This window comes from Agelaius tricolor, unplaced genomic scaffold, assembly GCF_023055355.1.
Source record: "Agelaius tricolor isolate 1412-34295 unplaced genomic scaffold, bAgeTri1.0.p SCAF_5, whole genome shotgun sequence".
NCBI classification, from domain to species: domain Eukaryota; kingdom Metazoa; phylum Chordata; class Aves; order Passeriformes; family Icteridae; genus Agelaius; species Agelaius tricolor.
In genome coordinates, this window is record NW_027269265.1 from 15595053 (window position 1) to 15666565 (window position 71513).

Here is a 71513-nt window from a genome sequence, read left to right on the forward strand (position 1 = left end):
GCCAAGCCATGGGAATCTGGGTCATGCAATGGGGTGCAGTGGGGCAATCCGCAGGCATGAGCCAGAGGTGACATTGCTGCCCTCTGTTTAGCTTCCTCCAAGAGGCTGGAGCAGCTAAATCCCAATTTGCTCAAGTGTGTAATGACCTGGGCTAGATTAATTCATGTTCCTGCAGTGAGCAGTGATGAGCATCTGAAGGCAGGAGTCTTGATGGGAGCTGGAAGGTGGTGGGGAACTGTAGGTAAGGAACAGGAGCACCTGGTTGCCTCTGCCTAGCACCCAGAGCTGCCTGGGGCCAGTGCAATTCCATTGCATTTTACACTGCACAGGTTAAACAAAGGTGCAAAGAGGAGGAACGAGACATTTCTGAGTTTTGTTCATTTAATTTTCAGAGCTCCTGATTTCCACCAGAGGAGCTATGTCATGGTGGAATGGGCATGAGCACCATTCTGACTTTGCAGGTCTGTCACAGAAAGAAAGACCACAGCAGCTCCAAAACTTTGGTTTTCTTATAGAAAAAGGACTTAGTGTGGCCTAAATAAAAAAAAAAAAAAAAGAAAATTAAGAAAAAATATGAAAATAAAGAAAATGTTTAAAATTTATGTGGTAGTTTACAGTTTTAATTGAAATCCTTCCAAGCATTTTGGTAGAAGAGGGAAAGCCAGGGAAAATGTTGCTGAAATAGAATGCTTCATTCACTGGAAAATTCTGATTTAATTTCTGAAAACATGAAAGACTGCAGTCAAAACAGGAGCTGTCATGCTGCTGAAAAGTCACATTTTACATTTGCAGCTGTCATTCTGGTCTGAAGGCTGAGATCCTGAGGGGACCCCTCAGCTTCCTTTCCCTGGGAGGTGCTGGCCTTGCTATTTGCAGAGACAGGGTGATCCTGGCCTCTAGGAAAGCTGAAGGATACAGAGAGCAAAGTGCAGCTCTAGTCTACAGACCCTGTGTCTTTCATTTTTCAGGTATTTACATAGCTGTTGTAGTATCTCAAGGGTCAGTTTCATTTTCTATCCAACCCCACAGTTTCAGAAAGTCCTGTTTACATTCAAAAGCAGTTTCAGCATTAGCAGTGCCTGTTAACAGTTAATGAGTTAATGAGATTCACTCCAGGACTGGTGCACAAACAGCCTTTTCCAGGTGCCTGATGCTTTGTCCTCTCTTCTGCACAATGATAAGCATGAGAGGAGAGACCCCACAAAGCAGTTTTGAGTGAGGACACTCCAAGTAAAGAGAGGGGGCCAGGAGAAGGACAGAGGCTGACAGGCAGTGTGGGAAGCAGTCACTTTTAAATCTTATTTTTTAAGTCCTAATGAAGCTGATCACATAAAATGTGGTGCCCTCCCTGGTAAATGAAATCTTGCAGAGCACAATGGCACTGCTTGTCCCTTCCCAACAAATCATGCTGTCCCTCAGCTGACTGAACTGGACAGAGTAACTGGGGTCAGGTTTCATATGAACAAACTGTTCTTCAATCATTTTTCTTAACACATCAGCAACAGGAGCACCTGCCTTCCTCAGGTCTTTAAACACATTTTTTTACTGTACAACTTAATTTGCAGCTGGTTGATCTCCTGACTTGGTCCTGGTTGGCTGTACAGACATTTGTTGTATAGGGGATGTCTTTTAAAGGTTTCTAAGCTGTGAACTGAGCTTTGATAATTCCTACTTATCAAATAATATCAGCTTCAAAATACTATTGAACTGAGCCTTCAACACCAAAGGAAAATCCATGTCCTTCTCCAAATGACCACAGGTGATGTGGTTTCAGTGATGTTGTTTGGGGTTTTCTTTATATCAGTGCAAACCATAGGAATACTGGTTCATTCTGGTCTTTGGCCATACAGCAGCACTATATGTAGTAACTATGGCATCATAAAATCATTCAAAAATCTGAAGTGTGGAACTTAACGAAATCTGGGGAGACTGAGTTGGGGTGAGGGAGGTGATTCTCCCTCTCTGCTCCGTTCTCTTGAGACCCTCCCTGGAGTACTGCAGCCAGCTCTGGGGCCCCCAACATCAGAAGGACATAGACCTGATGGAGCGAGTCCAGAGGAGGGACACAAAGCTGACAAAGAGGGCTGGAGCACGTCTCCTGTGAAGACAGGCTGAGAGAGTTCAGGTGAGGGTTTTTCAGCCTGGAGAAGACAAGAATCCAGGGAGGCCTTATACCTTCCAGTACCTAAAGGAGCTCAATAAAGCTGGAGAGGAGCTTTTTACAAGGGCATGTAGGGATAGGACAATAGCTTTAAACTGAAAGAGGTCAGGATTAGATTAGATATAGCGCAGAAATTCAACCCTATGAGGCTGGTGAGGCTCTGAAACAGGTTTCCCAGGGAATCTGTGGATGCCCCATCCCTGGAAGTGTTCAAAGCCAGGTTGGATGGGACTTTGAGCAACCTGGTGAAGTGGAAGGTGTCCCTGCCTATAGCACAGGGAGTTAAAACTACAAGATATTTAAGGTCCCTTCCAACTCATTACATTTCATCCTATGAATTAACTGCTACACCACACTTTTTTGAAAGAAGGAATTGTTATCCATTTGCCAATGGACTGACTGGACGTGGGGCTGTGGTGCAATTGGAGAAAAGGTGTTACTTTCATCCTCTGTGTGATCAGAAGAAATTTCATTCCATATCATTCAGTGCAGTCCAGTGGGCAGCCCAGGTTAGCCCAGCCCAGTCTCCCAGGCATTGGATGAAGAGCCATCTTTACCACACCCCTGCTGGAGAGCATGGGGGGACCAGAGCCAAGCCTCTCACCACAAGTGCCTGCCCAGGCCCCTGTCATCAGGCTGAGAGGCCAAATGGCATCTCATGGCAGTCCCTGGGCAAAAACAAGGTGGAGGCAGTCACAAACCCTGCTTCTGCAGCTACCCAGGGACAGCTCAGGATTCATGAGGTGGGAGGGGAGCAGGATCTGCAGCGCAGTGGTGGGACATTTTGGAGAGCATGTGTGAAGCTGCACTCTGCTCTGGACACAGATCCACACCTGCCAGCCAAGGCATCAGTGCAAGCTCTTACCACCACTTGCCTACCTGTCCTAAAAGTTGGGATCCTTGGCAGCAGTATCACTCTTTGCTGAGTTTGGCAATAAGCATGGAGCACAAACTGCTCTCAGCTGCTGTCCCACAGGGCTTTTACTAGCTGGGGATAATTTTTTGTGACTCAAGGAGGGCTGGTCTTGACAAGTGGTTTGATGCCAGAGTTATTAAAGCTGATGCTGCCTTTGGACTGAGACAAAAGACAAGGAGTTTGATGCTAGATCTGAAAGAACTCTGCTGCCTGCAATGAGTGCCTCCAGCTTCATCTGCTGGTGAGTCACTTAGGAGTGCCTAATTCCATGACTCTTAGGAAACAAAACTTCACCAACCAGCTCTTCTGTTTGGAATGGTGTGAGAGAGAACTCAAGGGCTTGGTTCCCTGTAGCATGGTGCAAAGCAGTGTCAGATACTTCCTTTCCAGTTTGGTAGGGTTTTCTAGCAAGCTTGCCCTAGTGCAGAGATTTGGCAGCTTGCAGGAAAACTGAATGGAACATGCAGCATGTTATGCTGCTGGAAATCCTGGGTAAGGTATTCACCAGGCATAAGCCAGTAGAGCCCCTGTGTTTCATAGGGAGTGAATAATTTCCCATACAGAGTGATGGATACTGTGATAACACAACACAGTGTGTGTTACTGGCCAGTACCAAAGTACTGTCATGAGATCAGTGATTCTGGGTTGGCATCTTTCCCTTTCTTGTTCCTCCATTGCTATTCACATCTCCTGGCCCTGGAGAGCCTCTGGTCCTGCTGCCCTCCTCTTTCTTCCCACCCTGAGCTGAGGAGCCCCCCTGAGTGGGAGTGTCATCAAGCAGGGAGTGTAGGAAGGAGGATGAGCAAAAGGGAATTGCTCTCCACTCTCCTTTTTGGCTTCTGGTGCTCTTGGAGCTACTGGCTTGTGTCAGCCTTTGAATAATGGACTGGGAAAGGCACTGTGTGCACTGGGCAGAGGGGTCAGGGCCAATTTCAGCACAGCCTTGTTCCATTCCAGGTTCAGGGGAAGTTTCAAGAGAATTGCATAAATCCTATGGGCAAAGTGAGCTAGTGAGGAGATAGTGTGGGGAAACAAAGAGGACAAAAACCTCTGAACCCCACTGGCCTCAGCCTGAAAAGATTCTGAAGTACTATGATATGGTATTGACACCGTGAATGATTCCAGTAACACCTTCTTTTTCCCAGAGAAGGAATTAAAATGAGGAGTCCTGCACTAATTTCAAAGATGCCCTGAATCAGAGTGCATGAAAATGTACATTAGTCCCACTGATTCCCATCATGATCAGTGTAATGACAATATTTTCTATTACCAGTGTGTTTCCATTCTGCAGCAGTTAAATCTACTTTTACCAAGTTGGATATGCAGGGAAAAGAAATTAAAAGGCCATTAGAAGAACTAGTTAAGAAAATCAGTTAGCCTAATGCTGGGTTCTCAATTTTAAAAACAGCAGTACATTCATCTAAAATCGTGCCATGTGGATGCTTTCCATTTTTTCTCACCATGTTGTATTATTCCATCACTACCCACTGGTAACTTGTTTTGTGCCTTCTTTGTAGCATCTTGCAGAGTCTGGTCTCCAACACCAAATGGTAACCTTCTGGATTCATCTTTCTGTATCACTAAGTGTATGATATGAATTTTTTCAGAAGTAAATTATAGTGATGTAAAGGAGAGGAATCCTCTGCAGGAAACCATTCATTTCTCTAAGTACCCTTCTAATCTACAGTATTTGAGTTACAGTTCTGCTCTCCTCAGCCTGTGCCTTCACCATACTATTGTCAGGGGGCTGTGCTGTCCCTTGCAGGCACATGCTGTAGCCCAGAATGCAGGCAGAGTGAATCACAGGAAGTGATATGTACACTATTAACTAGTACACATTAACTAGTATATCTTTGTGTACACTATTAGCTAGTCCTGGCCGGTACTGGGACTATTTATTGTTATTAGCATGCCCTACCTTTAGGATTTCTTGCCCTTGCTATGAAATGTATGTATACACAGACTAGGTCCATAATCTGACATTTGAGACCATAAAGCTGAAGTGATTTCCTCCTTCCTCTTGATTTTTGCAAGGTAAAATAATTGGTCTTGTTTCAACAGGGCCAGGATTTCAGGTGAAGATTGAGACCCAATACATGGTTTAGAGTAAGACCCAAAGGGGTAACATCTTGGGAACTGTCTGGATCCTATTCATTGCCCTTTCCTCTGACCAAGCACGTCTCCATGTCTCTGTTATCTCTCTGTTAAGACAGGATTATTCTTCTAAACCCCTTTAATACAGGGCTTTGGAAAAGGCTGGAGAAAACTCTTGAAATACTGATGGAAAAACCATGGTACGTCTCACTTTTTAGAAATGTCCATATATAGCTAAACTTAGACAGTCTCCAAGTGGATTTATTTATTCTAGCAGATTGTATGTTCTATGGCTTTCTCTAACACTGCTCCCCAGGTTTAGATTCCAAGGGGCTGAATTCTGAAAAATCAGTTTTGAGGAACATGTTGTGACATATCTCAGCCAAAAAGTACATGTCTCCCTGTCCTGGTTTGATGGCCTGTCTGTTTTCAGATAACCTAAAAGGAGCTGAGCCCATCAGCACTATTTTTGTTGCAGACTGGCAGCAAGATGAGACTCATAATGGGCTTTGTGCAATGTGCACACCACACATGCACAGGTGCATGTGCTGCTGGTGATATGTAGCCCTTTTTAGCACATTTCCCCCAGTATTTCTGTTGTTTAGAGTATCTATTAATTTTCAGAGAAAAAGTGAGAGCTGGAGAAATATTGCTCTTTGTGAGGAAGTTGAAGCATGGCCTCATGTCACCTTTTCCCAGTCTCTTTGTAGCTTTGCTGGTAGAGCAGAGAGACAGTTTGGAGCCCCTTGTTCCTGGTTGGTTGTACTCCTGCTGTCATCAGCAATGCTGCTAATCTGAGGATTACTGCAGCTGCCAGAGTGCTTTGGTGAGCAGGGCAATTCCCCAGAGGTTTAGCTGACAGGGGTGTGTGTGCAGTCCTCATGAAGGTGTGCCACAGATGTTCCATACTCAAAGTTTGTTACTTACCTGCCTCATGTTGAGGCTTGATGAACATACCACCTCCTTGCCAGGGCTGCTTATGGTGGGGTGTCTGACAGCAGCCTGACTTTCTCCTGGTTCTGCCCCAGCACAAAAGCCCTGTGTGAATTTCTTCCCCCTGCAGAGAATTGAGGATTGCCAAGTTCCCAGAAAAGGCCATTCTTCCCATGCTGACAGAGCAGGGCTTCAGCCCAGTACAGATCCCTTTGGGAGATCCTCTCTTTCTTCTGGCAGCTGGCCAATGCCACTCTGCTTGTGTCCCTGTCCCCATTTCCTCCCTGTGACTCTGGCTGGCCTTGTGCAACCTGCTCACCTGCTGTCTGTAATCACCTGGGTGGTCTTTGGGTTTTTTTCCACAAGATGCTGCCCTTCTTCTGGAGTGGGAAAACTCACTCATCAGCACCTGGATGAAGAGAACAGCAAGCTGACCCACTCTTGTGCCTCTCACTTGCAGAGTGGCTGCTGGCTCTGGCAGCTTCCAGTTACCAAATGGATTTCTTAGTGATCCCAAGAGTCTTTGCAAATTTGCCAATCCTGCTCTGGGGCTGGGCAGGGACAAGCATAGGCTGGGCTGCTCCACAAACACCAGGTCTCTGCACAGGGTGGTGCAGCTCTGTCCTTCTGGCAGGACCAGCTCTCACTGTCAAATGAACCAAAATGAACCTCAAGCATCTCTGGCATCAGCACTCAGCCACTGCTGAACAGAAAGTCAGTGAAGAGCTTAGTGCCACCCAGACACAGCCCACACCCAGTGGGCACCACTGGAGCCTCCCTGGGACCTGGTCTGGAGTATTGATCAGATCCAGGGTGATAAGATGTGGAGATGGGCTTTTTGGGGCTGCTTTCTCTCCCAGCGAGTGCATCGTTTCTCAATTTATCCCAATTGAAATAATAAATAAGGATGATTGATTGAACCAAAAATATAATGAGTGTTCTTTTAATCATAGAAATCAGCCTCAGTAGCAATATTTTGTAAACATATGTTCAAAATAGGCTTCAGTCACCATGTTTGTGTATCACCATGGCCTGGATTGCACTTGGCCTCCTTCCAGGAACCCACTTGATATCCATGAGAGATTCCAACAGGGATGGTATCCAGACTGTGCAGTGGCCACTGACACCGCTCATTTGACAAAAGGGATTTTTTTTTCTTCCCTGTTCAAATCAGGGAAATATATTTTATATTTATGGTTAGCAGGAGCTGAAGAACTGTTCCCCTGTTCAGCTGTTGCATGTGAGTCTGAAGAATTCTTGCAAGAAGATGAAATTCAGCACCACTAAGCATTTGATTTTTAGGTGGTGTGACTCGACCTAAATACCACCTTATAAACCATAAATAACCTGCTTAATAACATTACAATTTTTGCGGTATCATGTTCCCATGGCTTGGCTTCAGGGTCATGCTATTTTTGTAGTCATGGTATTTTTGTGGTCATCTGACAGGATGACTAAATTCTTTGTCAAGATTGGGTTTGTAGGTGAGTCTTGTGCTTCCTGATGGTCCCCAAATGTTTCAAATAATCAGTAAAGGACAGAGAGAAATGAAACACAAAGTGGACAGAGCCTATCCCATATACATGATGGGCCTTTCATGTCATAGTAGGAGCCAAATCCTACTGATGTACAGATTTCTTCCTGCAGGATTCTCATGGACCTCTCAGGAAGTGACTGCACTTACAAAGTCCACGAAGGACCAGGACCTCTGCATAACAACCTAATCTCACTTTTGGGGAGTGCATCTAGTAGTGAGAAGCGATTCAAGATGACTGATTAGGAGCACTTGTGTCTCAGCTCTCAGTTTGCTCCCCTCTACTGCATCTGAAGGTCATCTCAGAACAGTGAAGAATTCCAAAAATGGAAATTGGGAGTGATTTGTTCTTGTGAGTTTTTAAATGTGGGAGTTTCACATTTTCAGGTGCAACTGCAGGTTTCCCTGCTACTTTGAAGAGGCTTGAAATAGACTCCTGAGGAAAACAAACCACACTGTTTTCTTTCCCACCCCCACCTGAACAGGGGGAATTCTGCTTAACCTGCTGAGCCCAAAGCATGAGCTAGATTGAGAGGTGAGAAAATTATGTAAAATGCCTGTGCTGGTGAAAGTCTGGCAAAAGGAAACAGCCTCTTCTACTCATAGAATGTGAAAGGTAAGAAAACAAGGCAGGTGAAGTGATTTCATGTTAAAGTTTTGTCAGGGAAATGAGCGGGACTTCATACCTCTCCTACTGAGGCATTTAAACTTCTAATCTCAGGGAACTTAATCTCTGTAAAATGCAGTGATAAGGACAGAAAGAAGGAAAACTCTCTCCCAAGTAAAATGCTCCTCTGTCAATAGAGAATTAATACAGTGGGATTGAATAGTGATCCAACAAGGAAATCAATCCGTTGTGAGATTGATTAATTGATTCACACCAATGAGTGAAATGGGTTTTTAAGAAAAGCTATTTGGTTTGGATTTTGGCTTGGTTTTTGTAAGTTGGGTGTTTTTTGTTGTTTTGGGATTTTTAAATGTCTGCATGGGTACTTTGTGTCCTTTAAATAGGCCACACCTTCAAACAGACTTGACCTGATAGTGAAAACAAGCCAGTGACTTTTCTTAGCTCAAGGTCTAAATGTTGCCAAGAGATGAACTATTTATAAGCTTAACACCTGACTAGGTGCTAAATAGCTCTGGCTGATAAAGCTTTTGGTGCAAAATTATCACTCCAGATTAAGACTGGACTGGGCACCCAAAGACCTGAAAGGCTAGAAAGGATTCAGGTAGGATTTAAGATGCATTTAAAAAGGTGTATTTAATGTATTTTCTCTAAGGTTATGTAATTCAGCAGGATTATGGAGTTTGATAATGACAGACAGGTCTTTTACCTGTATGTAAACAACACAACAGGAAATTTATTTGAAAGAAAATCACCTGAGTGTTTAAATACAGCATTAAACCACAAATGGATTTATCTACACCCAACAAGCCTTCTGCAAGCTGGATCTGTGTTTAACAGACTCCACTGGATGGTGCCCCCCTCATTCTAACATAAATATTCCCCTGACCCCAGTATCTTTGTTATAAAAACAATAGAATAAAAAATCAAAGCTTGTTGGACTGATTTTCTTGCTTGGAGAAGCTGACAGAGCATAGTTGACCTTAGGGAGGGGGCCAGGGAGCAGGACTGTTTTCATTTTATAGTGTAATAAAAGTTCAAACATATCACAACCCTCTTGCATGGGGCTACAGAGGTCACATCCAATTTACTGAAAAACACTGAGCAATAAAACAGTCTGGAGCCTCTTCTACTGCAGCTCTAATCCCCTAATAAAGAAGTGGAAATAATCAGACTGTGTCATTCACAAAAGGGCAGAAGTAGAATTTCAGGGCTTTCTCCCATCCACGTTGTTCCCATGCAAGCATGTACTGCAGAGCCATTTTGGGGCAAGATTCACAATCACCTGGAGCAAGGGAAACCAACCATAGTCAAAACCCAAGTCTGGGGCCTGAAGATGTGCCTGTTGGTCTGAGAAAAGTGCTGAGCAAGGCCATATATAGGTTGCAATTTTTCCAGGCAGTTTTCTTCAGGCTGGCCTCACCTGAGTGTGCCATGGTTGTGTGGAGCCAGGAGAAAAACAGAACTAACAGCCAACAATGGAAATGGGAAACAAGGGGGTCAGGAGGCTCAGGATGCTTTTAGTCACTTTGAGTCCAGTCTGTGCTTGCAGGGATAATGTGGTGTAACCATCCAAGCACCACTGCCCACTTCTGCAGCTCAGCAGACCTGCTGCCTGTGGTAAATGGTTGGAGTTGCAGTCTAAGAGCTCCCTGTGCAAGAGGCATGCTTTAGAGCCCACCTTCAAAAGCAAGCCCAGCAAGGCAGAAATGAACCACACACTTTGTGAATCCTTTTAGCAACTTCATGTTATCTTGGTCCAAACCAATTCCTGAGTGGACACCATCAATTAATTGTGGTGATGCTGCTGAGCTGCACTATGCAGTCCTTTCTTCCCAAGCACAGTTATATTGGTAAACTGAAGAATGCTGCCCCTTGTGCTGGTGTCAGCTGCAGGAGTTGTTGCTCCTAGTTCCCAGCCACGAGGCAATGCAGATCCCAGGTCAAACTGGGCTGCTGCTCTCATTGAAGGGATTTGTGTCTCTCACCCTCTACCTGCCCCTGGCCGTGCTGCCCAGGCACAGAGGCTCAGCCCATGGAGTGGGTCTGACTGGCTCCCCGCTGTTCCTGCCATCAGCTGCCAGGTGCACCCCAGCACAGCCCTGCACAGCTGATTGCTGGTAACCAGACCCAGCTCAGGAGCAACTGAGCACTGCCAGTTGCTGTTATTACAGTAAAGGAGACAGCAGGTGCCTCGGAGTAACACTGTCAGGCAATTTGCCACTGTTTTCCAGCAGGAAATCCTTCATATATTTTGTATTTAGCAATTTTCCTCTCTAGCTGTTGCAGCCTGCAAAGAAAATGGAGAAACACACAAGACAATTCTAGAAGAGTTAGCTCAAACAGTAAGAATGAAAGGTGTTGTTAAAGGGACCTTTTGTTGTCAAAGGAGCTTTTAATCCTGTTATGCCTCATGAAGAGAATTTCTATGATGTTGAAGGACTATATAAAACAACTATCCTTTGAGGGGGAAATCCAGCTGTTCTAACAGTTCAGTCTCCTGAAAAATAAAAAGAATTTTAATAACCATAATACTTAATAATAGCCAGCATTAATGTCCTGTGGTACTAGACATGTATAAGATCTACTCCCAAATACTGCATGCAGTGTGCCCAAAAGGCTGCCTCACACCACACAGGTGCAGTAGGGAGATCTGAGCAGAGCAGGGGAGCAGAGAGCCTGGCTGGAACAACGGGAACTTGGCTGGCTCTGAGAAAATATCCCAGGGTGGATACCAGTGCTTTCTATAAATAAAGCAAGGACATAACATCAGGGAGAATGGAGAGCCAGCTGAGCTAAAGGATAGAGTTGGCAGCAAAAGAAATAAAGGACCATGAGACAATTAAAAAGAACCTTGTAATCAGTGGAAAGAGGTTTTGAACAATATATTACTGGGTGTAACAGGAGCTGGGGCTAGAGCCATGTTGGACACCATCCCTTTGCATCCTGTCCTTGCAAGTTACAGCCTCTTGAAAGCCCTCTGGTACCTGGGGGTACCCAAATCACTTAGCACTCCCCCACAGGCATCAGGAGCCTCTGGGGAGCTGCAGGCCCTGTGTCACCACGTGCCCAGCACTGCTCAGGATGAGCAGCTTCGTTCATTGCTCATCCCTGAGCCCCATCAAAAGTGGCTGATCACCAGCTGATATGCTGGGGGTTTAACCTGGATGGCTTCTCATCATGGTCAAGAGCCACTGTATTTAAGTCATGACTAGAGAGGAGGAGAGAATATTCCATCACCCACATTTTTTAGGCAGCTGCTTGTTGATAAATAGGCTAGATAACAGAGGTTAATCCCTGCTGACTGCAGAAGGAACCTGAGCTCCCAAATTTCAAACCCCCTTTCAGTTTAAATCAGCATTTGTCTTGTCCAGCTCAGCTGTTCTTGAAGCCTCTTAAAGTGTTTCACCCAAATTTCCTTGCTCCTTTTTGATGGGTCTCATTATATTCTGAATGAGGATTGTGCATAATGTTTATTTACAGCAGGGGACAAGACCTAAAGATGCAATCAGTCCCTTTTAGTACCTTGCTCCTATTACCAATACTGTAGCATTGTGATGATTTATTTTACAAACAGAACAGATGAAACAACAGACATGCAGGATATCAGCTGGTATCAGATAAGACTGTCAGAGGCAGCCCTGTGTTACAATCTGATATTGTGGCAGAGTGAGCTTAGCCCTACCTGATCTCAATTTTCAAGCTCTGATACCAGTTTTTCTCTCCCTCTGTCATTTCATTCAATTCTGTTTCTGCTCAGTAATTTGTGCTGCCTCATTTCCTTTTCCCACTGTTAGTCTTCAAAAAACTTACTAAAATAAAAGTTTGTTTCTGGCACAAGAGAAACAAAATGCTGCATTTAACAGGTGAATGAGGCACCATCTTTTCCTTCTATGATATCCCTAGTTACTGACTTTCTGTTGAGACATCCTTATTTAATTCTTTGGCCAAGTCATAAGTTCAGTGATGCTAATGCAAATTGAAAGGGAATTGGTGTTATAATCAGGTTAGTTGGAAGAGAAGAGAGCAGAATGCATCTACTTCTCTATAGTACATTTGTCCTGGGCATACTCAATGCAGTGATGGCTTGAAAAGTTCTTAAAACAATTTTGAATTGATAACAGGGAAGTTTAGTATTCTGATTTTTATATAGATTGATTGGTTTCAGAAGCAATTACATAACTTGGAAAATTTTATGAAGCAAGGTCATTTCAGTGTTTTTTGTTATTTCAACATATCTTTTAGGTTCAAAATCAAGTTTAATGAAAATGTAAAATGAAATCTGATTTATTTTATTAGATTTTTTTAAAATAAAGATTACACTGCATGTTTGGAAACAGATCAAGAATTTGCTTCTGGAATCAGACTTTGCATGAAAAATACCAGCTTGCAGTTGCAAGATTTTTTTCCTAATACAGATTAGCTCAGTTGGTCAGAATATGGTGCTAAATAATGGCAAGGTTTTGCATTCTATATAGGCCATTCAGCTAAGAGTTGGACTTGATGACTCTTGTGGGTCTTTTCCACCTCAGAATATTCTGTGATTCTTGATTCCATGATCCTGATAATAGCAGTGATATGTGGTGCATTGTCATGGCATACAACCACACAGCTCTGGCTGGCACTGCGTGATAGCAAAGATGAGGAAGGGTTGTGTTGAGACAAAGGAAAGAGTCTCTTCTATTGCTCTGGCATCAGCAGTTTCAGTGCCAAAGGAGTTTTGGTCTGAGTGTTTACAGAGATGACTCGACTTTGAGATATTCTGCATATGAAATGAATTTTTATAAAAATAAATATCCATGTGGGCAGGGGTCCTTATGAGGACAAAGTGGACTAAATAGAGACTGAGGGAGTATAAAAACACACCTGTCCAGCTTCCTGACAAGTTGGTGCAAAGATTATACTTTAGGATTGCTTGTAGGGGCCAGGCAGTAAATACATGACATCATATTGCACAATGGAGAAAGGTGAGGTTTCCAACAGAGGATTCAACACAGAAATTACCAACATGACAACCTTTGTATTCCACTTTGCTTTAACATCACTGTTGAACTCCAAAGGTTTGAAATTTTATAAATCTGTGAGCCCAGGTCCTGATAGGCAAGACTGACATGTATTTATTAGTATAATTCAATGTGATGGTCTTTGGAATGGATCTTTCAGTATGGATCGATGCTAAACAGCTCCTGAAGATTTTCTCCAAATGAAGTGTTTGTCCTAACCACTCTGCAGAGATTTATTCAATGGGCATGATGGTTGGAATATCTGAGAAAGCACCTGGTCTCATCGGGCTTACAAAAAGGAAAATGAGACATGGGCCCAGCTATGGATTTTCCACTGAGCACAGAATCTGTTCCAGGATTAGTGCAGTACAAAATGCTTTAGGTGATCTAATGTATTTCATGCTTTTCATAGTTATAAAGTTTGGGGATGAGTGTCTTTGAAGGCAAACTGCAAGACAATGGTCTTGAAATGTGCAAAACTAATGGGCATGTCTGGTATGTTGCTGATTCTTTTGGAGAGATGCTCTATTGGAAAGAACTGCTGCCAACACGTGTGGGAAGCACTGTGCCTCTTGAACTTTTTGCAGCATTTTGAGAAGGCTGATGGACAAGTCAGCTCAGTGTAAGCAGTGAGGAAGTAGGGTTGTGCAGCAATTTAGAGCAGATCAGTGCAGGTTTGCCACAGCTCTGTGCTGTGTAAATAGATACCACAGTGGTGGGCACACTGTGGCTGAGGGATGGATTAGATGGACTCAATGCATGAGCAGCAGCTGCACATGCTCAGTTTCCAAGGTCTGCCCTAAGCTTCTCTGGTGCTGAGTTAGCCAGTTGTGCACATATGTGTCCTATTATGCATGATGTTGCTCTCTCTTTTCATTTTTATTGACTCCATATTATTTTCCATAAATTCTGATTTTGCAATGATGATCACCTCACTGTCTTCTACAATCTCACTTCCCCATGATGCAAAACAGATTTCACTTCAGTCAGTGCCTACTGCCATCATTCCAGTTTGCTTTTCTGTTCTGGGATGGCACCCATAAATGTACAACACTAGCTATACAGATAGAGTGTACAGGTAGAGGTCTTTGTGTGAACAGGAAAGTTACTACTCAATCATTCTGCTGAAAGGGGCTGCAGGGAGCCACATTCCTGGCCACAGCCACAGACCTGTTCCCCCAGCAGCCTTGGCCGTGGCCAGGCAGAGATGGTGGCCAGGTGATCACAGACCTCAAGGCCTACCCTGGCAAATATTTCTTCTGCATGCCACTATGCAGAGACCTGCCAAGTCATGCTAACACCCTTATCTGGGAAAATGTCCCTTCCTCGCTGAATTCTCAGCTTGAAAGCTTCTAAATCAACTGCAAAAAAGCAATATAATCCGAAGATATGCAATATAGTTCTGAGGATAGCTTCAAAATACAAATGCTACAAATAAAATTGGAGGGCTGGGATAAGATTTCTTTGATTTCTCAGAAGGTGTTTCACTTTCTTGATGTTGTCCTTTTTTCACACAGTTCCTAGTCCTCTCTTTGCATCTCTGGTGCAATTGTGCATATTTACTGCAGCAGGTGCAGAGGCACATGAATTTTATCTATTTTTTTAAATCTTCCTGCCAGTAGAAGTTTTCTCAGCAGGATTTTGTTTAATTTCCACAGCAAAGTGTGTTTTTCTTGTATGAAACAAGCAAGAGGGGCAGAGCCCCATGCTTTTATCTGGTTTATACCATTTTAGTTATAGGGAATAGTAGCTTTATTTTGATGTAATTTCATTTGGTTCTCTGATAATATGCATACTGTGCTGCTAACCTTTCTGATGATCTTTTCCTAAGGAGGCTTAACCAGTACAGAATTCTGATCTGTGCACTCAAGGTGGTAGAGAAACAGAAACATACACTCCCTACAATGAACTCTTTTTCCTGCTTACTGCAATTCAGCCTAACCACCTGCAGAATGCACACCTGGTTTTTGTATTGCATTGATGCCTGGCTCAGAGAGAGTGGTAGACTCAGGTCCTTTCCAGGTGTATTTGCAATTGTGAATGTCAATAAATTACCCTGAACCACATGGGATCAGTGAAGACCTTTTTACTCACCTTGAAAGAGCTTGAAGTCTTTTTGCCTGTTTTTATCCAACATAGGATATTGATCTGGAGCTCAAAAAGGAAAAGTGTTAATGTGTCATGAGAAATTCATACTGCAAGTCAGTGTGCACCATTTGTGTGTTGTTATTTCACTGATCTGAGGCACAGTTTTAAAAATCTCTTGATGGAACATCTGCCTCTCCCTGAAGTGATTGTTGTGCTCCTGGGCCTGAGCACCAATTACTTTGGAAGCAAGTAAGTACAGTTCCATTAAAATAATCAGGACAGTACTGATTTATAGTACCTAGGGATCTGCCTGTTCTTTACATAAATAAATGCAAAAATGTGTCTTCTCTGCCCTTGTTTGTCAGTTTTCCAGCGAGGACAGATGGAAATTGTCTGGAAGTAGAGTTTTAACTATATGAACAATTTCTTTATAGGAAGAAAGCTGGAGAAAGCCCATATCTTCTGCATTATTTTCCCCAGCTATTCTCTTGCCACATTAATTTGTACCTGTAATGGATATCTCAGGTAAAGGACTTCAGTCTTTACCCAAGTACAACAGATTTTTAGTAAAATATCTGTTCATGTGCACATATACATACAAAGAGAGAGAGTCCTTATTCATGTGTCTCCTGACAGAGGGTCAGCAGAGACAATAACAGTTTTTCATAAATAACAAAACATAATTATCCTAGGCAAAGAAAGTTTGGTGATGCCTGGTTGTTCTATTATTTCTTCACATATTTATGTGTGCTATTTCTAGTGTATTATGAGACCTTCAGGGGTTTTGGCTGACAGCTCTGTCCTCACTTACTCCAGTGTGACTCCATCAGCTTCCCTGGTACTGAACCAATTGTCCTGGGGTGACTTTATGGCTTTACACCTGAGCATACCAGTAAACAAATATTAGTTTCCATGCTTTGTTACACAGATGTGATGCAGAGCAGAAACAAACTGATCCTCAGGCCAAACATGTGGTATGGATTGCAATTACAAAGATCAGTAATGAGGACAACACCCTTCGCTTACTCCAGTGGTTTCTGGTAAATCCTCCTTTTTCCTCCTCTGTAAAAAATAAAAATACTATGAAACACTCCACTCCTCTTCATATCCTAAGCAGTGAATCAGTACCCACAGATGTTTAATAGAACTGGTGAAAATTTACACTATCAATCACTTTTTCTTGAGATAGGAAGGAGTGTTTTGGTTCTTGCCAGACACAAATGTGTCTCAAGCTCTGCTGCTGCCATGTGCTGCCCCGGTGAGTCTGCCAGCACGTTCATTAAGAGCTGCTGCCTGGAAAAGTGAAGCCTTGGTGCATGTATGACATTTTGGACGATTTTTTTCCCCTTTGGCTATGTTTTAAAGCTAACCACAGTTTCCTGTGCAACCTGACCTCTGTGTTTCCAGCATACCTCGGTGTCATTTCTGTGTGACTCAGATCTGGGCTGGTGTTTGCAGCCTGGCTTTCTCCTCGGGCCTGACCCACAGTGCCAGCAGGCACAGGGAGTGAGGTCCCTGCTCCTGGTGGTCCAACCACGTGTAGGTCTTCACTGGTACACAGCAAGAGGTTGTCAGAAGTTTGGCAACAATAGCACAGGAATATGCTATTCGAGGCTCTGGGACCAGTTGTTTCAGAATGTCACGGAGATAAATAATTTAGCAAGGTTTGTATTTGGGTTTGGTGCTATATGAAAACAAGAATATTGAGGTAAATAACCAAAAAAATATTTGGAGAGGTTGCAAAGTGCCACGTTTTGAAGGCTTAAACCAGTCATCATGAACTGGCAGGATGTCTCCGTGGGGAACTATTTATCCTGACCAAAGTTTCTTGCAAATGTTCCCAAACTACCACTGTTAGGGTCAGCCTATAGGGTCCACTTAAGCTGCCCACTGGCCTGATTGATTTTTAGGTGCCAAGCTACAGAAAATAAGATTATGTCAGAGGTTAACCCATGACACATATTAGTGACCACAACTGATGTGACAGACATGATGTACAATTGCAGCAGAGAAAGCAAAACCATTTTCATGAAAAATAGAACGTGCCAACCAAGAAATGACTCAGTCTTTGCAGCATTTCAGAGAAAATATCTTTGACATCCTGCCTGCACCCTCATATATACTGTGAATAGTTTAAGACACCCTATCTTGTCTCACAATCTCAGGTCAAAAGGAAATCACTCATTAAAGGAAAAAAAAATGAAATTATTTGAGCACTTTTGAAAGGTGCTGTGCTGGCATGCCTGTGGTATCCAGAAAGCAAGCACAAAGTAGATGGATACATTTCCCTACACTGACATGGTGTTGTTCCTTGCTCTGGTCCCAAAGGATGGCCCCACCTGAGGGTGAGAGCTTTGGCTGAGGAGATCAGACAGTACCCACAGCAGCCCAGGATGTGATAGATCATCCTGGCCCCAGACTGAGCCTGCACAGGCTCCCATCAGCTCTGGGGCAACTGCCAGGTAACAGCCCCCACCTTTAGCCTCATGACCCCAGGAACTGTCTGTATCCCACTTGTAGGGCCTTGAAACAAAACTCCCTCCCTGCTCAGCTACAGGCACTCCCCAGTGCCTGCTCAGCCACCCTGCACGCTGCCTGGGGGCTCTCAGTGCACACCAACAGCTGATTTGCACAGCTGTTGGCCTCTCCATTTGATAGTCAGCAGCATTCAGCATTCTGTCTCATCCTGGTGACCTGCCCTCTGCCAGGCTGCAGCTCCAGGATGTTTCCTCAGCAGGCAGCCATGGAGGCTGCCAGCTCCTGGAACTGGAGGAGAATTTGGCAGCACTGGTCATCACCCATGCCTGAGGCACCTGCAGCCCCACCAAACAAGGCCTGGTGAAAGCACCCTAACCTGTCCTCAGCAGCAGGCTGGGTCTAGATTAATGCCAAAGAACAGAAGTGCAGCTGCAGCTCAAGTACAGAAAATACATTCTGCTTATTGTTACAGCTCTCAGTGACATCAAAGCATCAGCTCTTTACTCCAGCCCTCATCTGTGCTTTTGTGCTGTTCTCATCTTATCTACAAAGGTCTTAAACAGATTTTCCATCTCACTTTGTGGTTTTGACACTTGTAAAACAGGCGTGGTTTTTCCTGGAGCTATGATCTCCAAACACAGCACAAGGAAGATGATGATGCTTAGATGGAGATCTGGGTCTACCTGACTCAGCCACATTGATTGGTGTTGTCCAGCCCTGTGGTAGCTTGTATGTAGCAAGCTACTTTGTTACTCTGAAAGAATCTGTCCTCTTTTAGGCTTAAGGTGGGAGTTTTAACAGCCATTTAAGTGTGCCCTTAAGGAATGAGTGATCTCTCACTTCGGTGGTGAAAAAACTCGTCACAACTTCGCTCTAATTTACTCATTCACATCAATTTTGAAGATTATCTGGACTGTCATACCTATATTACAATGAAACAGCACTTAATACTTGATTTAAAAAAGCTAAGCATGAACAGAAACAGAAAAATTACCAGGTCAGTAGACAGAGTACAGGAGTCTGCTGAGTTAGGTATGTGTACAGTTATTTTTAACCCAGTTAAACATTACATGTTCATATGGCATGTTGTGCAACAGATATACACTGGTGTCATGACATTCTGTCCAGACACTTGTTCTAAATTTAGTTCTAAATTTAACCTGAGATGTAGGGCAAATAATTAAATGTCAGCCTTGTGAATCAAACCTGTTGCTTTGTGATTTGAACTTAAAGGAGGCATAAACCTCTGCTTTTCTCTGGTTGCATGCTCAGTCAGTGCAGGACAAGGAACTTTTCTCCATGGCAATATAAAGGACAGTTCATTTGACCAGGGCTTCAGGGATTGTATTTATTCCATACAAATTTGACAGCACACAAAACCAGCACTGGGTAAATAGAGAGGCTGGTGCAGTGTCCTTTAGCACAGCCTATTCTGGAGCCTCTGCTGCTCTTGCAACCACCCATGTCCCAGGCCTGGCCACCTCATCAGGGGAGTGGGCCAGCACACTGGATCGATGTGGTGTCCCCTTGCTTTCAGTCTCTGAGCTCCACAGCAGCAGAGTCCCTTGCAGATGAGTTGTCAGCAGCAACCTCCAGCATCCATCCCAAGCCAGGCTGCAGCCCCTCTTTCTAGAGTCCTGCATCCCTCCCCTGGGGCTGTGACAGGAGGGTCCTGCTCTGCCTTGCCTCTCTGCTAGCACCTGCCTCAGCTTCCCTCCAAGCATACAGGGACCTGCAACTCCTTGGACTTCATTGTGGTAGAAGCTACGGACATTGCTGCAAGCTGCTGAATTTAGGCAGGGACATTTTTTGTTTTTTGAGGTCTGTTTATCTGTGGCAAGAGTAAAGCAAAGACAGATCCATATGCAGAAAGCCTCTCATGTTGTTGCAGGAAGAGAAGGAGAGCAATGCAATAGGTCTTACTGCACACAGCGGGCACAGCAGTTAAAAGCAAATCAGTCTGAAAGGAATTAGAGGGTACCACAGAAAAACTCCAAGAGAGACTTTGTTAATAAACTATCCTAAGAGACTAAACAGAGAAGTAAACAGCCATTGCATATATCCAAGGATTCATTTTTAAAACCTATTAAAAACTTGTTTTCCATAAAAATTGGTTTTCATCTTTCCATCAGTTTGGAGACACTGTTTTTCCCAGGACCTTTGATATTCACAGCAGCTTGTGTCTCAGGTTGCCATTCCCATCCTCCTGCTCCCCTGCAGGAGCCTCAGAGCTCTGGGATTGCAGCAATATCTCTGAATTTTGTGGATTTTGTAAAGGTCAAGGTAAATGCAAGTCTTTCATTAGAATTCTTACTAACATACATTATAACATAAGATAAATTATATTTGCACAGCAAAGAGAACTAAATGATAATGTTTGTGATTTCACTCTTCCTCCAAGGAACATGCATTTGTTTATATAGTCTTTGGGTTGTGTTCACTTCATATTAGATTTTCATGTTCCCTCTGACTGATTCTTCTTTCAGGTTGAGTCAGTGGATGTGACCTTATGGTGACATTTGCAGAGTGGCATTGACTGTAGTAGCTGTACACTCTTACAAAGCTCACTGGCAGGGCTGAGTCACTGGATACCTAAAAGTGGTCTTAGGACCTGGATACTGGGTGTTCCCCTTTGTGCTCATGTCACATTTCCAGAGGAGTGAGGACTTCATTTTGATTGGGTTTGGAAGGGAAAATTTTCTGTGAGGAGCTACTGTGCAGAGGTGGAAGTCATGCACTGAGGCAAAGTCTACCCTAATTCAGGATGTGTGACAGCAACCACTGAAACTGAATAAATTCCTCCTGAAAGGGGAAATATAATCTTGGTAGAATGATCTCAAGACAGCTACATCTTTCCATCAAAGAAGTATTTAGGCAGCAATGTTAGTAAGGAATAATGTATATCATATTCATTACCCCTGGGCATGCATGACATCCTGCACCTTTTCCCATACAAGTTCCTCTGGCTCCTCTCCTCTCTCAGGGTATTGTAGCCAAAGCAATCATTAGTTCTTGCAAAGGAAATTGAAACCATTTTTTCTTGTGGGAGTTTCTATATTCTCATTATTTGAAGGTGGGTTGTGTAGCAGGAGGCACAGGAGAGGTGCTTGTGGTTCTGGTGCTGGCATTTAATCTTTGGGACTGCCTGATGGAAGCACAGCATGGCAACCCTGAGTGCAAAGCTCTGCTCACTGGATATGATGGTAAAGGATGTGTACTCTAGCTCTGTGCACTTAGGGAAATGTGCCACTCAAAATACCTTGCTGTCCTTCCGCAGGAAAAACCTCAGACCAGATGTAAGTAACAAGACAACAGTTAGAGGTAACTGGTGCACAAAGACATACTCTGTTCTGAGGCAAGGTATTATGAGGATTTTCTGTGCAGGAACTGTTACTACCAGAACTAGTCAGTATTTTTTTCCTTTCAGAAGAGCCACACATGTGCCAAGTGTTTGGATGCAGCAATGAGTCACCATTGGTAGACAAGGGCATGGGCAGCAGTTTGTGCTGGTGCCCATTCTCACCTTCATCACGTGAAGGCACATCTGTGGCAGCTCTGCACACAGTGAGTCATAACAAGCTCACTGGTCTCCTGGGATGCACAAACCAACTTTGTTTCTTCCTCCAGCCTCAGCTGCCAGATTCAGCTGTGTAGCTTAGTAGAGCTGAAGGGCTTAGTAGTGATGACAGGCTAATTAATTCAAGTAATGGAAGTAGAGACAAAGGAAAGAAATTTTAAATGTGCTTTTCTAACCTGGCATCTTCTGGCTATTTTGAGGAAATATGAAGGGGAAAACAATCTTGATTATTATTCCATTTGCTTTCACATGGTCATCCTTCTTTTCTCCTCCCAGATTCAAATCTCTTCTACTGTGCCTTGTTTGTGAGACCCTAGCTGACTCCCCCCCATCAGCATGAGTTGGCCATTTCCATCACTTCTATTTAAAGGAACAGATCTAATATGCAGTGTCTGAGTTTGAAATCTGTCCCAGAAAATAGTGGAAATTTACATATTTATTTTTGCAGGTGACATTTGTAATCTATTGAAATGTCTCAGAGTCAAGCTGAAAATGCAGATCTGTAACTTTGTATGCCCCAGGGGAAATATTAGCCAATCTGATGCAATGCTAATAATTCATGATTGTTATTATTATGCTTTGGATGTCTTGTAATAAAGCCACAATATTGTTTTATTGGGAAAAAAAAATCAACTCCCAAATGTATGATTTCATTTCTGTATAGTATTATTTCTGTAATTAAAATTCAAACTTATATGAGGTTGTCTCTGAGGATTTCACAGATAGTAATTAAATAAGGTCTTATTCAGCAGTCTCTATCCATATAAGTACTCCCAGTCGCTTCCCATCTACAAGGAATTTTGGACTGTTCTCTGAAGTTAATACATTTGATTATTTCCACTTCACTAATGTAGAAAATGATGCACAGAGGAGTTAAATGATTTACTCAAGACAAAAGGGAGAGCTAATGGTATCTGAAAATAGATCTTCTGAAGCAGAGTCCCGTGCTTTTATTGGAAAATGGTGCATCAGCATTCATAGCAGCTTCAAATACATCAAGGGTGCAGAGTTTTGCAAGGAAGGCCAGAAACGTGGGAGGGAAGGGAATGCAGTGTGCCTGCTGTGAGTGGCATGGGGAGCCTCCTGCAATGTTCACAGCCCGTGGGACCTCGAGCCCCAATGTCTTTTCATAATCAAACAGGCCATCCTGGAAAACCCAGACACCTTTGCCTTTGCAAAGCATGAACCTGCATCACAGTATCAGCAATTTTTCCTGAGTTCAGTGATCAAGGGTGAGATATTGCCAAAAAGCAAGCAGAAGGGTTAAATGTGGGAGATGCTCATGGTTTTAAGCCAAGGCTAGTTACAATCTTGAAATAGTATCGAGGAAAAAAGCAATGGGTGTTGTTTAAAAGTCACAGAGGGTTGGCTGACATCTTGTCAAGGGTGTAAGAGTTTATCACACTCTTGGTGATGACATTCAGGGCTCCTTTTGTCTGTCACAGTAACTGCTGAATGACTTTAACTTTGGACAGAACAGTCCCAGCACTAGATATGAGGGGCAGATCATTTTTCAGACAGCAGGGAAGGAAGATGTGCCATGTACTCACCATATCATGCTGGAGCAAGATGGATTCAGAAGCAAGCATGGAGAGGAATGATGCTAGTCCTGAAAGACTCTAAAAACAAAGCATATTAGTTGAAAGGAATCATATATCAGTGGATGATATGGTCTTGCTATGTTTTTTCCCTCTAAGATTGCTCTTGCTAAGCCTTAGATGGGGGTGTTCATGCATTGACAGGGTGCCTTCAGTGAACCTGAGCCTCCACAAGGTACTCAGAAAGGGCTCCAGACCCACTTCCCTCTAGGCTTTATTCTCGGTGTGTGCAATGTTTTGCCATGGAAATGAATGAAAGAAGAGCTGAAGGAAAATGCATAGGCATAACTTTGATATCCTATTATTATGGTTTCCCTTCATTCATTGTACTAGCTGGACAAACACATGGAAACCTTCCCAAAGTGAGCACTATTATTCCCATGACCCAGATGATCCAAGGGTCAGTTTTCCTATATGTGCCTGACTCTTTTCTAACCCATCCCTGGATCAGTGCTGTCTCCTCCTTGGCCAGGTTGCCTTCTTCAGGATGTGGGGAAGATGGGTACCACTTCACATTTATGGCCTCGAGAAGTCTGAGAGAGAGGCTATTGTTCACATTTAGGTGGTATGAGAGCAGTCCTTTTCCACTAGTAAGCTCTTAAAAATACTACTTGGAACAGGTTCACAAGTGCTGTTGTCATCTTTTGGAATCCTGAAGTCTCCAGCTTCCAGCCTTAAAGACGTATGAACAACTCCAAGACATCAGTAAATACCCAGTAATGTTTGGTTGTTTTGTTTAAAAAGCATCAGCTAAAACAAAAGTAAATGGAGGTCACTTCTCCCCAAGCAAATAAAACTCTCCAGGACAGCATATTTTACTTGAAAATTATATGGCAATTTTTTTTTTCTTCTTTAGGTTCCAGAAACATATCCATATATGGTCTACTTGTCAGGGACAATAAATAATGATGTAATAGAAAGGTCAGCTTTGTGTCATTTAGCTCCAGGATGTTGATGAAGTGAAGTTCTTCAGATAATGCAACAAAGAAGAACTTCAGGATTGGTACAAGTTTCTGCTGTTCATCTTCAAACAGGAAATCTGAGATTGGGAACAACTTATATTTTGGCTTGTATTCGCTGATCATGGGGTGATCCAGAAATAAACTCCAGGCTTCAAAGTGAGCATGTTTCAAAGCTGTCCTGCAGTTGATCGAAACATCCAGGCAAAGCAGGGAGACAAATACCAGCGAGGATTTTCTGAATTAAGACTTAACCAAGGAGATAACCCATTTCAACCCTATTATTACCCTTTTATTTCAGAACAAAAAGGTAATGCAAATCTGCATGTTTTGAACTTATTAAGTACTTTCAATCTCTCAGTTCATTATGTCTATGCAAATATTTATTCCTACAGCAGTTTGTAACCTAACACCCTAACAGTCTTGGGAGCTTTGTGATTTGCTTTTGTTTGTTTTGGGCTTTGGTATTTTTTTCAAATATGCCATAAAACACTGTCTGTTAAACAGAACAGTAGCTCTGTCATTTCCTTATTTTCCTTTTACTCGCAGGTGGTGCCTGTATCTTTGTCCCTAGAATATCTTGCTCAGAAATCAATGCTGTAGCTACAAGATACTGAGGTAGAATGTAGCATGCAAGGCACAGTGTGAAAGAGGAAAGATTACATCAGCAAATAATTTCTTTAATTTTTAAATTTCTAGTTGGCTTGACATGAAGCTAATATTGCACTAATTTTTGTTTGAATTAATATGTTCTGAGGAGAAATAAGAGCTTGCAGGTGTATGATTTCCAGTAAAGAATTTGCACAGAATCATGATTTGGTGGCATTGGGGCATATGCCATGCTGATAGGTGACCTGTTTTGACAGCTGGGGCTGAACATGGGGATTTGTTTACTCAGAGGATTCCTTCGGGAAGCCTGGCTTTGCTCCTTCAGCACTGGGCTAGAACTTGAGTGGTTTGCATAAACTGTCACTACTAAGAATCCTTGCCTGTTGCCGCAGCAGGACAGCTGAGGTGTCATCCTTCTGATGTCTCAGCTCTGGCAGATCTGATGGGCACTGAAATCTTTCTGTTTTTAAAAAAATCATCTGCTTCCTTGTAACAGCTATCCAATATAATACCCTTGGAAAACTGCAAAGGTTTATCAGGAAACTGATCTAAAATGCAGCAAAAATGCGAGCACTTTAAGTGGTGCAAGTCAGTCTGGTTTCTGTTGCCCACAGAGGATCTGTGCTGAAAGGTGCCACAGTAAGAACTGAAGTAAGGCTCAGTTTGCTGGGAAAACGTCCAGCCTCTGTGCCTTCCCCCATGTGTGCTCCTGCTGCTTTCAGAAGTAAAGACAAACATGTGGAAAGGCAAACACGGATCTGCAGAAGCAGGAGCTCAACCATTCCTCGCAAAAGGCAAAATGTGAAGCTGCTCCTCTTCTCTCTGTTTTGCAGCCCCCAAAGACTTGGTTATGTTTTCACAAATGTGGTTTATTGCACCCTGAGCCATAAATAACAAGGTTCTGTATTCAGTTACAAGCGGACTGGAATAAACTCAGCGCAAAGGCAGGCAAAGTCTGGCTCTGTTCCCTTAATGACCTTGTCACTTACCTGCCATCCTTCTCTGACAGAAATAAGTAATTCTGCTAATTCTGCTGCCTGGGATCTATTGAGGGGGGGCTAAGCTTTTCTTTAAAGAAGTGGTATCAACGGGGACCAGTTGTTTCAAATGCTAATGGTATTGAATTGCACGGTTCTGCATGTTCAAAGCCAGCTGTAATCCTTATTTACGTTGCATCAGGGATCAGAGGCCCATTCTCCTAAGCAGTGTGTTGACAGAGCTTGTAGTCCGAACATAATAGCAACCTAATTGGGTTTGTCTCTGGCTTTTGCCATCGTGTAGGTGATTACTAGTAGTCCCCCTTGTGAGTAGTACCTTTGGTTTCAGAGATCTGCCAGGTACAGCTGCTCATCAACACAGGTTAGAAGGTCACAGCATGGTCCTTGCACAAGTATTTTATTTCCAACCTTACCTTCTGGTCACTGGATGCATCTAAGTTGCCTCTGTATGGCACAGGCCTGATTACACATCTGAATTAACTCTCACTTATATCAGGATGGCAAAATTAAAATCAAGATCAGACACTATGTGGAAATGGTGGTAAGTTTAGATCCAGAAGATCTTCTCAGACTGACTTACTAAATGGCAGCACAGACAGCAGAATCCCAAAACATGTCTCTGCCAAGACAGAGCACTAGTGAAACCATCAGACCTGAAAGGAAAGCGCTCTCTAATAAGTAATATGGGCCCTATACCCAGAGCTTTAAAAATCAGGTTCTGCAGTCCCAGTAGATGCTGTGTGCTACCTGTGTGTGAGGATGGGCTCTTGGGCTGCCAGAAAAATGCAGAGTATAGCCAAATGTTAAAACATTCCCCCAAGATCTGAAGTTAAGATGAAGAATAAACACAGCATTTAACTTTTAAATCTAATTCCAATACTTTAAACCTACAGTAAGCTTGTTTAGAGCAAGGAAATAGATTCAAGATGCATTTAGAAAGACCACTTTGGCCAGATCTTACTAATCCAGACCTGTTCAAATATTTCTAGCAACAAATATAGATTTTTTTTTTCATACCTTCATTACAGAAGGTGGAAAATATTTAGCTTATAGCACATTAGCCTAGTGAGCTTTTATAAGTCTGTGGTTGGCAGTTCACTGATGGCCTCAGATGGGGTAAACTTAGCCCTGCTGTGTCAGCTGAGCCAGGCCACTGCCAGGTGATGCCACTGAGTTTGGCTCAGGGAAAGAAGGGTAAACTGAATTAGGCTGTTGTGCATTGGCCTCCAGCCAAGGGCATGTGCTCAGCCTGTTATTGCAGCTCAGCTATCTCACTGCAGCTTCTTACAGACATAACTCAGACCTGTGCCCCTGCCCTGGAGTCCTGCAGCTTCAAACAGAAGCATCCTGAGGTCGAAGGGGATGGTGGTGGCTCTGCTGTGCTCTTCTCTGCAGGGAGCTGTAGGGAAGAGGGCATGTGCCCTGCCTCCTGCCAACCTCAGCCACAGCACACAGGCAAACTGCACACACACACTTGTCTGAGCAAGTGGAGGCAGCAGGGGGAGGCAGGGACAGCTTTAAGCCCAACTAGAACACTCTCTGCAGGGGCTCAGGGCAGCCAAGTCTGTCCCTGGCTCTCAGTAAGGATCCAAAATCTCCTGCAGCCCAGGATGTGACCCCCACACCTTCATTGTGTCTGTGCAGTGCCATGGGCAGAATGGAAAGCTTTCTCTATTTTGAGCCCTATGAAGTTTCTCCCTGCAGGATGAGTCAGTGATGGGAGCTGCAGCCAACACTGTTGTTTCTGCACTCTATGGAACTCCTGTCAAAATATTTAGATTAGCGAGGCTCACCAACACGCAGGAGAGGTTCTCCCTTTTCTCTGCAAGTGGGTTGGACCCAGTTAACCCCTACAAAGGATAAGAGGATGAAATAGGAGTGATCCCCACAAATCTAAAATCTTCCCTTTTGCTCCCTTTGCCTTAAGAACGTATGAAACAAAAGGAGGGAGGGGAAGAAGGTCCAGAATGGGCCTTTATACCTAGATCCATTTGGGATGTGGTGCACAGCTGTATCAGTTAGCTCCTCTGTGCCAGGCTGTGGAGCTGTGTTGGCAGAGGTGTTCTGTACAGTACTTAAAGCCCAGTACAGTACTTAAAGCTCCCACAGAAGGCACTGCAACACCCAGCTCAGATCACAGCAGCAATGGATTCACTGCCATGAAAATGATGGCAATGGGACTGGGGGGACACAGAGGAGGGATCTGTCCCCGCCTGCACTGGTTCACATTGTCCTCAGAGGGGAGCAGCTTCATCTCCGTTCTTGCCTTCTCCAAGGATTCACTGTGCATCACCTCCATTAGGAGCTTAAGATCAGATCCTGCCCTCCCTGCTGACGGCTTTGTTTAGGTTTCTGAGTCACCACTGGGGCCAGGTCCCTACATTCAGGCACTGTAGTGCTGGATGCTGCAGACGACTGCTGGATGTTCCTGCCAGCTCCAGCCGGTGATTCCACACATCTGCAGCTCACCAGGCACCACGTGAGTTCCTAGGCTGAGACTGTGGGAGTACTGCCCAGCATGCCAGGGGCTCAGCAAGCCCAACAGCAGCAGAACTTCTGGACAAGCAAAGCTGTGTCATGGTTCCTAGCCAGCTGCTGGCTGGAGAGCAGCCAAAGGCAGGTACTGGAGCAGTGGGGGCACAGGGAGGCTGTCAGCAGGGTGATGCCTGGGCTTGGATCTTTGGGACAGCAAGGGTCATAGCAGAACTGAGGCACCAACTGGAAAAAGGAAGCAACAGCAGTCATGACAGATCTGGCTGAAAATAAAGGGGAAAAAAACCCCGATAAACAAAAAAACCCCCACCAAAACTGGTTTGCATTATTTACAGCAATTGAAGGTTTTATTTTGGCATTTTTTATGGCTGTAAAATACATCCTCTGTTGTTAAAAGTCATAATGTCAGTCTGAAATCTGCTGGGCTTCCCTTTAACCTGAAGTCTTCCCACTTTTTCTGGCGTGGGCTTAGACCCTGAAGTGGCTGTTGATGTGGGAAATATCACCATGTCTGAAGCAAAAAGCCTAAATCCAAGATTTTAAGTTACTTGAGTGATTCAAGCTCTTGCAATTTCTTCAAACTGTATTTGGGGAGCTGCCATTTCCTCCAGGTCAGGATGTGGCTGTGCACACAGCAGCAGGGGCTGCTGCAGCAGGGCACTTTCCTGCTGGTGTGAGCCTTGTGGCCTGCTGGACCCCTCTGGTTTCACTGTGAGTGCCCAGGAAACCAGGCTGAGCTGGGTACTGGGTGGGGAGAGCAGCTGTGCAGGGCAAGAGAGCTGACAGCTCCCCTGAGGCAGCTCCTGAGCAGTGGGGAGCTGGGTGGTTCTGCTGGCCCCACGCTCATGGCCCTGCTGGCTGGCCCAGATCAGCAGGAGCTGATCCTGGGCAGAGCAGGGCTGTGAGGAGCTGAAGGCCAGCCCTGCTGTGGCACTGATGGGACAGGGACTGGCAGCCCCAGGGTGGGGACAGGGAGCTTTGCTGGCAGCTGCCCTGGTACACTCAGCCAGCCCCTCACCTCTCTGCTCCTGGGGAACATGTCCCCACAGTCCTCTCCTGCTGGGCCCCTGTCCTCCCCTGTCATGTCCCTGTCCTCCTGAGCAGCTTGTTCCCATTTCCCCTCACCCCAGTGGCCCCTGTTATTTTACACAGTTCTTGCTCAGTGCTTATAAAATCAAACCTATTCTGCACTGGCTGATATCTTCTTAAACAGGCAAGCTTTTCCACCTCCTCCCATAAAATAAACCCTTAGCCCTTGAACACTGATGGCCAGAGTGCTCTCTGGCATCCAAATGAGATCCTGCTAGAGCATTGTACCATTCATGGTATCGGTACTTCCCTATCACTGCTGGAAATTCTGCAATATTTTGATTGTCTTTGCCTTTTAGAGTCCTGCAGTGGTGGTTCACAGTCATTCTGTGATTGCTGAGTGTGCCCAATGTTTCCCACTTCGCTCATTCCCATCTCACTCATGACCTTGAACTTTGTTCTGTGAAAAAGCAAAAAAATCAGAAGTGAAACAGACCAGTGTGGTGTTGCTCTCCTCGCTAAGTGAAACAAAGCCACTTCAAAGCATAGCTTTGTATGTTGCTTGAAGATCTCCAGATAAGGTGGAAAAAATTGCAAAGCCTCTTTGCACTTCATGGTGCAGAACCTGTACTTACAGAAAACCAGCAAAGAGAAAACCTCTTCTCTTAATTTCCTTCAATTACAGCAAAAAATAAAACAAACAAAAAGAGATATCCATTGGTCTTCTCCTAAATAAAATTCAAAAACTTGTCTCTTTAATCTTAAGGGGATTTCCTTTACCTATTTTTCTCTTGAGATGTGGTAACTAGAATAAGCAGATAAAAACTTGATAAAATAACTAGATAAAAATGTGCCTTGCTTGCAACAACTCCCCCTTTTTAAACACCAGCTAAACCAGTTATTTCTGTGTAATCGAAGGGAGATAGTTCACTAACTTTACATGCAGATTTTAGCTGATAATATGAAGGATTTTTGGTGAAGGATTTCTGAAGGGTTTTCTGGTCAGCCTAATTAAGTGGCAGACCCAAATGACAGTACCAGACAATTGAGTTTTTTTTCCTTTTCCAGATTTTGATGATTACAATTTTCCTTTTACAGGAAAGCAAAGAATTATAAAAATGGCCACGACGGCAGCAAATACTCAAAGACAAACGATAGGCTGCGAGGAGTACAGTCTGTACAGCAGCCTGAGTGAAGATGAGCTGATAAAGATGGCCATCCAGCAGAGCTTGGAGGAGGACACAGCAGCTCAGCCAGTGGCTCAGAGCCCCCAGAAGTCGCTGGCGGCCCGTGCTGGTGAAGCGGCCGCGCCAAGCCGTGCCAGCCCACACAACCCTCCCTACCGCATCTACCCCTGGCAAAGGTGAGCGAGTGCCCCCGAGCTCTGCCCAGAGAGCCCTGCCCGGCAGGGGAAAGCAGGATCCCTGTCCCTGCCCTGTGGGGAAAGCAGGCTCTGTGTCCTTGCCCTGTGGGGAAAGCAGGCTCCCTGTCCCTGCCCTGTGGGGAAAGCAGGCTCCCTGTCCCTGCCCTGTGGGGAAAGCAGGATCCCTGGGTCTGCCCTGCAGAGGAAAGCAGGCTCTGTGTCCCTGCCCTGTGGGGAAAGCAGGATCCCTGTTGCTGCCCTGTGGGGAAAGCAGGATCCCTGTCGCTGCCCGGCAGGGAAAAGCAGGTTCCCTGTCCCTGCCCTGTGGGGAAAGCAGGCTCCCTGGCCGGCAGGGCAAAGCAGGCTCCCTGTCCGTGCCCTGCAGAGGAAAGCAGGCTCCCTGGGTCTGCCCTGTGGGGAAAGCAGGATCCCTGTCCCTGCCCAGGAGGGGAAAGCAGGCTCCCTGTCCGTGCCCTGCAGGGGAAAACAGGCTCTGTGTCCTTGCCCTGTGGGGAAAGCAGGCTCCCTGGGTCTGCCCTGCAGAGGAAAGCAGGCTCCCTGGCCGGCAGGGCAAAGCAGGTTCCCTGTCCCTGCCCGTGCTCTCTAATTAGCTCTGCCAGGCGCTCCTCTGCGAGTCTGTCATTAGTGTCAAAGCCAGAGCCTGCTATAAATCCAATGAGGTCAACAATCTACGTGCTCGCAGCGAGAGGAGGATTTGCTTGATGTTGTCTGTTTTAAGCAATAAAAAAGGGGCACAGCCACAAGCTTTCATGAACAACAGAAGCCCTCCCAAAGCCAGCTGCTCCTTTCCCCTGCTGTATGCCAAGCTTAGGTTTTGTCAGAGAGGGAGCAAAGCATTTGTTATCAGAAAACATAAAAGAGGCACAAAACCCAGGTATATAAAACTGTGAGACCTGACTACCTGTTAAATACTTCCGTTTTTAAAGGATGTGATTATTTCAGATCAGTCTGACTTCAAGCACACCATTCTTAACCAAGAGCAAATCCAGACACCAAATTGTGGCAGCATCCCCCTCCCCTGCAATGCTGAGCTGTGGTCACAGAGACCTGCTGACAGTTTCAAACCCAGACATTGTTCCCCTTTCATTTTATAAAAGGCAGATTTCTCAAGGGGGATGGGGATAGATTCCAAAGTCACCTCCAAAGCAAGGAAAAATATCCTTTTAATCTTTTAAGTTACTTTAGTTTTCCCCTTTTTTAAGTTGCTTTAGTTTTCCCCTTCTTAATAAACTGAGAGTTACTGAAGATCTGTTCCTCCTCCCTTTTCATAACTCGAGCACCCTCTGATGCCTTGCTCATTACCACCTGTGGTTGTTTGGTTTCCAAGGCTGGGAAATTGGGGACAATTTGATGAGCAGCTAGCATGTACATAGGTGTGGAATCAGGATGCTGTGTGGCCAGCAGTCCTGCTGCCACCAAAGGCTGTGGTTTCTCAGTGTGGTTACTGTGCACCTCTCCAGCCAGCTCTCCTATAGAGACCTGATGCACAGGAGAATAAGGACTTCCCTGGATATTGGTCCTGTCCTCGTTGAAGGTCCTTTGACACCTGCTATTTTGGCAAAAAGCAGCATTAGCAGTTCTGTGCATCATCTGTCCTGTCTCAGCCCAGCAGTGTCCGACCTCTCCCCAGAGGGAAAACATTTGGGCTTGAAGCACCAAATCTGTAGCATTGCTGAACTCTTCTGCCACCTGGGAGAGCAGAGATGGAAACTGAGCTGACATCCAGCGGCTCTGGATCCTCCTCTGCCCCCACCTCTGACTTGTCTGCATGGCACTTTGGAGGTGACAAATGTCACCTCACCTCGCTTTGTGCCTGCTTCCTGTGTGGTGGTGGTAGGGTTAACCACACTGTTGTCTTATATGGTCATTTGAATCCCCTGACGCTTCCTCAGAGGGCCAAAAATAAACTCGAGCCGAGTGAGCAGCTGAATCCAGCGCAGAGCAAGCCGTGGCCATCTGCTTTTATTCAAAGCCCTGACCGGCAGGCTCGCTCTGTCTCTGTGCATGTGTGTCTCTGCTCCTGCCTCAGCATGACCTGTTTCTCCTACTCGGAGTATTTCTCCTTGTTTCATTCATGTCATCGCCACTCCAGATTGGCCCAGCAGACAGGCCGTGCTCAGCCGTCCAGCTCGGGGGCAGCCTGGGGGGTCAGGCGAAGGTGCGACAGCAGCCAGCTCAGCACATCCCAGCCCGTGTAAGTGTCTCCCTCTCCCTCTCCCTCTCCTGCTTTTCCCTGCAGCCACAACAAGCCTTGCTACCCACTCTCTCCCCGAGGCATGTCTTCTGGGTGGTGATGGTGCCTGCTGGGGGGAAATGTGGTGTTCATCTGGAGGAGGTCTCACTGACACCTGCGCCTCACCCTCGCTGCACTCCTGTTCTTCCTTCCAACCTCCCCGCTGCCCCAGGCCATGCCTGTGCCCTTGCAACTGACCCACCTCAAATATCCCTTGTTCTCTTCTCTCTCTTCATCTCTCTCCATCCCCCCAGTGCTCATGTCCTGGGGACTCTGGGTCAGTCAGAAGCTCTGAGGTGACAAGGACAACAGGGAAGGGATGCTTGCACTGTGGTTAATTTACATAGGCTGGCTCACTTATCAACAGGATAGATGAGGCAGGCAGATGCTGATAGTAACTGCACTGGTATTAAGTTCAGGGCTCAGCAATGGGCAAAAGTATTTTATAAATGCTCCCAAGATGCCATACCTGTTCCCAGCCATACCTGTGCTGTCCAGTCATACAGAGGAGGGCTTACTTGTCCAAGGAGGAAACTGTCTTGGCTGACTGATCCTCCTGGCCATGTTTTGCTGTTGGCAGAGGCTGCAAATAAGCTTAGTTGAACACAGTTGAACACCTTTTCTATCTATCCAATAAAAATTTTGTTTAATCCATCTTACAAGTCCCTCCCTGGATGCAGGGACTACCCTTCTTCCTTTCTCCTCTCACCCAGCTCTACAATCTCCCCCACCTTCCCCTGCATCCTGGCTGATTCAGACTCTGTTCCTGGCCCTTCACTGGCATTGCACTCCCTGACCTTGTGAAAACCTCTTCCTGCTACAACATGAAGCCTGCCTTATCCCTGTCACCTGCCAGCTTCCCTTGGCTACACTGAAATCACATCTTCTCACTAGGTGCTCTGCACTCCCTGCATGCCTTTTTTATGCAGTAGAAGACTTGAGGGCAGGCTGTTCTTCTCCACCAGGTAGCTGCATAGAGTTCAATGTACAAGAAACTAGCCCTCCTCTGCTGCCAGGTAGAGCAAAAATATAGCTGGAAAGTCCTAGGAGAGCATGATGGCATGACTGGCATTTTTACAGCCTTAGTCTCAGATCTAGGCAGGGATGCTATTTGGCTTCACCTGTGGAAGTGGTGTTCCTTCATCCTGCCTGCATCTCTCCAGACTGTCAGGAAAAGAAAGAGCTTCTTGAACCTTTCCATGCTCCACTGAACCTCTTATTCAACTCTCAGAATTGACCTCACCATACATCTCATCTGCAAGGCATATTTATTATCTTGCCTACTGGTCTTCGAAATGCAGTAATTCTTTTGAGTTGCCTATAAGGTTAAGATTTGCTCATATCTTCAAACTTCCTCCATAGTTTTAATGCTAGTATTTTCTATAGCTGATGAAATCCAGGCAGCAGAATGTGGTGGGTTTTTGTAACAGCCAACTATAAGTCAGGCAGAAAACAAGGATTTCACATGGAGATTCATTAAATCTTCTGTTCTGATCTGGAATTTTCTTGGCTAAAGCATCCGCAGCCTGGTCCAGCAAACCCCCTCATCTTACTCAGGAATCATTTAAGGTCAAGGAACCCAACAGAAGTTTGCTTCTTTCAATATCTGAGGGCTTAAGCAGAATAGTAACTGATTCTTCACACATTTTTAACTCCAGCACAGATCCAAGGTACCCTCCTGCTTTCCCTGAGGTCTCAGATAATGTGATTTACCTTGCATTTGCTGCCAGCCGGCCCATGCGCAGACCCCTGCCATGGCCCACCTGGCATGCAGTAATTCATTAAGCACCAGTAATTATATCATGTGCCCAAATCCTGAGGTCACAGCCCTACATGTGTAACTTGAGCTTTTGTACAGAACAACAGATGGTTTCAGCAGCCTTGTGCAAGAGGTGTTGAAAGATGAAGATACCCCACCTCCGCCTCCTCTCCCAGCCAAAAATGCCAATAGTTGCTGTCAGCAGACTTCAAGGAAATGCTCAAACACCTGTATAAAATTCCATTGTATGTACACAATTAGGAATTTTGGGTTTAGTCCCCAGGGTACCCTAAGCAGTATGGAGATACAGCTATGTCCCTGGGACATGCAGCCAGCAGATATCAGAAGGTCAGTCGATTCCTCCTGGGAGAGCTCTGGCCAGGACAGCAGCTGCCTGTTCTAGCTGTTATCTTCTCAGGCAAAATGCCTGGCCTTGTGTCCCATATCTCTCCTCATTCCAGTGTTGCTATTTTTGTGACCCTACTGTCTTGAAATCACTGCTTCCAGCTATAGAGAAGGAGCAGGTGGCACCAAGTACTATTTCACCTGGGAAATGGTGTCTTTTCCCATTCTCTGGCACAAGTGTTGAGATCACCTGTTCCACTTCTGGCCCTGAATTTATCCTCAGAAAACCAGCTTGGTGACTTCTTTCAATGCTAATATCAGTGTTTATAGCATAGATTGTGTGCCTTTGGGCAAACTGAAATTAGTGAGACCTGTGTGAGTTTCAGACTGATGGTCTGTCCAGCCCCTCCAAGGCAACGGAGTTCCGTGCTGGTCCTGTAACTCCCACGAGGTGCAGAGGTTGCACCAGTATACTGCTTTGTGAGGAATCCTGTGCTGACCTGCCCATATTTTTCTGCCTCTGATCCCACTCTGTTGTGGTATTTTAGACTTTTCTCTTGTCATAACTGGAGTTTCTGGTTGTTCCCATCATCACTAGCCTGCGTGACCTCCATCACATGCTGTATTCCTGCCCTGGCAATGGTAATAGACATGCACCTCTCTCCTGCATCTCTCTGTCTTCAGGACTGCAAGATTTTCTTTGTAGAGTTAGTTCAAACCACAAATGCTCCAGTGCTTTCTGCAACTTCTTGTTTTCTGTCTCTGAAACTACAGAACCACGTTCATTTTTTGCAAGTCCCCATTAGAACTGGTAAAGTGTTTCCTTCCTTCGTGCTGAATCTTAGTCATTTAGTGCCTCACAGTAGCAAAGCTGTGGCTGCCTTGTCCCAGCACAGCTCAGCTGGAGCCCAAGCAGATGTCCACACTGGAAGGCACAGCCCACCAGCATGCACAGAGCTGCTGCCCAGCACGGGCAAGGGTCCTGCCTGCCTTGGCTGCAGGGTACGAGCTCCCCAGCTCCCTCCCTCTGCCATGCTACCAGCAGCATCAGAAGGGGTGGAAGGAGGTTGGCAGGTCCTGTTCAGGTGCTGCTGACTTGGGGAAAAGTGGCTGTCAGGCAGTGTTGGGACTCCTGCTGTGTGGGGAGACTCACAGGAGCTGTCAGGGTTGCTCTGCAGTGGGATTGGTGTGCCCAGGTCAGCTCTGCTCTGCAAACCCTCAGAGAGCTCAGAGAAATGGGTTGCTGCCCAGAGTGTGCAGAATGCATGCTTGGCAGAGGGAGCTGGGTAGGTGGAATTTTTTCAATTTTTCTATCCTCCCTGGATGGAGAAAGGAGAGCCAAGGCCAACACCCCAGTGTTCACATGCTCTAACCAAAGCTCTCCCTACTCCATAAGTGGACTGGCTAAATTCTGAAAACAGGACTGTGTGAGGAAATAAGAAGTATCTTAAAAATACGAGAGTAAGATTTATTGATAATTTCTGTTAAAGCTACCCACAAATCAAATCTAAAAATTTCTTCAAGGATGAGCAGGGGTAATTCTCTTCAAAGCTGATCTTATTTGAAAGATCTCACATGGAAGCACCATGCCACATGGGACAGTGTGGTGATGCAACTATCACAGTCATGGACACTCCACAGTGTATAGAGCAATGTGAGAGCCAGCCTTCCATAACTCCTGACACCTAAAATATAAGTGTTTGTGTCAGACATTTGTTACACCTACCTAGTTCCCTTACATTCTGAGGAGAGTGATCAGCACCTCCAGACAGTGATTCTTCTGATCTGCTGACAGTAACAAAATTAGAGAAGACAAATTTTACCTTTACAGGCCCTATGGTGTCTCACTGTATAAATACATGCTATATAGACTGCAGGGGTTCACTCTTTTGGGCAAATAGTGATGTTGCTGCAGAAAGCTTCTCAGTAATGAAGGAAGGAATAACCAAGTTTTAATCTTGTTTTAAAGAGAAATTGACCCTGTAGTGGCAGCAATCAGGGATGGAGATGAAAAAGCAGTAGTCAACATGATGAAATCAGGAAAAAACCTTTCTGTACCTAATAAGGATGGCTGGATACCCCTCCATGAAGCTGCATACTATGGCCAAGTGGGCTGCCTGAGCCTGTTGCAAAAAGGTCAGTGAAGTTAAAACTAACTAATTACAATAGGGAAAAGAAGAACATGAATAAACTAAAGGGCCAAATTATCAGTATTTCAATCCTAGCCTGGGGCTGTATATGAAGCTTCTTTCCAATCTCCCTGCCTAGATACTAATTTCATCTTCTCTTGGAAAGTAGGTTTCCAGACTGAAGCCTCTAAAAGTTAGGATAGTTGGGAGAAAGTGATATGAGGTAGATTCTGCCAAGCCCTGCATTTCTCATGCATCCTTGAAGCTGAGCTCTGTCCTGCTATGAGCTGCTTGGCTGCTGCAAGCTGTCAGAAGTAACCCCCTTTTCCCCTGGGGGGAGATCCAACCCGGCATCTCTTTGCTGGTGCTTGAAGTTAATTGCTGTAGTTTGTTTTCAAACTTCAGGTGAAGAACAGTTGCTCAACAACTTTTTGCATGACTAGTGGCCAAAGCTGGACATTTTAATTTAAACTGAAGACAGGTTTCGATACTCAACCTGAGTTATAGTAACATTATATTAGTATACATTATATATATACATTAGTGTGTATATTGTACTATATCCATTAGTATATTCCTAAATTACACTGCTTATGGAAATGAATAAACTAAAAATATGTAAAGTAAAGTAAAAACTGAAACCCTCAAGGACTTAGAAGGGTGGTGGTGCTGCAGATCCTTTGCACTGCATGCCACAGTGACTCTGGGCTCCCCGTTCCTCCCCAGCGTACCCAGGCACCATCGACCAGCGCACCCTCAATGAGGAGACAGCTCTGTACCTGGCCACCAGCCGGGGCAACCTGGACTGCCTGCTCACCCTGCTGCAGGCTGGGGCTGAGCCCGACATCTCCAACAAGGCCAGAGAAACGCCGCTCTACAAAGGTGAGGAGCTGCTCTCACAGAGGTGCCGAGCTCTGCTGGCACCACCAAGGCAGAACTGCAGGATCTCTTGTGATGAGGTGCTGAAAGTCAGTGATGAGCTCTTGTTTTCTGCTTCCCTGTGGTAGTCCTCTATCTCCTGTGCCTGACCTGCCATGCCATGGCCCTTTATCTCATCCTGTCTCTGTAGACAGAAATAGCAGCTGTCCTGCAGGCTGTGATGGGGTGCTGAGAGTGAGGGACATTCTCAGTGGGGCCCTAAGCACAGCAATGTCCCAAACTTACAGCAAGCTGGCCAGTGAAGGGCTATGTATGCTCTGCTGAACAGTAGGACCTAAATAGCTGTTAGATGTACAAGAGATGGGCAATGTGGGGAGGATTACACACACAGTAACTGTAGACATGCCAGTGATTCATATACTGTGGGGGTCATGCCAGGCTGTGTGATATAGGAGAGTCATAAAGTTATAAACAATTCAGTGAGGTAGATAAAGTGTTTAACACAGACATATTACTTTGCTGCTGGTTGGAAAGAACACTTTCTTCTTTTAGCAGACTAGCAATATATCCATGATATCACAAACACTCAGAGGAGACCTCTCACACCTTCATGTCTCCTTTGCTCACTCTAAAACATTTAAACATATATTACAGGTTAAAACAGCAATCTTGCCTCCCACTTTGGATGCCTAGCATTACATCTGCTTTTAAAATGCTTTTGTTTTAAAATACTGGCTTTTAGTTGACATGGGAAAGGCTGTTCAGCTGTGCATTAAAGACACAGTAATGACTGTAGTAGTAGTAGTAGTAGTAGTAGTAGTAGTAGCAGTAGTAGTAGTGCTCATAGTAATAATAATCACAACGACAATGATATGAAAACACCCTTTAGCCAGAGAACTGTTACTAAGAATGGGCTAGCCTTGATGCAGTATCTTCTACACTATCCTCCAAGAACAACAAAAAAGTGTTAAAAAGACTGCCATAACAAAATAGTCATCATATAATATGTAAGCAAATGAAATCATATGTAAGCAAATTAAACTCTGCAGAGCTATGGATAGATAATTAGAGAAATGTCTAATTACATAGTTGCTTTCAGTATATGAGTGACACCTGTTTATGGGGGAGAACACTATGGAGCTATTGCTAAGATGAATCAGAACTAAAAGGCAGGACCTCTGTGAGAAAAAGACACTATTATTTCAAGGAAAAAACTGATTGCTATGAAATATGCTTCTCTTCTGTACACTTTACAACAGATGCTAACTGGGGTTTTTCCATGTAGCTACCCCTATGTACCTTTAGGTTGGAGTCCTGCCATTAAGGTGCAAGGGAGGCCCCAAGATTTGGGATTCAAAAAGCTATGGGCAATTGGTAGAATAAAAATCAACAAAATTATATTAATTATTAAGAAACTATATTTAGTTCAGGACGGTCCTGAGCTATAAATTGAGAAAGTGCTACTGACTCACACAACTGTTGGTTTGAGCTTTCTCTATTATCTTGTCTACATGGAGCTTTATCTGCAGTCCATGGCAGTAAGAGAAAGAGTCCGTTTGCACAGAATTTGGAAAGAAAGTGTTCAGGTCATGTGATTTCTCTAACATATTTGTTCTTCATAAATTACTTCCTGCACCTTATCACCCCACTGTGTCCCTGGGGTTTCCTGTTGGTACAAAGGGGCTGGGCTGGATTCCCCCAGTACCAGACTTGACACAAGCCCTGCACAGGACACTTAGCCAGGTCCAGTTGAAGACTGGCTTCACTGTCACATCCTTTCTGAGCCTCAGACAATGTCACTTGGCAGCAGCCTTTGCTCTCGTGTAGACCTAAATGGATCATTGGTCTTACTGTGGCCCACTTGTATGATACTGCCTGGGGCTGCATGAAACAGATACGCAACACGCAGAGTATTTTCAAAAGCCTGTCCTACTGTCTTTCCTTTTTTTCTAAAACAGCTTGTGAGCGCAAGAATGCGGAGGCTGCAAGATTGCTGGTGCAGTTCAATGCAGATACCAACCATCGCTGCAATCGGGGATGGACCGCGCTCCACGAGGCTGTCTCCCGAAACGACCTGGAGATCATGGACATCCTGGTGAAAGGGGGTGCCAAGATTGAGTCAGCAAATGCCTACGGGATCACTTCCTTATTTGTGGCAGCTGAGAGTGGGCAGTTGGAAGCTTTGAGATACCTTGCAAGATGTGGTGAGTGCAGCTTACACACATCTGTTCATTTACTTCTTAATAATTCAGAGTTTCCCAATAATTCTCCCTGGCTCCGTTTTTCTGTCTCTGGAGGCCAGGCCTAGCCTGCAGAGGCACTAAGACCCTGCTGCTCCTGGTGGAACTGGGTAGGGTCTTTCACAGAGCATGGTCTAGACACATGTGCTTCTTCAGCATTCATTCATGGTCACCTACTTTGAGAAGTCATATGGTGCTGTCTGACTGCATTTCCTAACAGCTTTCTAAACCCATACTGCTGCAAACATATAGCCCAAAATCCAGTCAGTCATAAAAGGCAGCTGCAGGTGGTAATAGAGGGCAGAAGTTGAACTTCAGCCAACCCCATCTGCTCACGAACATGTGCAGTGATGGGCAAGGTTAGCTGTCCTCATAATGTATTGATAAAATACTACTGTCGAGTTTATGGGTTTATATCAAATAGAAGCAGACTCACTCTGCCTATGTGTAAATGTTCAAACATATAAACAGAGTGAATTTTAATCTAATTTACTAAACCAGTCATGTAAAACAGCTTTACAATAAGCACAATAACTTCACTACTATTCTGAAGCATATTTTATTTTCACAATGGACTATTATCTTCAATGAAGGTAAGACTTGGGTCTTGCACTTGCAAAACAAGAGCTTACCAGTAATGAAGATAAGAAAAACTTTTGAAAAAATTAGTATGATTAAGAAAGATATGAGAATTGGGAAACAAAAATTGTGCTCTGCTGCCCAGCTAGTCTTGTCAGAGAGTTTTGTATGACCAGTTAGTCCATCATGATGCCTATGACTTAAGAAACTAAGCCAGAATGTGATTTGTGTTTCAAATTAGATAGATAGTACGATTTCCTTAAAGTTCAATTTTGAGAAAAATACACCAAAAAAAAAAAAATCCAATAAAACTGTCCAATTTTTTCAAGCTCTTCAAGCCCTGAAAAGCTCTTCTGAGCATCCCAGAAATTATATCATTCATTGTTTATGATGAACAATTTTCATCATAAAAAGGGTTTCTTTCTCATTAGAAACATAGTTCCTGTGTTATGTTTTGTCACTGTAATTCTCCTGTTGTTTCCAGCTACAACATCTTCAAAGGGCCAAACACAACACAGATGTTTCAGCTTAGGGTGAGAGCCCAGGGAAATGTTCTCATTGGCAGGGAGTTTTCATGATCAAACAGAAGACTGATCAGTTTCTTTATTGGAGTTTAGAAGCAAAACTCCAGTGAACTGTCATTCCCATTTAGGATACACATAGAGCAGCCTTCCTGAGAACACCATGGTTCTGTACATGACAGCCAAAATTCAGGCTTAAGGGCCTTAAATATCTACAGCAGAAAAAGCTAGATTCCATATTGTTTATGGCAAAAAAGTATTGTCTTTTTTTATACTTGATGCTATTTATTAAGCAAAGTACACATTAGAGCCCAAGAAAGAAATTACCAAATAGTCTAGTAGTTTGTTGGTAATAATTCTCTTTTTTGTAGTAAAACTTACCATTTGAAGCCTAACTCCAGCCCTCATGAGGTGAAGAGATATGGCCTAGGTGCTGAGTTTTGAAATACAATATTCATTGATTAAGGCACTCCCAAATAAAACCTTAGAATTGTTGATCAGCACCATGCAGATGTCATTTTATAGAGTATTATTTTAGCCTGGATACATACAAAATTAAAAAGAAGTATAAATACTATAAATCTGTGTAACACTTACAGTGTGACTATATAGAGCATAAATGATAAATATAAATAAATATGCAGTATAAATAGATATCCATAGAATTTTGGAGAGCACCTATTGAGATAATCTAATCCAAACTCCTGCTCAGGAATAGTATATATACATAGTGTAAGCTCATAAATATTAATGGAATTGCTGTGTTTGAAGGAAAGGCCATGCCATATAAAGAACAGCCCAATATAAATTTTTTTTGACCTTTGAGCTGAATAGAGACTGGATTCATGACTGGGACCTAATAGTTGCCACCATGATAAACTGTCCCTCATAAAATTCCCATCATATTAGAGACCAATGTAAATCTATGATATAGAGGTGTATAACTGATATGACTGTGCCACCTGTGATATGACTGTTTTCACATCCCCATCCAGCACACTTCATAGCTCCAGTGTCATGGAAATATAAGTGTTATTCAAAGTATGTTCCTCCCATCTCACTTTAACTTTTTGGTGCTAAAAGGGTTTCTTCCTTCCTAGGTGCTGATATAAACACACAAGCCAGTGATAACGCCTCTGCTCTTTATGAAGCCTGTAAAAATGGACATGTGCCCATTGTGGAGTTTCTTTTGTCCCAAGGAGCAGATGCTAACAAAGCCAATAAGGATGGCCTCTTACCTCTTCACATAGCAGCCAAAAAAGGGATTTGCGAGTAAGTTTTAGTTCGTTTCATGGTTTCATCTTTTAGATAAGAATCCAAAGTCCTTACAAAAAGGAAAATGGAATGTCCCAGAACCAATTCTGAGCAATGTGAGCAAGGCAGGTACCAGCTGAGAAGTGGGCTTTCTGCTTGCAGAGCTCAGGCTGGAGAGTGTGTTTGGAGGTTGGGATGGGATGGGGTGAGCAGGAATGTGGGGTGAAAGATTCCTTTAATTTTACCAAGACATCATCTATTACAGCTAAATAATATCATATATCTTGGAAGTGGATTGAACTGAAGTCCTCAAAATATTCTTAAATATTTATTATTTATTATAATAGAAAAAGTATTGGTGGGGAGTGTTAGTCCTTAATAGCATTTGCAGCATGGTTTGCAATTATTTTCCTACATGGGCCCATTGTGATTCTTCTGCACAAGCAGAAGATGCTGGATTCTTCTCTGGTGTGTTCAGGTTTTAATAACAATAATTCAGTTGCTGACAGTAGGAAGTGGTTAAGTGAATCTCTAGGTCATTAGTGAGATTGTCACTAGAATATGGCGTCCAGTTCCGATATCCTTTCAGAAACCTTTCAGGAAATTGTAAAGGCTTCAGAAAAGAAGGACAAGAATTTCTCATGATCTAGAAAATATATTTTATTAGTGAATGATCAAATAACTCCTATTTGTAACAGACAAATCCATAAAAAGACCCACTGCTTTCTTTCTGAAATTAAATGTGTTTGGGACAGAGATGAGTGTATTTTTTAAACAGGGAGACAAGTAACTAGTGGAAAAAATAAGTAGAAATCAGGTAGAATTACCAGTCCTCTGAAACAGAGATTTTTCTAGGAAAGTAATAAACTATATCCTCTGATAAAGAATATCAATTTAGAAGATGCTATCTGGGGATGGGATGTTGCACTGTCATGTAAGTAGTAACCTGGGACATTGCAGCATGCTTCTGAGCCTGAACTCCATAGCATTTACTTCTGATCCTAGAGCAAGTTTTAGTTCCTGCTTTTAATCCCTCACTGCTGGAAGAGTAAGTGACTCACAGCTAAGTTTTTATTGCAGTAACAGATCCCTGTGGTGACTGTAGAGGACTCTTCTGACTATCACAGTTTCTACCAAAATATTTCTACAACAGGCAAATGAGAGTGTCTGTCCAACTGCAGTGCCTGTTTCTGGACAGGACAGCTGTATTTGCAGAGAACTGCTCCAGTGGATTCCTGCATATTTCACAGTATCTGAGGAATAAAAGCTTTTAACATCACTACACCTTCCCAAAATGTTTTTCATTCTAGAATTTAGATTTGTTTTGCAATGCAAATTAAGCTTCTTAAACCACTTTGATAGACCTGAGGATATTAATATTGGTTGGAGTAGGCCTGGTTGCTTGTGCAAGCTGTGTATTCTAGAGGGCAGCTCAGTGTCAACTTATGTAACAGGTTTGTACACTTACATCATGTACATGAACACACTGCACTGACTAACACGTGCATGATTCAAAATTTTCTCCAAGGTTTGAGTTATAAAGTCATTTTCAAGTATGAGAGACAGAACTCAGCTTCAGTTGTTCACTTTCTAAAAAGTTTATCTGAAAGTACAGTAAGTTGACCTGAAATATAAAGAGTATGAGCGAGCTCTCTTTTCCTCCCCTCAGTAGTTTCACACTCTGACCTGAAAAGAATTTACATGGAAACTCCACAACTTAAGTTCACCTTGGGTTATGGAAGGAAGGGCCTAAATCAGGGCTCATATCAATTATTCCCAACAACCAGCAGCATAAATGAGACCAGAATTTAGTTCAAACTCTGCCTTCCTTCACTTGTAAAAGACTGAGCACAAATTTTGTGCATAACTGCTGCAAACTAAGTAGAAAAGAAAGACAAAAGAAAAATATATTGTCTTATAAATATTTATCTAAATGACAAAACTCTAGCCTGTTTGGCTGATCATTCTTAATTCCTCTGGTATTCAGTAAAATAACACCCTTCATGGTGACCTCTGTATTCCTGCAGATTTAGTACGTAATTCTACAGGAATTCCACACTTCAACTTTTTGCCAGAGCACGAAGGCTCCCTACCATCAAAAAGCCAAGAATGTGGTCCCAGGGCTCAACTGTCAACTCTTGTTGCTTGGTGTTTGTTTATTTTAAATGACACCTTGTCAATTCTGACCTGAAATTCATAAGGGTCATCTCATAAGCTGCAAGCAGTCATTTAACTCTTTCCCCCTTAGAACTGAGATGTTGAAAAGGGAAGACTTCATGAAGTGGGGGCAGATTTATTAAGTAAATACAAGTCTGTAAACTCTTGGCATGCTCACACTAAGGATGCTCTGCCTCCTCCTCCATATAACCTCTAACAAACAGAAAACACAGAAGCAGGTGTCAGGGATTAGGGAAATCTTGGCACTATTTCAAAACTGTACATGCAGCTCATCCCTGTGACAGACATGGGATGTGGTCTGACTTGTCTGGCCTTGGCTGCCTTCACTTGAGTTGCATTCTCCCTCTAGAGAAACAGGAAATGCTCCAGAGGCACCATATTACTGAACTGACCCACTTTGGAGGGTGAGAAAGAGAGGTTCATGCTACACAATTAAACTGGTAACAATTTGATGCTTCCTGCTTTTCACACCAAAATAAATGTGGGCTACAGGGACTGTACTGAGCTCTAGGACACTGCAGCATTTGGATGCAGAGCCTCAGCATGTCACCCGTGCAGTGAGGTCCAGGTTCCCCTCGCAGACAGAAATGATCCAGTGCCTCTTTAAGTCAGATGTGAAGAGCTGGCTGAAGCACATATGCTGGAGGGAAAGAACAAAACAGACCCTTAAATCTTCAAAACATTTGATCATGGGATGAGTAATGCTGGTACTTGGCGCAGTGTCCTCACAGTGCTCTGTGCCCTTTTTGTTATTAGGCTCTTACAGAACATTTGCTGAGGGTGGGAAGTTGCCAGCTCACCAGCACCCAAACCTCCTGCTCCCTGGCAAGTGTCACAGTGCTGGAAAATTAGTGTGACTGCGTGAAGAAAAAAAATAAGTGCTTAATTTCCCAAGATATTTACATAATTTAAAAGCCTTTTTGTTTAAAAATGAGATGTAGAGTAACTTGGAGACATCAACAGTACCTCACGTAAATAGGAACATAATCCTGTAAAATTATATCTTCAACCCTTATTTCAGCTCCTGGGAGCGTTGGAGGCTCAGTGTTTCACAGGATCACAAGATCATCACAGACAAAGGTTTTACTGGCTTAGCTCATTATGCAAATATATGTTTGAGGGCCCAGTGTTGGGACCAGCTATTGCAGTCAAGCTGAAGATATGCAGCATTTTAAAGGAGGCACACTACTTGGTAGGAAAGTGAGCTTTGCATGTTTGTTTGTCACCAGAGCTGATGACTGCTGGGTAGAGTAGTCTGCATGGGAGGAAAGGAGGTGGAGAAGGTGTGCTTGGTTCCCAGCTCACACAAGTTCCTATTTAAGATATCCCTCTCTACACAGATATTACAAAGGGAGTGTGGGCAACTCCTGACACAGCAGGCAGACTCAGGTTGGATGAGCTGTAGGCTCTTTCTAAAAGTAAGTTTCCTTGAGGTGACTTGTCTATTTCTACAGAATCATCCTAGAGCCTTGGCTACATTACCCAACTTTATAAGCAGGAAATGAAGGTTTAACCCATAGGGTTGGTCATGCAGCTCCATTGACACCCAAGCAGACATAAAAATGATCATGGGTTTGTGACTGCAGGGCTCCTGTGCATCATATATTTGAAATTCATATTAAATATTAGAGCAGCTTGATTTATGTTGGTTTGTTTGAGACCACATCACGCTTTCCAACAGCAATCCCTCATTACTGGGGTTTAGGACTTGGCTACACACGTTTTCTCCCTCAGCTGAAACATGGAAACCAGCCTGGAAAATATTTTTACTTCTTTTTCTCCCTTTTACTAATTGTCTTTTTGGCTCCCTGTGATCTGGGATGGACATTGATAGCCCCATGAACTTGCTATATCCAAAAGCTGCACTGTGAAGGCCTACAGGATAAGGACCAATGCAGGGTAATAACTGAATTGTAAGATCTAATAGGGAAGGCCTGGGAACCAAATCTGTTGTTTATCCTAGCTCAGTCCTCTAGACATGGGGTTTCACCTCCTGTCTGGTGTCAAGCCTGTTACTGTGGCTGTGACCCACAAAACCTGCCAGCACTTTGTGTTGGCACCCTTCTCTGCTGAGCAGTAAAGCAAAACCTGAGAAAGGGAGATGCATTCTCTCTGCTGGCACCTCAGGCTGGAGATTGAGCACCTTTTCCTCCAGTCCTACCCTCAGCATGATGATGAAGGTGCAGAATGTCTGGTAGCTCCTGGCTGGTCGTCTGCCATTTGGGCTGTGGAACCTAAGTTACAACAGGGTGGCTGAGTGCCAGCATGTCATCTCTTCCATTGCAACTGTCCCTGTAGCTGCCATTACATCACAGAAACTGGGTAAAAATCTCAAAAAAGGTGTTCCTTCATGAAAGGGGAAGGTCAAACAACTCATATTTTTTGCAAGGTCAGTGCACAGGGAGTTGCTGACAGGTTTGAGGTTTGCAGTCTGGTTTCTATGAGTTGTTCCTGAGTTAGTGGGCTCTGCCATGGGGGTGCAATCCTAAAGCTATGAATAAAGCTTGCTGCAGGTTTGTAGATCCCCTAGAGCTCACTGCTGCTCACTGAGTCTCCTCCTGGCAGGATTGTGTCCATGCTGATCCCCGTGACCAGCCGCACCCGTGTCAAGCGCAGCGGCATCAGCCCCCTGCACTTGGCGGCCGAGCGCAACAACGACGAGATCCTGGAAGAGCTGATCGAAGCTGGCTACGAGGTCAACACCGCCCTCTCTGATGAACGCTCCTGCCTCTACGAGGACAGACGCACCACCCCACTCTATTTTGCTGTTTTTAACAACAATATCTACGCCACAGAGCTGCTGCTGCAAGCTGGAGCCAACCCCAATGTTGACCTCATTAACCCATTACTCATCTCCATCCGCCACGGCTGCCTGAAGACCATGAAACTGCTTCTTGACCATGGGGCAAACATTGATGCCTATATATCAAGTCATCCCACCACCTTTCCAGCTACCATCATGTTTTCAATGAAGTACCTTTCTGTGCTGAAGTACCTCCTGGATCTGGGCTGTGATGCAGGCTCCTGTTTTGAGTGTCAGTATGGAAATGGCCCACACCCTGCATTAAATTACAGGCGGGAAAGACTGAACGATCCTCAGGTGACCAGGGAGCCAGCTGTAGTACAGGTAAGCACTGCCCAGTCTACCTGCAGGACTTCTAAGGACATCTCCTACCAGTGGGTTCTAACAACATTAGTGTATTTTTTCTTCCAACTTTTTTGCAAGAGAAAATCATAAATAAAGTAGGGATTGCCAGCAAACATTCCAAGCTTGTGTCCAATGACTGCAGGAAGGTAGGGAACAGCCACTGTGGCCATAGCTTGAATTTACAGTGAATTGTAGCCATCCTGACAGTCTTAACGAGAGTTCTACAATGCTCTTTTCCTCTGGACCTGAGGTGCCAAAAGTGAGGCATATTTTCTTGACAAACATATGGATGATAGCATATGGGAGGTAGAAACCTTATTTTTTAACTTGCCCTGTAGGATTTGTTTTGTCTGATACAGAATGTTAGCTACTGGTTACATGAAAACAGTCTAGTGCTTCACTCTGTGAGGGTAAACCAGTGAATGTGAACAACTGCAATTTCTGAGTCTACTGGAAAAGCAGTCATGGAGAGAGAGCATAAATTATTACATTAGCTATGTGACTGAGTTATATTTGAAGATTTCACAAGAGATTAGGAGATTTAGGTCTATGATTTAATATTTTTGAAGCCATTTACAGGCTTTAGATATCTACATTTTATACAAGTATCTTTGCAGTCCTTTCTAAAATGCAGCTGGTCTTAGCTTCCATTGAGCTGGAATAGGACTCTCAATCCCTTAAAGGACTTTGCAGAATTTCATATTATACTTTTTTTTCTGATTTCTGTATCTCCTCTCCTTCCAATGTATCTCAAAATCTAATGCTCCACTCAAAATTTGCTGTCCTTCAACATGCTACTCAAAAATGAAATCTCAACATGGCAGTTTTTTATTTTGCAAAAAATTGAGGACAAAATCAATCAGCTTCTATCTAGTGTAAGTGCAGCTTTGAGGGATTCAGCAGAATCCCAAAGGTATGGTTACCAATATATGTTCTTTTATGGTGTAAAGAATCAAGGAAAACATTAAATGATCCTAGGAAATCTTGACCTTTTTATCAGTCCTGTCTTCTAAAAGACTTTACTCTCAGTTAACATATCTGGGGAAAAAAGCCAATTGAAAAGAAAATCTTATAGAGAGAATTTTAGGAGTCCATCACAGTACTCTCTTCTCCTAAAGAGGACTTTATCCTCAAGAGTCTTTTGTCACAACAAAATTCCTCCAGTATACCATATTTTTTGTCAAAGAAAATTTATAAAATACATCATCTCTAGTTCTTGATCTGTGATATGGTAGCACACTGAGTGAACAGAGAGATGGAATTCCAAGAAAAGTAATCAGGGTTTGTCTGTAGCCCTCTATGGTATCCTAGCCACTCAAAACCAGTTCCTTCTGGATCTCACCTGAAACAATTGCCTAAGAAAATATTAGGTCACTCACAAAGAGTCATTGCCTCAAAGGTCACATCGTATGAGGCAGAGAAAGAAAAAATTGTATAAAAATTTATGTGTCCAGAGAGAAAGCAGTGAGGAGATATGCACACAGAAAAAAAAAAAAAAAAGTAATCCCTTCCCTCTAATATTGTTTTTTATTTGCTTTTACTGCTAGGGCTAGGATTTTGGCTAATAAAAGTGAGGTTCCTGTGGTAGCTTCATAATATGTAGTTATGATATGATTTATATTCTGAAATATGGAGGATCTTAGGAAACTACAGCCTTGTCCACACAAAGGATGTTCTTCTATTTCCTTGTGTAAGATTACGAAAGGATAGTAAATCTTAATTATTAGTCTTTATAAAGGCCACCAAGTACTGTAACTGGGTTTGGAAAATGCACAAATATAAATAATAAGTGATGCTACTAAATGAATGTGTCCTGGAGAAAGTGAACACAGAAGAATGGTCGCTGACCCTCTGCACACCTGGGGAGCTGCTGCTGATGCCGGGCAGTGGGGACGGAGGGCAGTGGCGTCCAGCCACGAGAGGGCATTCGGGTGTCTGCGAGAACGCAGCCCCAGAGCCGCCGGCCCCGCGCCAACCCCACCGCCTGCTGCTGCAGCTGGGCATTGCTCTTCTTTATTTTGCTACGCTCATTGTCCTGCAATGTGTTTTGAAACGTGCTCATTCCAGAAGATGTTTTTGTAAACCGAGTTTGTGGACAGGGAAGAGAGAAAAAGGCAGGCAGGGTGTCTGGTGGAGACAAGAAGAGAGCAAGATCCAGTGTTTTATGGCAGTCACTGCAAGGAGGTGATGTGCAGGTGCCTGGTCCGTGTCTCACACGGGTAACTGCATGGCAGTGACACAAACACTGCAGTGACAGCCAGACATACAAAACTGCACTCCCTATAAGCAGCCCAGGTAGGAAACCGGGTTGTCTGCTGCCATCCTTCTGACACTTCTGTCTCTAATTGTCCTGGGAAACATTACATGGTGATGTTTGGTGAAAAGTAAGAGTCAGAAGAGTAGTAAACACCTCTGTGAAGGCTCTCACCTTGAACAAAATAACCTTATTTTCCACAGCTCTATTTTACTAGGTGAACTAATAACATTTTACTTCTGAATAAGAGTATCCACACAAGAGTTTAATGATTTTGAGTTAGGACTCATGCATGAATAATCAAATTTGATCTAGTTAAAGGAATTTAAACTGAGAGAGCTTTAAGCTAGTGCATTTCCTTTCCTGTTTGATGTGGGCTTAGAAGGTGTTTGCAGACAGGCTGAGTGACTAAGTTGATGGATGGTGCTTCAGCCACCAGCATTCAATAGGGTTCAGCCCTGTGCCTGAATTCTTATCCACACAGCATGATTTAATTCATGTTAAACTTCCTGACTGCTTGCATGCAGATTTTGTCCACAGATATCTTCACCATATGCAGAGCCCTAAGAGAGACAGATGAAACTGACTGGTATAATATACATATTTAGATTAAAGTGGGGAGATTTTTTTTAAAATGAGACTGCTGAAAGTCATGTTCTTAAATCTGTTCTTCAGTATCTCCATAAGAAGCCCTCAATGCAATGAATTTCAGTACTCTGCAGCTCACACTGGAGACAATAGAAAATTTGCATGATCCAGAACTGAGCAAGGAAGGCACCCTCTATAAGGCCAAGGATAGTTCTCACACGAGTGAGTAAAATGGCCAGGGATTCATCTGTGCAGAGATTTCTCCACACTTGTTTCTAGTAAGATGTTTGGTCCCCCAAGCTATAGATACAAGCAGGTCCACAGGAAGTAGGAGGTGCTGCATTCTTCTGAATCTCCCTCTTTCCCTAAGATTCCATTTTACTTCCCAGAGCCCCACCCAAGAGGGGAAAGGACCCATACTATGTCACAGGGCCCTAGACTGCATAGACCTTCCAGTAGCCCCTGACTAGCTTGGGGCAAAGTTGCTCTGCCCTTGCATTTCTGTGGAAGTAGGATCTTGGGACTTGCAAACAATTCAGCATTATTGCATGCTCCAGAGCTCCTGACTTTGCCAGGGATTTGTGTCATCCTATGATTGCAAAGAGGGGGTTCTGCCCTCAGCTGGAAAAGAACAGGCTTTAGTTGAAGTTTTCTGAAGGGAAACTGGTGATTGCACTCACAGCTGGTAGAAGGAGGGTACCATCAAAGCTATCAGGGCTATTGCAATTGCTGTTTCCACAAGTGCATTTATGTCCCACTGATGGTAGTCCATCTGTTTTGCCTTGAAGTTTTGTGAAATGGTGTCTACTCCAGAGATAAGTCGCTGGGCTGGGCCGATCATCGATGTTCTTCTGGATTATGTGGGAAATGTGCAGCTCTGTTCCCGGCTCAAGGAGCATATTGACAGCTATGAGGACTGGGCTGTCATTAAAGAAAAAGCAGGTATGATCTCCCAGAAGAGAATCCAGCACAAACAGTCCCACTGTTGGATTCAAAACCTCATTCACCATCTCCTCTTAGTATTCATCCCATAAACTTGAAATCCTTGAAAGGATTTCCCTTCTGTGACTGACCAGGTATGAGTGTCAGAAATTTCTGGTATGTCACTGGCCCTGTGGTGAGAAATGCACATCAGCCATCGATCTGACCCACTGGGAATGAGCACAGCAGTGCAGAAAGGCCCATTTGGATGTAGCTGGGGTTCAGTCAGATCAGGACAGGTGGGCAGCACAGCCATCTCCACAGCAGCCTAGCAGGCACCAGTGGCCTTTAAAGCCTTTATTAATATTCCACTCTCCTAATATCCTTTCCCTCAGGAAAAAGTCTTTCATAGATATTTTCAGAATCAGTTTTTTGGCACCAAGCTAAATTTGGTACCTATTGCGTTTATTTTCATTGGGAAGGCTAAACACTTTGAAGTAGCTTTTTAAAATCCTCCTAGAAAGCCCATTGCTATGGCTGAGATGGGTACAGCACCCCATCCTCCAGGCCCACATCCTTCCCCATGTCATGCCTCAGTATACATGTTTTGCCACCGGACATATTATCCCTTCATTACAGAAAAAAACCTTTTTTTCATTCTTCCTTCTCCCATTTTCCTCCTGATACTCCCCTGCCCAAGCTGAGCTCAAGTCCCTCAAGTTAAAACCCGTTCTGCTCATGTTTCTGACCCGCCTGTCTTTCAGAACCTCCACGACCTCTTTCCCACCTTTGCCGCATCAAGGTCCGGAGCCTGGTTGGAAGGAACCGCATTAAACTCCTGGACACGCTGCCCCTCCCCGACAGACTGATCCGCTATCTACAGCACGACTACTCACAGTGACCCCCCAGCACACTGGATGTGCAGCAGCTTCCCAGCGTGGCACCCAGCGTCACCACTGTGGCACAGGTGCACAGCAGGGAGGATTTGCTGCTGGCTTGGTCAAGCACCCTCCCGTGACTAATCTGAGAGAAATGCGCTTTTGAAGCAGGAATGAGAAGAAAACGGAGGAGACAGCTAACATAGGAGACTGCTGTTAGGTTTTTCAAGAGAAAACACATACAATTCACCTCACTTAGTCTGCAAAGAAGAAGAAATGAAAGCCAATACTTACAAATGACTAGTGCTGAAGCAAGTATCAGTGAGGAACTCAAAACTGTCCTGAAGCTGTGGTGGAGCTTAACATCCTTGATGTGGTCACAATTCAGAACTTGTCAAGAATCAACGTGTTTGGGAAAGCAATCACATTACCTTCACTGACTGAGATTTTTATTGTAGTTTCTGTTCTATTGTTTGGATTTCTGCTAAGTGTGTTGGTTGCTAATTCTCTGATATTTTGATACCACCTTGCTAACACCTTTACTTCTTTTTTTGTACCTTTCTTATTAAGTACTTGATTTATGAACCTTCATATCTCAGAACTCTTTAATAGACTAAAATCCAGAAATGCTGAATCCTTTAAAAGTCAAGGAAAGGTTTATTTAAGGAGGATGGAAGAATTATATTTGCACATAGTGAACAGAGTTCATTCTGTATTATATTTGCAATAGGAAGTAAGTGAAATTTTGCTTGAGAGAATTTCCTAGACTAGGGATTTGAAAGCAACCCTTAGCTCTTTCAGGTTTTTTTGGTGTAAATTAGAAGTAGCTGCACTGTAAACAGTACGTTTATGCTTTCATGAAGCTGGTGTCAGAACAGAACAAAGCCCTAGAGGAGCAGGAACAGAGAGAGTGATATGAAGGAGAGAGGCAACACTGCTGAACCAACTTATTCTCTTCCTCCCCCAGAAGATCTTATCTCTATAAAACCCAGCTCTCCAAACTCCTTGGACCTCTGTGGCTGTAACAATACATGACTGAAAATAAGAGAAATTATTTGAAAATTATGGAATTCAAACTGCAAAATTTATGGAAATGAATACCCAGAATTAGGTTTCCAAATCCTTACTCAGATGCCTAAACAATGGCAAGTTGCTTGCACCAGGTGTTGTTCCACTTAAACCAGGGGAATCATATACAGTGTCAGATATTACTGAGGCAGAATAAAAAATCTCAGAATTTAGCCCTGAATTTTCTGACTTTGGAGGTTTGAAGTATCTTTTAGCTTCCTTTGACACTGATGAAAGTTATTATCTCAGCTTCTTTGAAAATTAGGGCACCTATTTACAGCTCAGATCCACAACTGATTTATGGCAGCTTAACAAGTCACCATCTATCTGCTGAACCACTATAATTGTCCGTGAAATTCTTTTATTGAAGTTTTTAACAAGTCACATTCCCTCACAGCTGGGGAGGCCAAGGAGCCCATGAACAGTTATTGGCAGAGACTACAGATCCCCTGACAGGTGTGACTTGGTGAACTGCTTTGATGAGTGCTTATTCTTCACTAGGCACCCAAGAAAGAATGGAAGAAACTAAATTTGGAACTACATCTTTGCAGATCTTATGCTAGAAGCACACTCCTTACTTTAGGTGACAGAGGAGCTGTACACCATGGCCTGCTTGGAGTCCCCACCAGAGACCTTACAGATCTGTTTTGGTTGTTGGTCTGCATACCATCCACGGGATATGACAGAACTCTAAGTAGGGAAAATACATTGCACTGAGTTTTATTTGTGTGGAGTTTTATACCTTAACACAGGACTAAAGTGTGTTGCACAAATACAAGTAATACAATCTGTCTGGGCACACAGACTGTGATGACTTTGCGTGAAATGTCATCACTTGTGGGACAGGATGTGAGCAGAAGAAGCACAGGATTACAGGATTGCTTACTCTGTCCATTGCTGTCCCCTCTAAAAATGCAAAAATTGAAAAAACAACAGAGTTTCAATTCACACTGAACACTGCTCTTATAGAGCTTTGAAAGAAAGTCAGGTGAGATTCCTCCACTGGTGAAATTTCATCCAGTAACTTCCTTTACTGCCAGTTTAAGATCTACTCCCTTGTCTCCTGCAGGGTGAACAGGGAATTGGTTTAGGTTAGAAAAACATTGGGTGGAGAGAAAAGGAACAAGAAATCACTATATCAGTTCTGCCAGTGAAGGCCCTGTATTGGTAAGCAGTACCTGGAGAAATAGGAAATCACTGTGGAGTTCATGCATCTCTCACTTTCGAGGGCTGTGCAACAAAGGTCTGGGTCTTACATCGATATAAATCAGAAGTCCTTGAAATAAAGTGTAAAAAAGCAGAGTTGTAGAGAGTGATGGATACAGACAGAGCTTGGTGGAGACCACTTCAGAGTCTGGTGAGCAGTGACAGCCCCGGAGACCCTGGCAGGTAGAAGGGCTCACAATCACCAAGTACATAACTCCAGAAGTGGGATTTCATAAGCATCCCAAACTGGGAATTTCCCCTTAGCCAACATTTTTGTGTCCACAAAAGTCTGGCAAGTAGCAATTTCTTTTTATGTCCTTGGAGAAGCTGAAACTGGGTTTGAACAGGATAAATATGGAAAGCCCATTTCTTCTTTCAACCAAGAGACCTTTATTTCTATTGGGAGACCCATGTCCTAGTTGCTGTCAAAGATCTGTCCTGAGCAGGAGTCACTGAGCCAGAGAGCACTGGTCTGATGGGAACATAACACAACTGTGGGAAGGATACGTGCATGCTGTGCACAGAAACTGAGGTGAGAAGAGTCTATCTGTTAGAGGGGGAGTCTGGTAATTACAATGTTATTAAGTTCTTTCTGCTTGATCTTTAAAGCAAACCTTCACACACTCAGTTTACATTTATTTGCACTGAAATGGAGCCCACTACCTCTCCACTCCAGTCACTGACATACTATTTTGTGCGCAATACTGAATCTGCACAAATTCAATGTGCCTTTAATGCATCTATTTACATTTACTGTGAAAAGAAAAATACTCCAAAACCCAGGCAAGCCAGGCTTTGTAAGCAGATCAGTAATTCTAGTGCAAGGTAAAGTGGCTTGTTTCACTGAGTGTGATAGTTAGACTCCTTCAGAGATGATGACTTTATGTGAAATGCTCTAGGAATATTTCATGACCAGGTTACTGTACTTTTTTTTACTGCAACATGTGCAATTCACTTGATGTTCTTGTGCACTTTTTTGATTTTTTTGTTTCATTTTGTATGAAAGTTTTTTCATTTACTTCCCCCTTCCCATTATTTATAAAAGCTGTTGTGTTTTTAAAAGTTTAAATCTGCACTGTTCTAGTAAATAGCAGCTCTCAAATGTTATGTTTCCATCTTTCAAACAATGTATGAATAAACAAGTAGATTCTTAAGAACTATCAGCTGTCCCGAATAGCAATATCAACCATCAACCAGCCAAACACAAAAATATCCAGAAAAATTCTGAATCAATCCAAGCTTGAATAATTAATAATTCCATTGTTAATCTCAGGGATGAGAGAACAGCAAGTATTGCTAGAGAGGAGACAGAGTTGCTATAATTTGCAAACCTTTTGCAAAGTCTCACACATCCCCATTCAGGGATTTTGAACATACTTAACAATTGTCTTCTGTTCGTTTGTGTTTTACTTCACTGCTGCTCCAGTTCAAAGCCCCAGAAAGGGCCATTGCCTGCCTTGGGCTGGGGGGGCATCTTCCATGTCACAAAGGATTTTGAAAAATTAACATTAGTTTAAATCTGAGTGTAGGAGCATAAATATTTGAGTCAGAGGTCATTTAGAATGGTCTGTTTCAATCCTTTATCACAACTTTAAAACACATTATTCTACTACATGGAGAATGTGGAGCAATATACATTCAAATAAAAAGGAGTTTTAAAAAAGTAAAAAAAAAGAAAACTAGGAATTTAATATTCAAAATATAGAAACTTGGTTTTAACTCTCTTCTTCCTCTGGATTTCTCCAGAAATAAAATTTATATAGAGGCTATCCACTTTGCCAAGTATTTTAATTTTTACTGAAGTCCTTATTCTGGTGTGATCCGCAGCACTTAGAAATTTCCCTAATGAACTCAAGGAGGAACACTTAAGCACAGCAACTACTGCAATACCAGCAGTTCATCCCATGACCTGGTCTGGCCACCCAGATGGAAATCCAGACCAAGACCAAGGAGGCTGCTCTGTATTGATAGTACTGAAACAGAGTTCAGCATCTGGCTGCATCTGGATTACGGCAGCAACACAGAGCTATTGATGTGAGAAAAGCCCCCCCCATTTCCATGTAACAAAATTCCTTACCTACAGGACTGTAAATGAAAAGCTGTTGTTCTCCTACCTTTAACTTCAATGGCTCTGGCTTTTGTTACACCCCTTTTGGAGAGGGACAGTTTCCTCATGGATTTTTTCCAAAAAAGGGAAAGGCATCTAAATATGTTCCTATCTTTACTTCTGGATCAAGAGTTAACCTGAAGTCTTTGACCCCTAGATTGGCTCTTTAGCTCCTCACATCTTGTATTTAGTTGCAGGTATGTGCTACCGAAGGCATTTCCTGCTCTCTCTCCTACAGTCTATACTGGCTTGATACAGAAATCAAATGCCATAGTGGGGAGAAAGCAATGAAAGCCATCTCTATTTCTACTGTTTGCCTGCACTACAAACACATTACAGACATTGCTTCCATAAAAGTGAACATTGGTGGGATATGTGAGGTTTGAGGAAAGAGTAAACCACTTTTAGCCTGGGAGTAGAATCATAGAATATTTTAAGTTGGAAGGGACCCACAAGGATCATCAAGTCCAACTCTTAAGTGAATGGCTCATAGGGGATCAAATCCACAACCTTGGCATTATTAGTACCAGGCTCTAACCAACTGAGCTAATCCCAGTGGTAGTTCATTGCCTAATAAAAGTTGCAACCTGGTTATATAATACCAAGGCCATTAGAAGATACAAAATGATACTCTACAATTGCTTCAGATGATATTTTTTAAATGACTGCAATGCATTCAAATGAAGCATTTTCTGGTTTTCCCCTTGTAGAGATATCAAGAGTAATGGAGAACTACGCTAGTCACAGACCAACCAATCAAGGCCACTTTTTTATTGAGTCCTGGGGGAAGTTCCCATTAGCTTCAGCAAGAGCAGATTCAGGCCCTGGGAGATCATGGGTGTCCACTCTTTGTCCCTTTTTTGTCCCAAAATATACTTTTCTTGACTTCAGTGATTTACTCCAGTATAGCCAAATAGACACATACACCTGCTGTATTAAACCTCTCTTATCTCATTTCTGTGTCTTAGTACCACTTTCTCCATGGGTTTAAGAGAAACCTAACTTAAAAACACTTCCTAATAAATTCTCCAATGCCAATTTGCTAAAAAAAAATTAGGAAAATGCTAAGCAAAACATTTACAGCCAGGTCTTGTGAAACCATTTTAAAATCAGGCAAAATAAAAGATATCTCTCAGCCAGAAATCAAGGCAGTCTATTCTTTACTTTTTTCTTCCATCACACCCAATGGTTTTGTGTTAAACTAATAAGATTCCTTATTTATTCTGTTGATGCAGAGCAATTCTTGATGTGGAAATTCATCCCTCTTTCATTTGCACCAGCTTAGCACTGGCTAATTACTTAATAATTAGCTAAGATTTACTTACGGGAAAATTACTTCTGATTTGTATAAATCTGAACAGGCAGAGATTTCAGCCGTCATATCTCCCCACCAGTTGCAAATCAAACCCATGTCTACCCAGTGGGGCAAAACTAAGACTGCATTTGCAGAATCACCAAAATAAAATTACCTTTTTTCTTCCCTTATTTTTTTTTCCTTTAATTCTGTCAGTATTTACATACAACAAGAGATTTGTATTTACAGAGAGATTGTATTTACATACAATCAATCACAAGTGGTTTTTATATCAAATACCACCCTTCCAGTCTCTTGCATGCAAAACGAAATGACCTGAATATCTTGACTTCTCTCGAATTACTTTAAAATACAAAAACTCTTTGAATGCATTTAATTCATTCCATTTCACTGCTGCTGCCGCAGGGCAGCCCCAGAAAGGATGTTCCCACGTGGAGGAGGTCTCCTAGGTGTTACAAGTGCGGCTAGGAATGGCTCGCAGCCCCGCTCGCCGCGGTTCAGACAATGCCCATCGATGAAAGAGACCAGGTCATGCTCCGTGCCACCGGCTTGGCAAGGTTTATTCCCGATTCACCCCCGTGCACAGAGAGGAGAGTGTGCCCAAGTACCTTCCCAGCAGTTCCTAATTCCCTGCCGCCCGCCCACGAGGCACAGGGTGCGACCGCCGGCCTCCTTCCGCTGCCGCTCGGCGCTGCCAGCAGCTCATGCCCGGAGGCTGGCCGGGCGTTTCCAACCCCCCTCGGGAGCTGTCGTGTTCGGCATGACTCCGACTCCCGCCCCGCTAAAGATAGCCAAAAACATTGAAGATGGGAGGGGGGATGGCGGGCTTGGTGGGGATGGGTTTCAGAACCATGGGCCTGTAGAGTTTCTGCCCCGGGCCATCGGCCTCCTTGCAGAAGGGCGGCACCTCCGCCGGCAGCGTGGCCGCACTCTTCCTCCACAGCCCCAGCCCCGGGAAGGGCGACGGGGGCAGCGCGCCCGGGGGCTGGTACACGCCTGGCCCGGGGCAGGGGAAGGGGCAGCAGGTCCAAGCACCCACTCGGCCCGAGAGGGCCACGGCGGGGTCCTTGTCCCCGGCATGTGGCGCAGTGTCAGGGTGGCTCTCCGGCCCAGCAGCGTCTGGACTCCGTTTGCTTTTCTTCCCCTCATAGGGAGGAGGGTCTCTGGGGGCCTGCAGCCCCTCAGGGCTGGCAGCAAAGGCTCTGGCCGTCAGGCTCTGGGCCGGCCGTGGCTCTTCCCAGAAGGAGGCGGGGAGCTGTCGCTTCCTCATAGGCACCTGGTCGGGTCGGGCAGCCTCGGGTTTTTGTTCCTGCAAAACCCGTTCCCCGGTGAGGCTCTCCTCTGCCTCGGCTGCCTGCATCACTTTGTCGGCGGCAGCCCCGCCGTGCGGGCTGGACTCAGGTGCCTCGGGCAGGGGGCCGCGGGCCCGGTCCTCTGCCCCCCTGCGCCAGCCACACTCAGGGGCTTTGCTGGGGTGACACCGTGGGATCCGTGAGTACTTCTGAGAAAACCGCTTGAGCTGCTTCTGCAAATATTTTCTGTGGTCAACTGACCGGCGACAAGGAGCTGATTTATCCAAAGCCGCTTTGATGTCGCTCGAAGCCAGGTTAACGAAGTTCAGTAGAGTTTTTACCTCGCTGTCCGATGCCATCTCACTGGATGCACCGCGCAGAGTTTCCCATGAAAAGTTTATAATCCTTCTTCAGACAAACCTCGACAAACCTGCGAAACATGACAGGCAGACTTTTGAGCGAGAAGCTTTGGTTCAAACAGCACTAAGCAAACGGAGGGAGGACATGTCAAACTTCTCAGCCACACAAACAAGTTGTCGGTCAGCTCGCTGCCATGCAGGGAAGCTGCCATGGGACCGGACGCGTGCCCGCAGCCCACGGCCCCGCACGGCTGCCTCGGCACACACCGCACGGGGAGCGGCTCCCAGGGACAGCACGGCTACCCCGGCACACACAGACCGCACGGGGAGCGGCTCCCAGGGACAGCACGGCTGCCCCGGCACACACACACCGCACGGGGAGCGGCTCACAGGGACAGCAGATCAGCGCCTAATCTCGTTAGGGAGCGCTGAGCTGGACAGAGCCGCGGTGGCCGCCCTGTAAGCGAGCACGGACACTCACCCGGCGAGCGGCAGATGCTTTTCTCACCGGTGCTGGCGGCAGCGTCGCTGCAGAGGAGAGAGAGGGAGAGGGAGAGAGAGAGAGAGAGCCCCTTCCCCGCTAATCTCGTTAGGCAGGTTACACACCGCCAACCTCGGCGGAGGCAGCCGGGGCCCGCCAGTGTTTGGATGTAGTTTAGCAAGCACTTGAGCAAGCTGAATGAATATCGACTCCAGCGAGTTCGGGGCTCTCCCAGGCCAATCAGAAGCCACTTTGCCAAATACAAAGCATCCCAATCAGGCATCAGCCTCCCCTCCTTGCATTCTTTGCCATCACAAATTGTCTCCATGGGGACAGCCGCAGAAAGACAGCTAATAAATACAATCATTTCCCCATGATTTCTACCATTCTCCCTATCCCCTTCACCCCGATGGAAACCTTTCATTTTAAAATTACACAATTCAAAGCAAAAATGCTGAAGAACAGTTAGGAAAGTTTAGACACCCTTTTCTCTGCATTCTCGAAAGCTGTCTGGGGGCTGATACTAAACATGCTTCATTGGCACAGGACAATATAATACGGGGGACTGGACTAGCCTACTTTTAACTGTTCCCCATCGGAGCATTTTTTTTTTAAGGGTAGGATGATGTCAGAAAAAGGTAGGAAAGGAACAAATCTCTAAAGAGATGTGCAGATATCCATGGAAAGGGAGCTTGAGCGCTCAAGAATCTTGTCTTTATGTTTGCCCCCTCAATTGAGTTACACAAAAGCTGAATTACCCATTCAAACTACCCGAACAAAAGGATGGAGTTGGATAGTACTCTTGCATCTGTAGTCAAACAGTTAGAGACTTAAATCGAGTCGTCATGATGGAGAAAGAGTTAGACAAAGCCCATAGAATTGCCATCAGCAAACATTTTCCTGTGTCATATTAGTGGGTCTCCATGACTCCCCCTGGCCTGGGGACAATAGCACAAGTTTGCACACTCGACTACTGTCACCCTGCCAACGCTGGCAAGGAGCAGAAACAGGACAATCCTTTAAGGGGAAAGCATGCCCGCTGCAGGGAAGGTAAGAAGAGAGGGAAGAAAAGGCGTGTGAAATGCTAATTGAACTGCTTCCTTTACTGATCCAGAGTTATGCGAGCCCTCTGCCTTCTCGAAGGCTTGTCCCTAAGGGGTGACAATTACTTAAAAGCACAGTAAAACCTAGAGCTGGAGGAAAAGGAGAGCAGAAGAGCTGCCCGTGGTGTGCACTGATGACACAGAGCTGGCAGAAGCCTATATGCCAGCCAGCACCCGCTGCCTCCCACAGCTGAAGAAGCTTTGCTCCTGCTCTCTAGCCCCCAGTACCCTGGAGATGGGAAGACTGGATAGGGGCACAGCACCTGTGCACCCATCATCAAGGAGTTACTGCCAGCTCTGAACCAAACACAGATGTGTATTGAGGAAAGCAGGGACTGAAGTCCAAGACATTTTGCAAGTTAAATCTGTTTTACTATTATGAAGCATCAAAGGCCTGAGCACTGAGGGATGAAAACAGCCACATTTTACATGTATTTTACTGACTGTTATGTTATTTTATTTTATTTTATTTATTTTATTTTATTTATTTTATTTTATTTCTGTTTATTCGATTTTCATCACAGGAATGCAAGATCCAGACTATGCCATTATATGGAAGTCGGGGCAGAAGCCTCAGGGATGACTCTTCGTGATCCCTGTATTGGTGCACTTATCCCTACTCACACCTTTTCTCTCAGTCTGGCCTGAGCCCTATGTGGTGGTGCCCAGGCTGAGGTGTTTCTGGTCTAGGGAGACCCTGGGTCAGCAACAGAATGTGCTGCAGAGCTGTTGGCAGCACGGTGGGCTGTAGCACAGTGGCTGATTTGCTACTTGCAGGTGTGCCTCTCTCCTCCTAGTGTCTGTGTGGCCTACACAGACACTTCTGTGCAGCTAAGGCTGCAGGGAGAGGTTTTGTTCAGCTCATTCAAAGAGATGCACACCAAGGGGTCATGTCTCTCTTTGCAGGAATAAACTGACTCCTGTGCTTGAGGTTTCAAACCCAGCCTGGGACACCACATTTCATGGTGCAGTCTCCCACTAGAGGTAGTTGGTTTCCCAAGGTGGAAAAAGGGAGAGATAGATAAGTGACAGGTGCCTGGGAGACAAAGATTATGTCAGGATATTAATGAACTATGTCCTCAGAGGCCTGGGAAACTCCTGCCATGTATTATGAGACCTACATCCAATCATGGTGGCTCCAGAACCCTGGGCTGTGCTCTGGGCCTGAGGGCTAGTGGGTTGCTTGGATTGAGGAGGGTGGATGTGACTTGCCTGCTTACTGGGGGATAACAGACCTGCACACCTCCAACACACTCACTGCAGGAGCCCTTTCTAAGCCCCTGTGCTACAGCCATGCCCATCTTCTCCCAGAAGGATGCTCGTGCAGGATGTGGCTCCTTGGGCCCTACATAGCAGGGGTGGAGGGGCTCCCCACGCCTAGCTATGCTCTCTGCTCTGCCATCCCATTCCCCTGCAGCTGGAAACAGTGGGGTGCCAGAGGGGAATGAACCAGCAAGCAGGATTTAAAAACCAGAGCAACCCACCCTTTCAAGGTCAGACTCAGGTTGAGCTGCACAGGGTTTTCTCTAAGAGGCCACCGGAGCCCTTTTGTTCCTCGCTGCTCTCGCCATGTTCATCCCAATGTACATGTGAAAGGAACAATTAACAATAGGGCACTCCTCTATGAGGATCCAATGCACTTTGAAGTGTCCACCAAGCAAAGGCTCAAGAATGATACATCATTTTCCACTGTGAACGTGTCAAACTAGTACAGCAATTGAAAAAATGTCTCCACATGCCTTCCCAGCATGCAGACAGGGACCAGCTGGAGAGCTACTTCATATCCGACATGTCACCTCCTGACAGCTGTCTTCTTGGGAATTGTTGGTATGTAAAGTTTTCTAACTCCTTTTTTTAAGTAAAGCACAAGAATAAATTCATTCACTTGAAAATTGCAGCCAGGCCTTTTCTAAAATGAAGCATTTCCTTTGAGACTAAATGAAGAAGAGAGGAAAGATCTTCTTGCACAAATATATCCGCAATTTTTTTTTAATTGGGTCACTAATCGTAAGCGTTGTCAACTTTTAGTCACTTCTATACCAAAATCTCACAAAGTTTTTTTCCAGAGTGAGGGGCCCATTTAGCAAAGGTATTCCAGCATTAGGTTATCCTGAGCCATGTGAGCACACCCACTAACCAAAATGCACACCATTAGCTGGGGCAGGGATCCCTCCCCATTAGTGCCACAAGCATTTCAAATAGCAGGAACACCTAAATCATGCTGGTAAAGCAAAAGGCAGCTCAGTGAACGACTGAGCAGTACAGAGGTGATACAGAGGAAGAGAGGAGAAAAATAAATTCCCATTGTTTTATAAATTTTTTAAACTATTTTTCCCCAATTGGGTGAGAGTACTGTTACTCCTTGTTGAGCCTAATGGATGTGGACTTTGAAGCAAAGAGAAAATGGGGCTCCAACTGTTTTGAAATGTTAGAAAGTTAGCTGGAACATCTCAGATGTGCCACACGTGAATTGTTCCTTTTCTTTGTCCAGTCAACTACGGGCAGTTAAAAGCAAAGATAATTCAGTTGCATGATCTGTTTTCACTCACCTGCTGCCTCCTAAGTCTCTGCTTTGTCTTCACACTTGAAAAGGGGAGGTGATGGTGATTCATGGTGAAACCAGAAGTACTGGCCTGGAGAGTAGTAATATTGGGATGGAGGAAGACCACTAAACCTCTTCCTTTGGAATCCTGATTTTAGATTGCATGTTGACAGTGACTGAAGTGGAAAGACATTAATGATGCACTGAGGGCATAAAAATGGAAGATGTTATTTAACATCACACTGCAAGAACTGGGTGACCTTAAAGGTGAATGCAATGGGAGAGGAAAGGATTACAGTAACTCTGAGCCACACACCTCAGGAACTGATAGCAGGAATTTCTGTCATGAGGAAAAATGTTATTGTCTGTAAATGAGAAGGGAAATCAGGTCATAGGATAAAAATGAATTTCCCTTCATCTAGTCTGACCTTCAAAGTGTGGGCAGGGGAGAGGGATGAGGGAGAAAGGTGGTGTGGTACTGATGGCACTCAGGATCTCAAACTGGCTAAGAGCCTGGCCCCTGCCTGGGATGGAAGCTTGTCCATTCCAGGACCTGCAGGTTCATTTGAAAGTGATGTCTGACAGTGTGTGACTGCAAAGGGGTGCAGCCAAAGGCCTTACCATTCCTTCCTGCAGCCAGCACACAGGCGCTGCAGACAGCAGCAGGGACATCTCTCCGTGGCACTGACACTCACACAGCCTGGTGCTGCCCCAGAGCTGAGTCCTCTAAGCTCAGGGAAAAAGAATATGGAATTTCTCCCCATTCTCGTGCTATCCAGTTGTCCCCTTTCCTCACCCTCCACACCTTGTTGAAACTAACACCTCTGCTCCCAAGAGAACAGCAGCCTGGCACTCCAGCAGATGAAGCTTTGACTCTTTCCCCACCCTCCTTTTTTTTTCCCCTCTTGACAGTCTGCTTTGACCTGAGTGACATCCTCTCTTTGCTTTCAGTCCCTGATTTTCTGCACTTGGGGACAGACTTTGAGCAGGCAGTAAGTGCTGAGGCCGTGCAGACAGCACGGGGGGGCTGCTCTGCCCCAGAGCCTGCCATTCAGGCAGATGGTGGAGGGGGCCGATGTGAATAGCTCCTGTCAGTCTCATAGAGAGAACTTTACAATTGTGCTACGTGTTGGACTGCACGTGACTAATGCCATTCTTCTGCAGGCTGCAGGCAGGACACAGCTGTTTCTTTAAGGAGAATTTTGTTTTTCTGGCCAGAAAAAAAGCACCCATGACAATATTGTAACCATGTATTCAATATTATGCTCCATAATTAGGTATGATCAAAGCCCATCCTGCCTTTCTCTCTCTTTCTGGTAAATAAGAATGCTTTTTAAAAAAGCATGGCCTTGGTTTGGTCCTTCTGAAGGTTTAAATTCTATCTCCCCACATGGCAGGTATGCACTGAAAAAAAGCAACAGGGCCAAATATAGGTTTCTTTACATAATTCTGAAGTAAATAAGTATTTCAAGAGCAGGGTGAACTCCGTGACAAATGGTACAGGGTGTGTCTGTTGAGGAGAAACAGAAATGCAAAAAGAATTCAAAAAATACAGACATTAATATAAACATATGAAAGGGTGGCAACCTTCTGTTAAAAGCTGCAAAATAAGAAACACGCAATGGGCTTTGGACAGGGAAAGAGAGTGCATGGTACAGAAGAGCCATGCCAGACCAGAAGGGTAGTGTGTTCCTCCTGCCCACATTACAACCAGGCTCACAGCCCCACTCCCTGCTCCCCTCTCTTTGGCAAGGCTTCTCCCCATGGGCATTTCTGCACTGAAATCCATGCTGGGCTCCTCAGCCCAGCAGCACACTCCTGACACTCCTGCACCTGCATTCTCTTACCACTGGGCATGGCCCTGTACCACAGCCCAGCTGGGGCTGCACTCGCACTTGGCAGCCTCAGCACTTGGACAGGGTGCAGGCAGCCCCAGGCAGTGCTACCCTGAGCCGGCCCCCATGCCAGGATGACCATGAGGCTTCAGGCAGGCACAGTGTGTGCTTCTATCCCTAACAATTCCTTCTGGCTGCCTCCCTTGCTGTATTTCCAGACACGGTATCCGCCCCTAGCGCTGGTGAATCACTCCATGGAGTGTGGAGCAGGGCAAGAGCCTTGGTTTGGCTGGTGTCTGAGCATCACCCACAGATGTGTGCAGGAACTGGCTCAGCACAGGGGGAGTTCAGAGAGGATGAGCTTTGCTTAAAGCACTTGGACCATCCCCTCTAAAGGGCGAGCCAGGAGGTGTCTGAGCAAAAGGGTGTCTTTGATCTCTTTCTTCTCCTTCCATTAAAGAGCCACTGAGGCTGTAACAAGCTGCGTTTCTGTGGCATAGCAGTCCCAGCTCAGACATTGACCTTGGACCCACACTTGTTTGAGGTATTTCATACATAGGATTGATAGACACAATAAAAGCTAATACTAGCTACTATTTTAGTTTCTCTTCGTTGAGAAACAGTTAGAAATAACAATGGTCATTATTGTCAAACAAAAAACAATGCCTTCCTTACCTATAATGACAGAAATAGCTGATGAACTACAACTCTCTTCTTGGACCAGATCTTCCAATTGTCCTGGTGGTTTGCAGTACAAAAGCTATGGGGGAACTCTTGCAGTCCCAAATGTCCTACTGGAGGGATGCTAAGATGAAAACTCAGTATCCACCCTAGCTGGGCTGAACTATCCATGCAGAAGGCTTAGACAAAACTCTAAAGATCTCTAAATCTTCTCTACACCTGTTGTCTTGATTGGTAACTTTAGCACTATTCATGGTTGGGGAATTCAGCCGCCTTTGCAGAAGGCAGCTGTTGCACAAGGAAGTAGAACCAGAATGTACCAAGTTCGATGTCATCCCTCCATCCCAGTTTTGGAAGTGTCCTTCTCTAAAACTGACCTTATGCTTCAAAGGAATATGTGAAGGTGACAAGGGCCGCAGCAGTTTTTGAGGGTCCCTGTGGGAGCCCCTAGAACGGTCCATAGGAGATGAGTGCCAGGAAATGAGAAGAGCCAAGTGCACACTGCACTGGATGAGCAACCTGGGCACAAGGAGCTTTTCAGGGCCTGCCGTTCTGCAGGCTGAGTATATGGAGAAAGTTCCACAGAAAAGGCAATAATTATCATAGAGACTGAAGAACCAGGCACTTCTCCGCAGTGCCAGCTGCTGCCACCCTCACTGCCCTAATGGTCTCCAAGTGCGCACCCTTGAGCTGAGCACCGAGGCTAACTGGGAATGTCAGGTCTGCCTCTCAGAGTGATGCATTTGATTCCTAGGCTCTGTTGCGCCAGGTAGGTGGCCATCGCCTGTAGGAAACGCCGGGATCAGCCAGGCCGCCCGTGCGCCCTTCCCGGGGGTGGCTGGGAGAGCCCGAGGGGGCCGTGCGGCGGCGGGGCCGCGAGGGGGCGCTGCGGGAGCCCGGCTGGGCCCGGCCGCGCTGCCACGAGCGAGACCGGCGCTCCTGCTGCGCGCCCGGCGCCGGCGGCCTGCGCTCCTGCAGCCGGCCGGCCTCCTGCCCTGCCTGCCTCCTGCCCTGCCTCCGTGCCTGCTGGTGTGCCTGCCTGCCTCCCTCCCTCCTTGCCTGCCTCCTTCCCTGCCTGCCTCCTTGCCTGCCTGCCTCCTTCCTTGCCTGCCTGCCTCCTTCCTTCCCTGCCTGCCTCCATCCCTGCCTGCCTCCTTCCCTGCCTGCCTCCTTCCCTGCCTGCCTGCCTCCTTCCCTGCCTGCCTCCTTCCCTGCCTGCCTGTCTCCGGGCCGTGCTGTTCTCTGGCCGGGCAGCCGCAGCCTTTACTCCGGCCAGAAAAGCCAGCGTCAGGCGTTAATTGTTATTTATAACAAATCCCCTCCCCTCCTCTCCTCCTTCACTCGGCGTTGCGGAGTGCGGTCGGGAGGTGCTCTCCTCTCCCCGCACGGTGCTGCTGTAAAATGCCCCAGGAGAGTAGGAGAAACCATCGCGGGCGAGCAAACAAGCTTTTGTGTCCACGGGTCCCTTGTTGGGCAGAAGGTTCAAAGACGCCTGAGCAATCCAGCCTCAGAGCTCCCTCAGTTCAGTGGTGCCTGAGCAATCCAGCCCCAGAGCTCCCTCAGTTCAGTGGTGCCTGAGCATGCTCAGCACTTCCCAGGTGCTTGGATCCAGTTCCTCGGGACCAATCCTGCATAAAGCATCAGGAACATTGACAGAGGAAATTTGGGTCTGCAGAACGTGCTGCACTGAAGAAATTGAGCAAATCACAAAGCCAATATTAAAGTATTGATGATCAGAATCAGTGTCTGCTGGAGTCAGTATTTGCTCTAGTTGTTCTGGGCTCATACTGAAGCCAAATTTTAAATGAGCATGGATTTTTACAGTTACCAAATTAGGTTCCATCATGAGCTTTCATTAAAAATACAAGAGCTGGGTACGTGGAGCAGATTAGCACTCTGCTTTCCTGGGATATAGGAGTGTTTATATCCACTGGGATCCTATAGTGGGTGTTGATGGGAGGCAGCAAGGTTTGATATGTGCTTCTGCAGAATGTAATGGACTTAGAACTCTAATATGGTGCATTAAAAAGAACCAAAACCACCAAAACAAAACAAAACCGAATCATGTTTATTTCCCTTAACAAAGTCTTTTTAACCATCTTTTGCAGAGAGAATTCAAATAAAGAAAAAAAATACTCAATTGTTTATGACAAATAACAAGAATACATTGTCTAAAACCTAATTTTTTCAAGTCTGATGTTAGGTCTGTTATTTTTCTTTTTTCTTTCTGCCCTCAATGAACCTGGTACATCTGTCAGTGTTGCGCAAGCTAGATCTGTGCATGCAACTGCCAGGCATGAGCAGAGCTTCATATGAGAGACAGTGATACTGAGAGTCCTGGTCTGATCCATCATGAAAACCAGGGAAATTAATCCAGGTAGATGGTGCTTTTAAGCAGTGCTTCACTCACAAAATTCTATAATAAGTAGCTCATGGTGAATGAGAAGATTTGTAGCTATTTCTGAGAGTAGCTTAAATGTCTGTTACTTGCAGTGTGATTTGCACCTTGGCAATGTAATGTAACAGGCTTTATATCTGATGAGACTTTTATATCTGAGGAGGCTTTTACACGTAAAACACTTACCAGAATTTGTATTGTTTTCTTCATGAAAGCATATTGTGAAGCTCACTCAAGGACAGCAGAGAGTGATACAAGCAGCACTTTGGCACAACTTTGGCAATCCTCAGCCTAGTGACTGCTGTTTGTTCTAGCACAGAGGGATGACACAAAGTAAACTAGAAGAGACTCACCAGTTTGCCAGCCTGACTGAAGCCAAGCTCTGCACCTGCTTGTTAGAGAAAGACCTGTAGACTATAGAGCTGCCTGTGCTGAGAATAAATGGGGAAAAAAAGGATGAAAATGCAACTTGCTGTCCTGCTAGAAGTCTCCTCACTTATAAGAGGTATAAACATATTATGTGCATTGCTCCAGATCCCACTTCAGGGAAATACATGAGCACAGATTTTGTGCACTTTACTGATGTTAGCACAGACTTATTCACATGGACTCTAATAAATGAACTTTTGATTAGCAGCAGTCAGTTCTCCCTAACCCACTTCTTTGGTACAATGCAAAAGGCTACTCCACTGCACTCCCATGCTCGACAGAATGCTAATTCTTGGATACCTAAGGAGTCCCCATACCTGAGCTGGTAGAAAAATCACCCTCAGTCAAAGAGCTCAGTCCAGGTGTACAGGACCCTTAGGATTAATTTTGTTGGAAAATGCAAAAGGATGACATTTCTGATAAACAGGTAATTATTCCTGCATTGTTGCCAGAGCTGAAGCTTTGATGGTGAAGTGGAACAACTGTGGGCAAAGAGAATCACAGACAATGTCTGTAAAGCAGACCCTTGTGGATAAATGGACCCAAGCCAAACAATGAGGACAAAATACCATCCAACTGGTATTGTGCTAAAAGAGCTCAAATATGAAATTGCTGAGCTACCAAAGCAGAGCTTAAACCAACCACCATCTCAAGGAGCAAAAGTGAGTAATGTGATAGGTAGTTGTATGAGTGGCAGAATAAATAAAGCAACATTTTCTCTGGGCTGGTGGTAAATTTACAAAAGGGGTTTCCAAGGACTTATGTTGGGCTTGGTGCTGTTCACCACCTCTGTATGTGGCATGTCAAAACGTGTGAATACTGGCAAAGTTTGCAGATGATACAAAATTATTCACAATAATCAAAGCTAAAGCTGACTGTTGCAGAAGGAGCTTGTAATACCAACTGACAGTGAAGTGCCAGATGAAATTTAATATTGACAAGTACAAAGTAAGGCACTTAGGGAAAAAATAACTCTACTTATACATGTGCAGTGACAGTCTCTAGATAGAAACACTTAAGAAAGATCTTAGGTAACTAAAATTAAGATATGAGGCTTTTGAAAACATCCCTTACTGCCCTGCAACAGTCAAAAGGCAAATTGGATTGTAGGAGTTGCTGAATGAGGGAACACAATAAAGTAGAACAGAAAATAATATTACAGCACTGATCTGATAAGTTTCAAAAAGATATAGAACAGGTAGCAAGGATGGTCATAGTTTTGTAACAGTGTATTTTTCAGGAAAGACTAAATTAGAGCTTTTCAGCTTGGGAAGAAGACTACCTGAGGGGATTGATATAAGTGTATAAAATCACTAATGGCATGGAAAAGGTAAACAGGACAAGGTTTATTTGTGTTTCTCCAATGCAAGAATTAGGGGTAACAAATTGAATTATCCTACAGTAGATCTAAACCATAAGGAAGGAATTTTCCACATTATGCATTAAACGATGGAACTTGTTGCCAAAACAGCAACTTGTTCTTGCACAAATATGTTTTAAAAACTTAGACAAAATCATGTCATATAGGACCAGTATTAAGATGAAATATCCACCTTTAACCTGTAGCTCAGAGGTTCCTGAAATTATCAATCATCAAAAGCACAGACCATTGTGTACTGACTGGCCCTGTCCTTGTGCACATCTTTAAATATCCACATGGGCTGACATCTGAGGTCAGGTCCTGGACTGTAGAGACCTTTAATCACAATCAGTAGAGCATTTTCTTTTGAAGGAATGGGAAAATGCATCCTGGATATATTATAAAGTAAGAGGACAGGGTATACTGGAACCATATGAAAAACAAGGTCCATTTCTCTCTACCTACTATTTAAAAGTTTGTTTGGGACAATTCTGCATTGATAGCAATTTTGTTTTGATCCTCATAAAAAGACATCTGCAACTCAGAAAGGTTTAGTTATGATTTCTTTAGAAGATTAAGCTGTTCTAAGGGGAGCTAACATAATTCAAAGTGTCATCTGTCATGAAAAAAATATTTTTTGAGAAGATTTTGTTGCTGTTGTGTTATGGTCTCAGTCACAGCATCTTTCTTTACACCAGAACATCCAGTACTAAGCCCATCAAAACAAAACTCCCAGTCTAGTTCTGAAAGCAGCAACATCCTGCTTACCTCTGAAGCCTCTCTCCAGCATGGCTGAAAGTCAGGGTGGCCATTCATTTCCATACACTTGAGAGTGTGTGTGTGTCTGTGTGTGTGTGTGTGTGCTTGCAGATTTGTGGCACAGGACAAAATCCAGGCAGAGAGAGAGAAAATTACATTCTTATTTGTTTGTTAGCAGGCCCTGTCAGGGGTT

At 44.5% G+C, this 71513-nt stretch overlaps 2 protein-coding genes across 2 annotated transcripts; one reads left to right on the forward strand and one right to left on the reverse strand.

Annotated features, from left to right (window-relative positions):
* Nucleotides 1–24165: 24165 nt before the first annotated feature.
* ASB2 (ankyrin repeat and SOCS box containing 2) lies at nt 24166–53428 on the forward strand. Its single transcript, XM_071426560.1, has 10 exons — nt 24166–24276; nt 30194–30458; nt 32572–32673; nt 36786–36952; nt 37672–37827; nt 39783–40028; nt 42265–42436; nt 47162–47723; nt 51375–51528; nt 52272–53428. The coding sequence occupies exons 2-10, from the start codon at nt 30214–30216 to the stop codon at nt 52406–52408; spliced, it is 1941 nt and encodes a 646-aa protein (XP_071282661.1). The 5' UTR covers nt 24166–24276; nt 30194–30213; the 3' UTR covers nt 52409–53428.
* A 4609-nt stretch (nt 53429–58037) lies between these two features.
* Nucleotides 58038–60380, reverse strand: FAM181A (family with sequence similarity 181 member A). Its single transcript, XM_071426559.1, has 2 exons — nt 60214–60380; nt 58038–59803 (listed from the first exon to the last, which is right to left on the reverse strand). The coding sequence occupies exon 2, from the start codon at nt 59730–59732 to the stop codon at nt 58863–58865; it is 870 nt and encodes a 289-aa protein (XP_071282660.1). The 5' UTR covers nt 59733–59803; nt 60214–60380; the 3' UTR covers nt 58038–58862.
* Between the last annotated feature and the right edge of the window lie 11133 nt (nt 60381–71513).

Excerpts from the sequence above, each read along its gene's own strand:
- ASB2 (XM_071426560.1), top strand. The coding sequence starts at position 30,214 with ATGGCCACGACGGCAGCAAATACTCAAAGACAAACGATAGGCTGCGAG. Across the intron at positions 40,029-42,264 it reads GAGATACCTTGCAAGATGTG|GTGCTGATATAAACACACAA; the intron begins GTGAGTGCAGCT and ends CTTCCTTCCTAG. Across the intron at positions 42,437-47,161 it reads GCCAAAAAAGGGATTTGCGA|GATTGTGTCCATGCTGATCC; the intron begins GTAAGTTTTAGT and ends TCCTCCTGGCAG.
- FAM181A (XM_071426559.1), bottom strand. The coding sequence starts at position 59,732 with ATGGCATCGGACAGCGAGGTAAAAACTCTACTGAACTTCGTTAACCTG.